General features: G+C 40.0%; 4 protein-coding genes across 4 annotated transcripts in view; 1 reads left to right on the forward strand and 3 right to left on the reverse strand.

Annotated features, from left to right (window-relative positions):
* Positions 1 to 8,925: 8,925 nt before the first annotated feature.
* On the reverse strand, positions 8,926 to 11,244 carry LOC149289202 (thioredoxin domain-containing protein 9-like). Its single transcript, XM_089490949.1, has 4 exons — positions 11,056 to 11,244; positions 10,851 to 10,969; positions 9,122 to 9,376; positions 8,926 to 9,040 (listed from the first exon to the last, which is right to left on the reverse strand). The coding sequence occupies exons 1-4, from the start codon at positions 11,242 to 11,244 to the stop codon at positions 8,926 to 8,928; spliced, it is 678 nt and encodes a 225-aa protein (XP_089347075.1).
* A 2,332-nt stretch (positions 11,245 to 13,576) lies between these two features.
* LOC149289203 (eukaryotic translation initiation factor 5B-like) lies at positions 13,577 to 28,022 on the forward strand. The gene is made up of 24 exons (XM_089490850.1): positions 13,577 to 13,611; positions 16,377 to 16,493; positions 16,587 to 16,668; positions 17,295 to 17,916; positions 18,658 to 18,866; positions 19,042 to 19,192; positions 19,360 to 19,458; positions 19,614 to 19,703; positions 21,863 to 21,928; positions 22,120 to 22,415; positions 22,929 to 23,036; positions 23,598 to 23,708; positions 23,826 to 23,893; positions 24,501 to 24,642; positions 24,779 to 24,910; positions 25,135 to 25,317; positions 25,528 to 25,689; positions 25,861 to 25,992; positions 26,093 to 26,224; positions 26,332 to 26,408; positions 26,502 to 26,666; positions 26,884 to 27,022; positions 27,122 to 27,283; positions 27,915 to 28,022. The coding sequence occupies exons 1-24, from the start codon at positions 13,577 to 13,579 to the stop codon at positions 28,020 to 28,022; spliced, it is 3,588 nt and encodes a 1,195-aa protein (XP_089346976.1).
* Positions 28,023 to 30,070: 2,048 nt separating this feature from the next.
* On the reverse strand, positions 30,071 to 57,447 carry LOC149289204 (translesion synthesis protein REV1-like). The gene is made up of 22 exons (XM_089490927.1): positions 57,391 to 57,447; positions 56,445 to 56,577; positions 55,416 to 55,584; positions 54,653 to 54,816; positions 52,861 to 53,559; positions 50,865 to 50,969; positions 46,710 to 46,826; positions 45,857 to 45,980; positions 45,248 to 45,376; positions 44,572 to 44,726; positions 37,954 to 38,073; positions 36,633 to 36,853; positions 35,498 to 35,670; positions 34,948 to 35,050; positions 34,480 to 34,630; positions 33,497 to 33,702; positions 32,876 to 33,112; positions 32,457 to 32,571; positions 32,051 to 32,268; positions 31,160 to 31,307; positions 30,377 to 30,479; positions 30,071 to 30,182 (listed from the first exon to the last, which is right to left on the reverse strand). Exons 5-22 carry the CDS (start codon positions 53,519 to 53,521, stop codon positions 30,071 to 30,073), a joined length of 3,198 nt encoding a protein of 1,065 aa, XP_089347053.1. The 5' UTR covers positions 53,522 to 53,559; positions 54,653 to 54,816; positions 55,416 to 55,584; positions 56,445 to 56,577; positions 57,391 to 57,447.
* Positions 57,448 to 67,203: 9,756 nt separating this feature from the next.
* The window catches only part of LOC149289205 (AF4/FMR2 family member 3-like), a 19,132-nt gene continuing 14,396 nt past the window's right edge, over positions 67,204 to 71,939 (reverse strand). The window contains exons 8-12 of the mRNA XM_089490868.1: positions 71,720 to 71,791; positions 71,512 to 71,605; positions 70,113 to 70,162; positions 69,458 to 69,681; positions 67,204 to 67,325 (exon numbers count right to left, since the gene is read on the reverse strand). Coding sequence (XP_089346994.1) covers positions 67,204 to 67,325; positions 69,458 to 69,681; positions 70,113 to 70,162; positions 71,512 to 71,605; positions 71,720 to 71,791 — 562 coding nt within the window. The remainder of the gene's footprint in view (positions 67,326 to 69,457; positions 69,682 to 70,112; positions 70,163 to 71,511; positions 71,606 to 71,719; positions 71,792 to 71,939) is intronic.

Raw genomic sequence — 71,939 nt, forward strand, 5'->3', positions numbered from 1 at the left:
TGTGTCTGTGTGTGTCTTACTGTGTCTGTGTGTGTCTCACTGTGTCTGTGTGTGTCTTACTGTGTCTGTGTGTGTCTTACTGTGTCTGTGTGTGTCTCACTGTGTCTGTGTGTATCTTACTGTGTCTGTGTGTGTCTCACTGTGTCTGTGTGTGTCTCACTGTGTCTGTGTGTGTCTTACTGTGTCTGTGTGTGTCTCACTGTGTCTGTGTGTGTCTTACTGTGTCTGTGTGTGTCTTACTGCGTGTGTCTTACTGTGTTCATAGCTTATTCAGTTATTGTAATAAATATTTTAGCCCATTTTTTAGCTCAAAATATTTTTTCCTTTTTTTTCTCCTCTAAAATCTAGGTGCGTCTTATCAGCAGGTGCGTCTTATAGAGCGAAAAATACGGTATGCACTCCGAAGCCTTGTTCATTTTGTTCACTTCTGTGCTGTGCTAATAGTTATTCAGGCCTTACTTATTCAAGCACCTCTACCAATGACGTAGGCTTGAATAACTTTATTAAACAGCACATAAGTTAACAAAATGGACAAGGCTTCGGAGTTTGTAGTTTGTAGAGGTCTGGCCCTCTAAAACCATTCCAATTTCTCATGTGGCCCCATGGGAAAATTAATTGCCCACCCCTGCTCTAGATTGTAAGCTTGCGAGCAGGGCTCTCTCCACCAAATGTATCGGTTTGTCTTAGTCTGTCAATTCTTGTCTTGTCATATCCCTTGAATTTATGTATTGTATTAAGCGCTGCGTAAACTGTTGGCGCTATATAAATAAAGGATAATAATAATAATAATAATAATGTATACCATCCTGATAATTATTGCATTTATATATTCACATCGAGAACAATTAAAACAAGTTGAAGAAACATATGTATATATTTTAGAAACTTATTTCAATTACTGTAAATAGATGACCAAAAATCACATGCCGGGGTATATGTCCATGTATATTTTGCCTACATAGAGAGTATTAACAATAGTTTAAAATGTCCTAGATTGTAAGGTTTTTAAAAAAAAATAAAAAAATTAATGGAGGATAAAATGGAGAAATGTTTCATTACATGTTATTTTGTTTAGAGAGGTAAACAACTGGGAAATTTAGTAACTTGTGAGCCTTATTGTTACAACATTGGTTAGTTTCACCATAAAATCACTATTACGAAACATGGTATTGGGAATACATGTCAAATGTATTGCTTAATTAAAAAAAAAGTTATTTGTAAGAGTTTTCAGCTTATTGTACTTTAGTGCAGCAGGCATGGAAATAATAAATGTAATTTTAAGCTTGTAAACCGGGCCGTCTTTACCTAATGTAATGATTTGTCTTAATCTGTCAGTTCTAGTTTGCTATACCCTTTAAAAGTATGTACTACAAAGCAGTGCTTTGTAAAATGTTGGTGTTATAATTGTGAAAGATAATGATAAATATTAGAATACATTTGTATGGCTGTTTTTAGTATATATGGCAACATCAGTTGTTCTTGTCGGAGCCAATGGTGTTATATTTCCATCATACTCGTGAAGACATTGGATATATATTGGATATATATAAAATAGAGTAAGCAACTGACTGTTTCTTCCTGAGTTAGTTAAGGAGTTTAACCAAAAGCATGAAATGATTGGATAACATTGGTACTGTAGTTATGGGCATCTGGCAACCTGCTTGTTGGCAGCCCTGATAAGCCAAAGTGAGCAGGTGTGACAGGGCCAGGCTAGCTGGCTCATGTGTCATATGAAGTTTAGCCGGGTCACGGACCACTTTTGTGTCCGGTTCCGTATACCGTGACCCGGTAATATATTATATTGTGTATTATTGTGTAACCGGCCCAGAGACTGATGTGGCTTCAGCTCCAGCCTTCAAGGAGACGATCCTATAATCTGGCTGGGGCTCTTAATCAGCCAACACAGCCCTGTCTTCCCAGACGGCACCCGCACTACAGGGGGGATAACACAGGTGGGGGAACCCATTGTATTCTGTAATCCCGTCACCTAATACATCCCCTGTATACCGATGGGATTTGTGATGGGATGTGGCTGATAGGATTGGGGGTTGGGTTCGGTACACATTGCATTGAGATTGTGTATAAATTCTGTGTGTTTGTAATAAAGAGAGTTCTTCTTGGTTTACTACGAATGGTGGTCTGGATGATCCGTGGATAGCTGAGTGCTATCCGTATGAGGGACTGACTGGTGATTCCTCAGCCCTCAAACAGGGGGACCCAGCCTTGGGTACGGTGGCCCTGTAACAGCAGGGTCAAACTATAATGGGTCAGTGTGTGACATGGCCTCATAGCATTTCCATGGTGTATGGTATTTTCCATTTGTTAAGACACCGATCAGCCATAACATTATGACCATCTGCCTAATATTGTGGAGGTCACCCTTTTGATTCCAAAACAGCCCTGACCTGTCAAGGCATGGACTCCACTAGACCACTGAAGGTGTGCTGTGGTATCTGGCACCAAGACGTTTGCAGCAGACCCTTTAAGCCCTGTACGTTGTGAGGTGAGGCCTCCATGGCTTCATCCTGGTGCCATGTGCTCTCCAGTTAAACGACTCACGCGCACCCAGCCATCCACGTGATGTAAAAGAACACATGATTCATCAGGCCATCTTCTTCCATTGCTCCGTTATCCAGTTCTTATGCTCACGTGCCCATTGTAGGTGCTACACAGTCCCATACTTTTGATACTGACCACTGCAGAGCTGGAACAACCCATAAGAGCTGCAGTTTTGGAGATGCTCTGACCCAATCGTTTAGCCATCACAATTTGGCCCTTATCAAAGTCGCTCAGATCTTTATGCTTGCCTATTTTTCCTGCTTCTAACACATCAAATTTGAGGATGAAATGTTCACTCGCTGCCTACTACATCCCACCCATTGACAGGTGCCATGATTATCAGTGTTATTCACTTCACCTGTCAGTGGTCATAATGTCATGGCTGATCAGTGTACGTACACACATATATGCTCTGTCTTCCACACACAAACACACAGGATGTAATCCCTGTTTGAGAAACTCACTGTGGCCTCCTTCAGAGCCACTTACATGTGCTCCTTGCTCACAATGTCCTGGGTTAACAAAAAACATTTAAAAAACTATCCTGACCTGTCAGCTGGTGGTATGTGGGTTTATATATAGAGAGCACGGCACATGCTGGGAGGGAGTAGAGCAGTAGGAGGAGGAGTGCCGTAACCATACTGGGAGCCAGCTGAGGTTTCAGTGCTGTCAAAGTTCAGACAGGGTTGCCTGATCCTTGCATAGGCAGCTCCCGCTCACTCCTTGGTGCCCTTGCCATGCCCCAGGCAGAGATGGCGTCATACCTCCTGTAATGGGTTGCCTAGTTAGGGTTGAATCCTTCATCTGTCCCTCCAGGATAGTCTCCAGCCTCAAAAGGCTAATAGATGGATCTTTGTCTTAGATCACAAAAGTAGTCACGACCACCATGATTGTGAAGAACAAATGGAACATTTTATTATTGTAAAACATAGCCTTATATATCCACATAATTGAATTAACATTAATAAACAGGTACATGTAGACGATCCAACCTTTAATCCCCTTTGGCTACTGAATATCCTCCTGACAGTAATCCTGTTAATGGGATTTGTTAACACAATGGAGTTCCTGCTTGAGCCATGTTTGTTATGCAGCCAGGCCGGAGCCATCTCTGTCTACCTTGGGGCCCTGTATGACAGGTCATTCTGTCACACCTCCCCACAGTAAAGTGCCAGTCCGCCCTGCTCACGTTGAAGTGCTGGGAACGGTAGGACATTTGGGAGCTTACAGCTGGTAGTAAAATTGTTTTGTAATTGTATGAGAATTAGTGCCCACAATTATGATCCATTTTGCCAGTCACTTGCCTTCATGAGATTATTATTACTAGACTTGGGCGCCGGCCAACTCTTCGTTTTTGTTTTTTTAAAGAAGGGGTTAATACGGGGTTAACGTGATACGCACTACACAGCCGCTTTGGCGCCAGGATTTTAATGGTCCGTACGAGCAACTCTATTGGTCGCCGGCAGGGGCCTCCTCTGCCATCAACCAATGAAGTGCACGCACTCTTCATTGATTGATGGCAGACGAGCCCCCTGCTGGTGACCAATAGAGTTGCTCATACAGACTTAAAATCCTGGGGAGACCTGCTCCAGGAGTTAAAGGTCCGCACGAGCGACCAATAGAGTCGTTCGTACGGACCTTTAACTCCTGTCGGTGAAACTCAGCCTGGGGAGACCAATGGTATCCCTGCTCCAGGAGTTAAAGGTCCATACAAGTGGTCACCGGCAGGGAGCTCCTCAGGCTGTTGGACATTATGGAAAAATCACAGTTCTATAAATTAAGAACTGTATACAGTTAATGCATAACAAGACGACATACAGAAACAACAGGTGAGGAGGGACCTGCTCAAATGAGTTTACAATCTAGAGGTGGTTATGTTTGAAGATGAAATCTATCAGTTGAGGCAGATTGTTCTTAGAGATGTCTTCCTTTTTCGAGAGAAGTTCTTACAGGCCCTTATGGGGAATATTGGTGTAGAGGCCCGTAAAAAGACATGAGGGTGAGCAGTGAAAAGGTAAAATTGGTTTGTTTGAAAAAGACAGAGAGAGTTCACTTCAATCCAGTGGGGTTAGACATATGGTTATTTGACATACAGGCTGGTCTCGAGCAGGCAGACAATGTGAAGGGGGCCTATGATGCACACGGTATCATGCGTATAGGCTTTGCGGGTCCCGGGTTGCTCTGCTCTTCTGTGGGGGGCTGGTTGTAGGTGGTCAACCAGCCTGGGTTGCACCAACCCATATGGGGGGCTTGGTTCTAGGGGGTAACCACTTGGGTGACAACCCTGGGGTTACCCTAGTCTGACACTGCTGTGCGAGTACCCCAACATGTGAGAATAACAGGAGAAGAGTATTTTGCACCCTGAGCACAGCTCCCAAGAGGAGGACCATATGTTCCAATGTTTTATCTAATGTTACACAATGTTGTACTGGGTTTTATGTACTTTTCATCATTTGGTTTTATGCTATCACAATTTAATTTACGGTCATCTGGAGGTTATTCTAGATATATATAGTAACAATTACAATAAAGAAAAATGTTTGTCATTGTCTTTTTAATAAACACATTGGCCTTGTTAACTCCACTTTTGCCTCCGTGTGTATTTGTTTTACTAAGCATTAGGGGGATGGCGGGCTTGGTTCTCCCCCTGTCATGAATACAATTATACATTGATGATATGATTGTATTAACAAATGCCCTAACAGAAGTTCAGTTTCACAATTTTCTTACTCTTCCTAGGTTAGGGTCTAATACCTTCTGTTGTGTAAAGGCTAATTATGAAACACACGGTAAATTGATTAGTTAAACAATTGTGTACTTGTTTATACAAGTGATTACATAATCTTTTAATGTGCTTGTATTTCCAAGAAAGGGCATGGTGGTATAAAATATAGCCCTTAGATTCTCGGTGTGTATTGTAACACACAGAAGATTCCATTGTAACCAGTGTATTACAGAGTTAACCTAACCAAGAGTTTCCCAGTTGTCCTCTACTTTATGTTTCCAATACACTAGCCATTTTGTAGAAAAGCTCTATAAAAATGGTTGTGAATATTAATTTATAAATATGCTAAATGAAGTTAAAATAGATGAAGCCCCTGTGTCAGATCATATACACCCATGGGTACTTAGGGAATGTAGACAAGAAATACCCTGGCCATTGCTTTTGATCTTCAAGAAGCATGGTGCCAAAAGAACGGCAAGGTAATTACAGACCTGTAAGCTTAAGATCTGGGTTTGGGAAATTATTTAAAAGATTGTTAAGGGATAGTTTTCAGGAATGCATTTCATCCAATAATATCGTTAGCAAGACTCAACACACTGTATGAAGGACAGCTCATGTCAGACTAAAGTAATTGTATTCTATGAAGATCAGGGTTTTTCAATGGATGTGATTTATTTGGATTTTGCAAAAGCATTTGATACAGTTCATCACGTTGTAACTAGAAACCACAGCGCCCCAATGCGAAAATTGCCCCAGGGCCAGCAACTTCACCAAGCAACATGTGCCAACATAGATATTCAGGCTCATGTACACTTATCCATAGACATTAAGGCTTACACACACACTCATACATAGACATCCATGCTCATATACATGCAAACATACATACACCCTCCTGTCCCACCTACCTCCTTACCCCTCCTGCACCTTTCAGTCAGCTGCCTCCAGTCCAGATCAGAACAAATTTGACCCAGTACAAGTAGGCAGGAACAAGTGGTTGCAGGGGTCGCCCGGGCCCAATCAAAGTGGCGACCACTGAAACCCCTGTAGTTACACCACTGATTCCTCATAAAAGTTTGCTCCCTCTATAGTGTTCAATGTCAGGCAGCTGCTTCAGGGGCTAGTAAGACAAGTAAGATACCTGCCGCTCTCTAATGATCGCCATCCATTCAGACTTGAAGAAAGGAATTTTTACTTAAAGCAGCAGAAAGGGTTCTTTACAGTGAAAACAGTAAAAATGCGGAATTCACTGTCTTAACGAGATGCTTTTGAACATGGACGTCATGATTTTTTGGCAAAGAAGAATATATATGGATGTAATTGACAATGAGGACAGGATTAGTTATAGCTTGTTGATTCAGTGAGAAATCAGATTGCCATTTTGGAGTAAAAAAGGAATATCACTTTGTTTTTTTATTTTTGTTTTGCCTTCTTCTGGATCAACAAGGATGAGCTTGATGGACCTGTGTCTTTTTTTTAAACTACAATGTAACTATATTGACTCACCATTGTGCCAATTAGTAACAAGTGGGTTAAAGGGCAACTTCCCAACATTAAGCTCATCTAACAAAAGGAGCACTTATTAGCTCAAATTGGATTTCTACCCCCCCTTTGATTTTGTGAAAAAAAGTATGTTTATGTTGTAAAACCTTAACTGTATAATTGTTTTATGCATCATACTTTTACATCAGCGGCGTGAAAAAGGGACTGCATCTTCTTCTTAAGCTAAAACTATTTACTTTCAAGAGGTTCAAGAATGAGTAAAAAGTGCTTACAAAGTACGTTAATATGCACTCTTTGTTGGTAAGGCTTCATTGGACACTAAATTGTCCTTTTAAAATAGAAAAGGCAAAATTAACTAATAATGATATTGTGTTGTGAAATATAAAACGTCTTAAAAGTTTAAATAAAACTCTAAGACAGTGGCTTTGGTTATATGGAAAGGTGAGTTTCTCATGAATTAGTATTCATAGTGGACATAGTCGTGCTTTTTAGGAATGAGGTGGTTTTAGTTATGTGTAGTGTTTTTAAGAACCGCATAAAACTGCATTGGGAAAGTATCAGTAATGGGTTAAATTAGAATTCAGAATACAACCTGGGTGGAAATAAGAATGTCATGTAGTGTGCCCTGTAGATTAAAAAAATGATACAAAAACCATTGCATGTGGGGCATTTCCATAATCTGGAGATGCAGTTGAATACATTTTTGGTGGGTTTGTATGCAGTTATATGTAATCTGCCCAAACAATACTAAAAAACAAAGAAACAAAAAAAACGGAAAAGAAATGTTACGGTTCCCTTTGCCAGAGATTGGTGACCAACTGGTTGCATGATGTCTCCAAATGCTCCTCGTGAAACACTGGGGTATGTTCTCCAAAAATATATATATGTTTGTGTGGGGTGTTTTGAGCTGTTGGGTCCCAAATGAAACACAGGCCGTACAAAATAAAAATTTGAAGAAAAACACATTGACCACTGTTAACCCTACAGATTAGTTGTACTGACACATACTCATACTGACCACTCTTTGCCATATAAACTAATCCAAACATGACCCCATAAGTATCTTACACCACCGGTTCAAAGAACCCTGCCTCTAGCATAGCGTGAGAGCTGCTAAACTAGTAGAACCATGGGCTTTTAAATGTAACTGAGCTACCAATTGTATAGATAGGATGGTAACAATAAAAACAATGTCAGCCAATGCTTTTATCACTTTATTTTGTTTCTGGTTCAACAAAAATAAGATTTAATATGAAAATGGATACTAGCATGAAAGTAGGTGTGGTGTAAGACCTCTTTGGTTCATAACACACACATTGTCAGAGAATGCCAAAATGTCAGTGATAAACCTGCATATTCATGTTTTAATGTTTATGACACAGAATATAACAGAGCTGAGATGGCCTTTTCCAAATTGTTACTTAATAAGCTATTTCTCTTAAACATTGCACACCAATAACAGGTCTGTTTTAAGGTTGGAATATAGAAATGCCACCCATATCTGGTATATCTAGCCTTGCGCTTTATAGCTTTATGGAAAATAAATCTGAGGCACGACAAAAGAAATACCAACAGTTTAAAGACAGAGGTACATGCAGGTACATAGTATTCAATAGGAGCAGAAGCAAATCTAATATGTAGTACCAAACTGATCCACAAGGTGGAGCTGCATACTATCGCTACCAGCAGCATTATTTCTAAACTAAAGGGATTGTAGCATTTAATTATAATAAAGCATCACTTTAACAGTCGTTGGGAACAGCACTGCTCATATTGAGTGGAAAGAGGGTCTACAAATCACTTTTCTACAATCATTATTGTTCTCTATGCTTTTGACTCGTAATTTTTTCATTTGTTAATATACAAGTATAAAACTGTCTAGAAAAGGCTTATATGTAGAGTATGATCATAAATGTGACTTATTGCTTGAAATTAGCCAAGTGTTAATACAAGGCACTAAACCAAGCTCTGAACTGCTTTATCTACAAAAAGGACTGACATTATCATGTCAAACTCAAACATGAGTAAATCACTCGGTCCATTTTGTCATGAATTACAAAGAATGTGTTGTAAATGAAAAAGGGGCAATCCAAAATAGTGTTATCAAGCAAACAAATATTTTACTATGAGCAAAACGCCTAATCATCAGAATCTGAATCGTAAGTCTTTCCCCTTATAGTCTTCTTGTCCACTTTTTTGAAATGTGATCCTTGCTTCTTTTGGGTCTCAAAGGGTGGCTCCAACAGATTTCCACTATAACAAGAAAAACTGCTTAGTAACCGCATAAGACCCCCAAACAACCTTAGTATGTTAAATTAAACAAAATAAACTTACGTGTAATTAATAATTTCAGAACAGCCGAGTCTCCACTCCAAAGTCTCGGTGGAGAATTCATCTGTGTTACCCAGGTCAGTAAAACCAACAACATAATCTTTTGTTTTGCCATCTTTCACCAAAGCCAGAGTGGGAATGACTTTTATGCGTAGTCTTTCACACAAGAAAGGTGCTTTCTCAACATTCAGTTTCAGGAACTTGGTCTCAAGATGCTTCTTAGCCAAAATTGCCAGGTGTTTGTCCAATATTTTACTTCTTTAAAGAAAATTAATAAGCTTTAATACTTACATTGTTGATGTGTTTTTCGATAAAAGTTCCAGTGCTCATATACACACAAATACAATAAATACAAAGCAAAAAACTAATTTGCTTGACTTCAAATCTACATCTAGATCTGGCACATACAGAAGCTGTTCATCATGTTATATAAAAGACTAGATGATAAAGCCTGCGGTGCCACGGACACAGCGGACAGGATGATAATTCTTATATACCAAAAATCCCTTTGTAAGACACAGTTGGGGATTAAATACGGGTTGGGACAAATATATTCCGACCCTACTTAAAGTCTAAAAGGAAAATCACTAGGGTGTCACATCTATACAGGGAATAAACACAGCATTTCCTTTGGCACTGCCCATTAGAACCTCCGCGCACGTTCCGTTTGCTAGGCGCCTCTTTTTTTTTTTTTTACTTTCCGCCTTCATCCCTTTTGGCTTATTCCCCCTGCCTCTCACTCTCTCTGGTAAAGCACAGGGATACAGGGACCGAGCACCCCCAACTCCCACATAGAGATGTAACATTTCCGGTTTTTTTTTTCCCACGGGAAAAAATGGAAATTTTCAGAAAAATTGAAAAGAAAAAAAAAAATGCAGTGTGGAGTAATTTTACAAATTTAAAATTGTTTTGTTACGCTGAGAATATGTAATGAAGTGTATATAAAAGCTTCATGCTTGAAATAAAAAAAATTAAGTTTTACTTTTGTTGCAAATGGAGCAATACTATAGGAGGTTATATAACCCTGTATATGTTAACATTTCAACAGGTAACCCCCCCAACTTTCCCTCAAATGCAACAAAATAAATGAAGAAACCATCAACACAAAGAACCCCCCCCCCCAAGGATCTCCTCTAATTGTTGTCCATGAATTGGACAGGGAGAGCGAACCCAATTGCCAGGATTTGCACCCTAGCGCCTATTCCAAATGAAAAAGTGAAGAAGTAACTGCCACTATTTGTGCATCTTTCATAAAGGTGTTCATGTTATATAGTTTGAATGCCATGTCATAAATGGATTATTTATCATTGTAAAAGAACATATTCCACACTCTATTATGTTTCAATTTTTCCGGAAACATGGCTTTGGAGAACAGAAAAAAAAAAAAAAAGCCCCCCCCCCCTTTCTGTTTTTTTCCCATGTCTGCTATCACATACCCAATTTTTTTCTCTATTGCATTCTATTCGTTCTCACTCTATCACTCTCTGTATACCATAGGCTGAGCTCTTCCATTTGAAAATACTGTGATGCCATACTGCGTTACCCAGTTACCCAAGTCTGTCTTATTAGAGATGTAATCCCCCCCCAAAAAAAATTCAGCATATGGGAAATATTAATAGTGCTCACACAGTCCAAAACGGGCCCACACAGAATATGTTGTTAAAATAAAACCGGGTACCCCCCTTGATGATGTCATGATTTATATTTTTCCACTTGTTACACGTATACATACCTCAAGGTCGAATCTCTGTAGAAATGGCAGACGACTTTTTTGCTTTCTTTCACTTCCTGGAAAAAGTCTCTCTCGCTGGGGATTTCTCGATATTCACCATGACCCTTTGACAACCATTCCTGTGTTAAATAAAAAATAAAAAATTTCCAGTCTCCCAGGAAATGGATTAGAAATAAAATAAATATTAGAACATAATCAAACGTACTTGTTTTTGTTGCTGTGCTTTTTTCAGGGCTTGCAGCCTTCTTTCCTTCAGGAGTTCCATCTCATCTTCATCAATCTTATCCAGCTTCTCCAGCTCGGCATCCAGCTGCTCCTCCATTATCTTGGCCGTCTGGAGTAACTGAGTCTCCATGACTTTTGGAAACATCCCCACAGAAGCATCACCAGCCATTTTAACGAGGCCGCTCTGAGGAGAGATGGTTAGTCGGAGTTAAACTCTTTATTGCTTCTAGATTACTTTTGGCACAAAAACATACTATGAACCAATAGCGTCGTTATTTGGGCCCACAACCCACATTAACAAAAGCAGTCCTTTGGGAGTAGCGTTTGCATGAGAGTTGTGGTTCTTCCTCCCCTACTCCACTGGCAGGTTTCCCCAACAAGAACGGCTGAGCTGGCCCTGTATAATGCATAATTCAATGTGTGAGGCGACAAGAGATCTCACTGACTTAACTACGCGTTATACTCTGCCACAGAAGCACACTGGGGTTGGACCTTCATAATGCGAAGGCGAGGAGCTGAAACGAAATTTCTTAAACAAGGTCTCCTGGCAACTTTCCCCTTGGTGAACAAATAATGTATAGTTAAATCAGTTTCTTCAAAGTCTCTTCCCACATTAAATGGTGCGTTATACAGGGCCGCCTCAGCCCTTCAGGTTGGACAAACCTGCTGGTGTCCGCCCCACATACTGGATAGTGAAGAGAGGGAACCGAAACATGTAATTCAGCTGCATTTGGGATAAGTCAAGAGCTTCAAAGAATATTTTACATTTCACTGTACTCAGGACTGTTCAAAACACAAGCATCGCCTTCTACGAAGATGGAGGTTTTTTGGATGTTCCGAGAAACACTCTTATTGCGAATAACGAGCAGCCAAATCATGAAAGAACGTTTCACAATCCCATACGTACCGCGATTCGGAATGTATCAAACCTCAGCAAACACTACATTGAGGAACATACGTCATCCAGGCGCTAAAATAAGACGTCATACGAATTGATGGATAGAACGGTAGATAATGGGCAGAAAGCAATCAGAGCCCCAAGCAGCTGCGTGCATACAGCGGGATAGGAGGGCGGTACCCGCTCTTCACCATGACAATGAACGATAGCTTCCGTACGTCTCGCAATGGCAGGAGACACCGCGGTGTATAAATAAAAAAAAACAAAAAACAACGGGCTGGGGCCCTCCAGCGGCTCGCAGCGACTACAACAAACAGCAGTGAGCGCATAAAGCTGGACACGGGTGTTACACGAACACGCGTGTGATGGGGCAGCGCTGTGCCGAGGCCGCAATGCTAATACGTTTTATATAACACGACCGCCGCGCTATAACGCAAGATAAAAAAAAACTCATAACTCGTATCATTACTCATACGCGTAAGAAAGCGGTCCATGACTGACTACCTGTCCGTTGAAGACGCGACTATTTCCCGGGTCTCTCCCACTTACACTAGCAACTGTCACACCAGGAGCGCTTCTCTACCAACTGCGTCACCTGCGGCAACATTAGTGGGAGGTGCCGCGCAGAGTGCTAAATCCAGAGACACAATGTCACATTATCGTAATGTCGCCTAGAACAGTTTTGCGTAAAGCGACCTTTACATATTTTTCATGCATTTTTTATAAACGATTCTTGCACCCTAGTTACACGTCGCTTACCTTTAAAGTTTAGATTTTGTGTATTCGGTCTTTATTGCTTATGCCTTAATGAATCATGTCCTATATTACTCCACGCCTTGTTTACATTGTAAAGCTTTAACAGAGTGTCATACGATTAAAGCCGCCGTAGAAACCATTTTTCTGGAGTGAACTTATGTACCTTCGTCCAAAAAATGTCACGTAATAAACACTTTAAAAGGTGTGTCTTTCACCATCCACAATGTGTCGGTTCTGATGGAAAGTCTCGAGGCGCCATTCTTGATTGTGGAAAATTAACCATAGCAACCAGATTTTGCGGCGGTATTACACATATGTTGCATGTTTTACGATCGTTACGTGCGCTAAACAGGTTGTGTTAATACCCACAACAAACTCACACGAACAATACGAACTACATTTTATTATAATGTTAAACAAAATTGGAAAACCCATCAGACTACGAGGCCAAAAGGCATGATGCGAGTTGCAGTCCACATGATGGTTCATTTTTGCACGCGAGAGCTTTCATGTTCATACACATGTCGGTGACCCATTTCCCATTTTGCATGGTGCGAAGTCAATTAGTGCGCTAGCTGTACGCTGACAATAACACACAGCACCGAACACACGCACGCACAACAATTTACAATGGACGTCCTCAGACATCCTTTGAAGTGCGCAGCAAGCGTGCGTCTATACGGCGGCTTCTGATTGGACTACGAGGTGCGCGTGACGTCAGGGTTCACGGGTTCAGGCACATGCGCATGCGCGTAGCTGCGAGGAGGCGTAACTTTTGCTCACCATATGCAGCACGGTGAAGGAGTCGGGGGTTGCGTGTGTTCTGATCAACTGAGAAGCGAGAACTATGGGGAAGAAACAGAAGAGCAAGACCGAGGATAGGTAACTGTACTTATTTATGGACGCAAATAACCCCCTACTTCGTATAGACAAACAGGCCTGTGAGCGGCCATAGGCTGTATCTAAAGAGGTGGGCCTACAGGCAGCCTTATCATCTGTGCCGGCAAAGGTGTATATCGGCAGCGGCTAAAAAAATGGACTCCTGTGCTCTTTATTTTTTAGGCCCAGAGTGAGATTAATGACGGCATAATTTGTTGTATAAAGAAAACAGGCTTCGGTATAGATACGTATGTGCTGTGAGTGCATGGGGATCAGGCACGCATCGTGTATGACACAAAGCGAGGTCCATGCTAAATACATACTGGATTAGTGTAGTGTAGCCCTGCATCCTGTGATGTGACGAGACCCCCACACACAGGCATCCTCGTTTTGTATGTACAATTAATACTCCCATTCGTGTGATCGCATTCTAGAACTTGAAAAGCCCCAGATATGGTGTATTAAGCCTGATTTATTTTTTTATGGCTTTTGTATAAAAGAGAGATTTTTTTAAATGATGAGTCTTGGATTTTGCTTGGCTCTTAGTGCCTCTTAGACTGGAAATCGTTACAGAAGACGTCCCCCAAACCTATACCTGTGTGGATGACCTGCGTGGTGCTGTTGCCCGTAACGAAGAGTAACTCTTTTTTTGCTATGACATTTTAGGAAGGGAACCATTGCTGTATGTCGAGTTCAGTGAAATGCATGTTAAGATGGAATAAGGCTGGATGTGTTTCTGGCGGGTACAAGCATTCTTAGAACTGTTTATCTTAAGCATCGGTAATGTGGATGCAGGAGATCTGTGGGACACCCTTGGATAAAGTTCTCATTTTGCATTCTATTGGATTAATTAGGCACTTGAAAGGACTAACTGGATGGATTCTTTTCAGCCTACTGTTTAACTTGCTATCGGTCTTTCTATTTAGATTGAATGAAATTGATTGTTGTCGCTATTCACAGGGAAACTGCTTTTTTTAAGTCTGCTTGACTTTCTGAATTAATCCAGTATGATTTTATTAACCCAGTGTGTTAAATGGGTCTTGTCTAAAAGGCCTTTTTGTGTACAGCCTTTTAAGCTTCCACTTACCTGGATTTCCAGTACACATTTGCAAGCCGCTTGTCAGCGTTGGCAAGGCTTAGTCTACCAAGTTGCCGAAGCTCCCCGGGTCTGCTGGCGTTTGGGTGTCAGAATTCCAAATGGCAGATCATCAGAGCCGGTGGCGAAAAACCTGTCCTGTTGTCAAAATGTAGATAAACAGACAAGATTCACTGTGAAATTTAATGTACTTTCCAACATTTATCATCTGTTACCTTAATATATGTGTTCATTTTTAACGCAATCATTTTTGGGCCAAAATGAAGGAAACTCAATTTCTGTTTTAACGTTTGGATTTCATGATTGCAATCCTCAGATCAATATTACTCGGCAAAGGCTCCAAGCAGCGTGTCCCAGGCACAGGCTTTTCTGTTATTAAGGCATGCGCGATTGAGTTACTTGCCTGTGCTAGTGTCGGACGAGCTGTGTAGGGGCAGTCCTTGTAAAAAGGCTTAGCGTCCGGCATGACGCGTGAAGCTCTGTGTTGTAATGACATCATGCAGGGACTAATTGCTGTGGCGGATATACATAAATACTTATCAGGCTACTAACAAATAAAATCCAGGAGCTGTGAAAGGCACCAGATCTTCATTCGCCAGCAACAAATATAATGAAATAAAACACTAATTAATACAGTTTATTTAGGACGTACTTTATTCACCATGCAGACCTCATCGTCCATAACACTTGCTTGCGCAGACTGTCCGTAATCCAGATAACTGTCTTTGTTGCGATCTCACTAGGCGCAAGAGAATTTCACCCAATCACCTGATATTTTATTTTAAAAGCAATTGTCCTATTCAGATTTACTTATTCATGTAATAGATACCGTGGCTTTACGGGCCGAGTTAACTGCGTATAGCAGAAGCTGCCTGCCTGCCTGCATGAAACGGCACCTCCGCATTCTCTGTTTCTTTAGATGAAGTCCGAGTTGTCAGATTTTTTTTCCCTCTTTAAGTATGAGCAGGTATGGGGAAATTGTAGCCCCAGAGAGAAGCAACTGTGAAGACATGATCAATGCTAAAGTCCTCGTTTGAATCCGCTACGAGTACATTATGCACATAGGTGCGTTCTTCTTTGGCCGGTTGTGAAATATGCCTTTCTTGCTATTAAGCAGCAGGCGTTTTGGTGCCTATTAGATAAGAAGTGTTCCGGAAAGGGAAAAAGCCGTGTATTTCCGTTTGGGTGGCTAGTTAATGCGAGCAGGTCCTCGTCAGCTGCTGAATATGAATGCCGTTTACAAAGATAAGCCCAGTTTCTGATTAGCAGAGTTTGCTCTTTCAAATACCAAGCAGTGGGGTACCAGGTGGGCTTATATATGTACTTAATATATAACTTATATATAATATATACACTTCTTACAGGGATCCTCCAAAACACTGTCTAGTATTTTAGCTTCATAGCAGTGTTGTAAAATTGTGCCTTTATGATACATTGAAGGATCATAAAGCATAACAATCCAACCTATCTCTTACATTTCTATCATAATTAGCAGTTTCGTTGCCATAAAAGTACGCTTCTTTGTTAAACATGGAACAGCCACTTTTGTCTCCCCTTTTTTATCTTTAATGAATATGACCTTTTTATTACGTTTCGGACAGATCTGACTAATGTCGCGTTTCAAACAATTATCCTTTTGTCACATGATCATCTTGATTTCCTCCCATTAAAGTTCCAAGGATGATGTCGACCTTGACGCCCTTGCTGCAGAAATTGAGGGAGCAGGAGCCTCCAAAGACCAGAAAACAAAAGGAAAGAAGAAGAAAGACAAGAAGAAACAAGATTTTGAGTAAATGATCATTGTGATTAAATTTTTTTTAAAGCCATGTGTTTTTTGGGGGGTTCTTGAGTGTATAATTTCAATATGTTTGTTCATTTGCAGCGAAGATGACATCCTGAAGGAATTGGAAGAGTTGTCTATGGAAACACAAGGTGACAAAGGAGATAAAGATGTCGAGGGAAAGGTAAATCTCCATAACAGGCCTAAGTGAAAGAAGATGCTGGTATTTAGTTTCTAAGATACTTAGGATTTCTTCTACAAATGCTATCATTTTTCTTTTTATTCACACTACCCCGTGCAACATGGCTAGCGATCAGAGAGTAACTACAAACGATATATTTCCATTCCCTATTTTCACTGCAATCCCCACTGTAGTTGATCTCACAGCGATTAAGAAGCAGGGCGCTGCAGTCCTGATAACAATATGGGGGTTTAGCCTGTGTGAAGGGGGTCATCAGGGATCCCAGCAAGGTCTGTGCAGACTCTGGGGTCTCTACTACGACTGCACCTCTGCAGAGGGTCTAACATGTTTTCTGCGGTCCTTAGGCTAGTTATTATGATTAAAACCGCAACATGTTTATCTGTTACTGCTTTAAATCTAAGTTCTAATAGTCACTGTATTTGTTCTACTTGACTACCGCTGAACACTTACGCCTATTACTGTATGGAAGATCTGCTAAAACATCTGTTAACCTAGCCAATTGCCAGTATACAAAGCATTAGGTCAGGATCGCCATGAACTAACAGTCCAGTTAGCGTTTTTCTTCTGGTAGGACTGTTAATACATTTCTGGCTATTATATTTCAAAAGCAGGAAACCGTTGAGCCTTTTCTCCCAAAACAAGACAAAAAAAAGAAAGCTAAGAAAGTTCAGAAAGCCAGCGATGACGAGGATAATATCGATGAAATGGAGAGCAAAAATGCTAAATCCAAAAAAGCAGAGAAACCCAAAATGTCTGAGACCGATGACGATGACGAGCCTTTTATTAATTTGAAGAAAACAAAAGGAAAAAATCAGGCTTCTAAAAAGCCTCCAGTTTCTGAGGTGGCAAAGGATGAAGGTAAAGACAAGGAGAAAGCAGAAAACACCGGTGACAGTGACGAGGAATCTGATGACTTTGGCCAAGCCAAGAAAGGGCAGAAGAAAAATCAGAAGACCAAGCCTGCGCCTAAGGCTGAAAGTGGAGACGAAGAAGGAGACTTCAAAATAAAGACTGCTGCCCAGAAAAAGGCTGAAAAGAAAGAGAGGGAGAGGAAGAAACGAGAGGAGGAGAAAGCCAAGCTTAAAAAACAGAAAGAAAAGAACGAAGCAGAAGGGGAAAAAGAGCCAACAGAGACTGTCAAGAAAGGAGAGGAAGTCATTATTCCCAAAAATGAGGCAAAAGATGCAGCAGCAGCAGCAGTAGAACCAGAAGCTGACTTGGAGCCTGATGGTATGTATGCGGTGGCTGTTCAGTGTGATCCTGTTCTGATACCTCCATTCCAAAGCATTCCGGATAGGCACATCATGATGTGTGTGTGTGTGTATATATATCTATATAGATATATATATAGATATAATATATTATGTATGTATGTGTGTATATATATATATAGTGTATGTATGTATGAGGCAATAATTGCCCTCTGCTGGTGTGCCTGCATGCACCTTTTCCAGTTATTGGTAGAAACGTAGAATTTGATGGGGTCTAGTCTGACCATTATTCCTGCTTTAAGGACTCTTAAACCTTTATGATTCCTAAGTCTTGTCTTAGGCGCGTGGGTATGGGAATATATCCCATGTATGATTAAATTCCCGTATTGTATTTAAGTAACACACCAGGCATTGCGTGCACTTCAATGCGTATGATAACTGAGAGGTTGCTTTTAAATTTACTGGGTACGCCCCTGCTAATAAATGGGGAATTTCTGCAGAATCATCCTATATGTACTTGCACACCACTGTCTACCACTGCTGCTGGGAGGCTTTTCCCACTTTGTACTGCTGAATGAGGAGACACTGTGCTACTGACAGACTACAATAGAGATGCAATGCAGAGTTTTACTTTAATGGGATTAGCTTTGGGAACATAAGTCGTTATTTACAAAGGAATAAAAATGATACATTTATATTAAATGTGGTGTGTAACATGTCTGAGTAATATTGAACTATCGCTTAACCCCAATATTCACAGATGACGATGGTGACAAGAAGAAGAAAGACAAGAAGAAGAAGAAAGGAGAAAAAGAAGAAAAGGAGAAGAAAAAGGGTCCCAGTAAAGCAGCTGTTAAAGCCATGCAGGAAGCCTTGGCTAAAATGAAAGAGGAGGAGGAAAGGATCAAGAGGGAGGAGGAGGAGCGCCTGCGGCGAATTGAGGAGCTGGAAGCCAAGCGTTTAGAGGAGGTAATAAAACTTCCATAAACACTTAATAATAACCCATTAGCCATAATCCAGAAATTTGTGGTGTTATAGCTATTTTGCTTTGACTATCCCAGCTGCCAGTTGCTATGAAAACCGTGGCAGAGGGTGTCCATGTTTTTTAAGGATAAATGTTTAAGATTAAACACTTTTATCTCAGGAACGTCTGGAGCAAGAACGGAAAGAGAAGAAGAAACAGAAAGAGAAGGAGAGAAAGGAGCGTCTGAAAAAGGAGGGAAAGCTGCTGACCAAAGCCCAGAGGGAGGCCAGAGCTCGTGCAGAAGCTACCCTCAAAGTCCTTCAAGCTCAGGGTATGTCACTAAACGTATAGCTAGTGATCTCATTATGATTAACATTTAATAAAAGCAAAAAAAAAAAGTCTTATTGAAGGATCTAGCATCTCAGCTTTCATTTTTGTCCATCGTGGGCTTCTGTTCAATCTTGAGCCTTGATAAGTGTTTTTGTGTTGCTCTTTCAGGGATTGAGGTGCCATCTAAAGATTCTGTGCCAAAGAAAAAGCCAATTTATATAGACAAGAAGAAAAAGAAGCCACAGCAGCAATCTCAGACTAAAGAAGGTGAATCATTTTACTATTTACCGTTTATAATATATATATATATATATATATATATATATAATATATAATTTGTCCCATTGTTGATGCATTTTGGCATGACAGGGGTGCTGTATGGTATCCTATTTTAAACACTATATTTTGTGTCCCCCTACTAGAGCCAATGGAAGTTACTTCTCCTGTTGCAGAAATTGTAGTACCACCAGTACCCGAAAAGGAGGCTACCACAGCTCTTGGAGAGCCACCAGGTTAGTAGTATTCCATTTTTTTTTTTTTGCAGGAGGAAGCATAACATTTTACTGCTCCCTTCTAAAGGCATTAAAAGTGGACCTGTCAATCCACAAATGTGTGAATGACAGGATCCTTTCCAGGGAACCATGACATGACACACGTGTGTGTATATATGCATGAGCAACCGCCACCAAAACACTACTTGGGGAAATAAACTCTTCATTAAGTTTTGTGTTATTTTAATTTTGCCGTTCTGGATGGGGTGGAGTCCTGCTGGGGCACCAAGCATTTGAGTGCTGCCTAACATGAGGATTGAAGGACATGAAGAGGTTATGATTTCATATTCTACTTTTTACCTTTTTTATTATACCAATCAGTCCCACAACCCTTGGTTCATAAATCATTGGACATCCTGTACAAAACGTCTTAACATTCCAAACTTTGGTTAACTACAAATGTATAACAAGATAAAAGACCGGTATTGGTGGTGCAACCCACCAACAGTGAGCGGAGCGACAGAAGTAAATATAAATGTAACTCACCCCAATGGGTTATGTAGAATAAATTACTAAAAAAAAGATAATAGTGCACTCTGTATGCTAAAATATAGCTTTTTTTTTTTTAAATGTATAAAAACTCACATTCTGATGAGTCGGACAAAGACTGACTCAAATAATCGCCTGGTGTGATTAGGGATCACACACCCAATTGTACTTAAATGGAGATGTCTACAAATGGATAGCGTCTCACCTTGCCTAGAGCCTGTAACCTGGCTCCAGGGATAAAGAACACTGTACTGACTTAGGGCAGTATTCCCCCTTTAAGGTGATGGACAGCAGAGTGGATCCTGCAGAGTGTATGGAGTGTATGTATATAAATATAATATAAAAAGTGATGTAAAATGTAGAATAAACACTTTTACATACACCACTATCTTAAAATATACTCCATTTAAGTGTCTGAGTCCTTCGATACGCGTTTCGCCTGTGGGCTTCTTCAAGTATAACAAATTGTATTTTTATGTAGTATTTTTACCGTCTTTTGCATACCAATCAGAAAGTGTGCCGGGAGTCATCTTGAACATTCTGTGGAAAATCAGGGAGTTTGTCTTGACTCTATACAAACGGGCATTTTTTCATAACTTTCTTATTCAACGTACTCTTAACCATTCAAATATTTATTTTTAACTTCACTATTATAAAAGTCCTATTATAATAAGGACCCGCTGTTCCTTATAATCGCGGTAGGCATCTCCTGCAGGATGGGCTGAGCTGGGCATGCGTAATGCTTCTCATGGTAGGGATTTATTAAAGGTTCGTTCTGATATTACCAAGGAAATAGAAGCATAGCCTTTTGTGATGTTGGTGCTCCATGTAAAGTATATTACGAGTTAGTGACTTTTTCAATTCTGCAAAACGCTGAGGCGATTTGTCCCAGATTTAATTGCCGCGCTTTTTACAGGAGACCTGAGTCGTGAGAGCGAGTCAGACCAAGAAGGTATTAAAGTGTGGTGCATAGGGGCTGATTTGCTGTGAGCTTTGCTTTTGAATGGGAAGCAGCAAGGTGCTTTTAAGTGAGCTTTGCTTGTAATGGGAAGCATTATTTAGATGCTAGCCTAGTGAAAGCCATACGGTAGCCTTTTAACTATAAGCTGCAAATGGTGGACTCATACTCCATGCAAATAGGAATACTGTTATGCTTTGAGATTGCTGCTTATATATTATGTTTCTATTGTTGGCTAGTGCAAAGCCATATATAATCCCATAGCAAGGAGGAGTATGGTGCCATCAAGACTGTTTGATAGTATATTGACTGGTGGTGTTCCTACTATGCAATTGTAGAACCCCTCTGTCCCTAAATGCATTTGGTTTGTTATAGTTGGCATGAATGTGCTCTTTGTATTAGCTCTCCTAGACTGTTGCTCAATGTAACCTTTGTTGTTTTTGGAAACACATTTAATGTACTGTTCAGAAGTGTACTCTACACTTTTTTGTCTTTTTTTTTTTTTTTTGTCTCTATTCCACTTCTTGGTGGTTCTAATCAGTTTATCGTGGTCCCTGGAAAGGGAAGTTCAGCGGGCACGTTGCAGGGCACGATATGGGGACATGCCTTCGGATGTAAAAACATTTCCTTATGTGATGGCCACTTTTATTTTATTTTCTCTTCAAACCTCTAGCGATGGAAGAGGATGCAGGTGTGGATGACTGGGAAGCTATTGTTAGTGATGATGAAAAGGAGAAAGGTTTGTACTGACTCGTATTTTTACTTTTAGAACATTTTACATTTAAGTGACACAACCAAAATCACACCAAGGTTAGTTACCGAAGCTTGTTTTGCATTTGGTATCAGTATTGCTAAAAAGTAGGCCTAAACATAGATGTGAAAAGGTAACTTCTGAATCCTAAAACCGCTGTGTGCAATTGTTCTATATAGAGACAAAAACAGTCCACATAGAAGTTCAGGAGAAAAATCAAGATGAGGATGAGGAAGAGGATGAAGATGAGGAGGATGAGGGAGAAAGTGAGGAAGAAGATGAAGATGAGGGTGATAGCGATGCTAGTGATGAAGGAAAGTCTTCAGACGACAAGCCTGCTGTCTCTCAGACTGTCACTCCAAAGCATGCCGAAAAAAAACCAAGTAAAGAACTTAGCTCTGAGTCTGAGTCTGAGTCTGATGATGACCGCACCAAAGAAGAGATCGCCTATGACAAGGCCAAGAAGAGGATCGAGGTAAGTGTGTCGCTTTTATAAGACTAAAAAACATCTCGCTGCTTTTCTTACTCTGCTTCTTTAACTGGAGGTTAGTATATAACGTGCAGGAGGATGTGTTGCAGAATCCCTCTTGCTTTCGGCTATTGTGTGCCTTAAAGTGTGCATATCATGGCTGAAGTGTCCATTTAAGGGTCATGTACGAGGATGAGCGCTTGCATTATTCCACACATATAAGGCTTTGAGAAGCCTGTTGTAGTTTGAAATACTCCTATATAATGTTTTCTCATACTATACTATAACGTTATACCACAAGCCTTGTTATCTATTGGCTTTGAGGTAACTTTAAAAAAAAAAATGCACACTTCTAAAAACGTACTAATTTGTATGTTCGTTTCCGATTTCCATAGCGGCATGGAGTGTTTTTGTTGCCAAATGTAGTAAAATATTATAGTTTATCATACAATTAGTTTTTAGGTTGTCTATTGTTTGATAACCCCCCCCCCCCTCCAATTTATTTTGTCTTCGTTCTAGAAACGACGTTTGGAAAATCAGAAAACCGTAAATACGGAAAAGCTTCGTTCACCGGTTATATGTGTACTTGGACACGTAGACACAGGAAAGACGAAAATCCTAGACAAGGTATATTTCTTCAATTTTTTTTTTTCTTATAATGTAAACGTAGTAATGAAAAGACCCCATGTCAAGATTGATATTGACGTTCTAGAGTTCAAGGAAGGGCTACTAAATTGCTGGATAAACATTTGCTGGAAATATTTACTGCATGGAGAACAGAGACAGATGTGATAGAAACATTTTACACAACAGGCTTTAACAGTACAGGAGGGAGGTTTTATTTCAAACAATGAGAGATTACAACAAAGGGTCATTCTACAGCTAAAGGGTCAGAGGCTTAGACGTAAATGGAAGTGGAAGTGGTTAATACAGCGAGAGAATTTATACGTGCATGGGATAGGCCAATGGTCAAAGTGAGTATAAGAGAAGACCGAGGACCAGTAAAGCATGCGTGTACACAATAGAATAATGGGCAGGTTAGGTGAGGTGAGTGGTTCTTATCTACTTCTACTTATCTACTGTCTAATTCTGTGCTTCTAAAAGAGGTGCTGGTGTATAAATGGTTTTCATGATACCATGAACCAACCGTGCTCCCCAAAGTAACAAACGGAAATCTTTTCCACACAGCTTAGACACACAAATGTCCAAGATGGAGAAGCAGGTGGCATCACCCAGCAGATCGGGGCCACCAATGTGCCCTTGGACGCCATTAAAGAACAGACTAAGATGGTTAAGAATGTAAGCATGCTTTTCCTTTTTGTAATTTGATCTCGAGGCTAGCACGACAATAATCACAAGCCATCAGCGCACGGTTTTGTTGAGTTTCCGCAGTCTAAATTGTCATATTTAATTTAGTTTGACAGGGAGACCATGAAGATTCCAGGCATGCTGATCATTGATACTCCAGGCCACGAGTCATTCAGGTATTTAAACACAGACCTATATCAGTTTTGTATCAGGTGGCTTTGCTGATTTAACACACACACACACACACACACACACACACACACACACACACACACACACACACACACACACACACACACACACACACACTCTTTATTAACTGTGTAAGCTGTAATACGTCGGAGAAGCACAAGCACTTTACACACCGGTGATGGACGAACTTTTTGTTTGTGTGACAGACCAGTGATAACACAATGATTTTTATGGATAATGGCAGTATCATTAAATGTCTAAACTTGTCTGACAAGACTCTCCTTTAGGACTGGTTGAGCTATCTGTTCAGAATGCACAGTTACTGGGGCGAGATGAAACATTTCTCAGCAGCTCGCCTGCATCCAAAGTAAAAAGAAATGGCAGTGGTCTCTCAAAAGTAACATTATAAAGCATGGTGGATGTCCATTCATCTTTAACTTTTTACTGGTCATGGCTGCATACTAGTACAGTATAGGCTTATATAGGCGCTATACTAACCATAAATTGAATTTATTTTGTGTGTCTTGTATAGCAGTGCTGTATTGTAGAATAGACTCATTAACATATCATTTTGCTCTCCTCAATCTGTAGTAACCTGAGGAACCGTGGAAGTTCACTTTGTGACATTGCCATTCTTGTTGTGGATATCATGCATGGATTGGAGCCGCAAACCATTGAGTCTTTAAACTTGCTGAAGAATAAGAAGTGCCCTTTCATTGTGGCCCTAAATAAAGTAAGCTTGTTGGAGTTTTGTCTGCAAAATAACTTACAGATATGTACCTCCTGCTATGAGTCTCGTACTTGGATGCAGTAATGCGTTCAAAGCTAAGGCTTCTCAACCTGCTGAACATTTTCTTTTTTTCCTTTAGATTGATCGTCTGTATGACTGGAAGAAGAGTCCAGACACCGATGTGTCTGCAACATTAAAGAAACAAAAGAAAAACACAAAGGATGAGTTTGAGGAGCGTGCCAAGGCCATCATTGTTGAATTTGCCCAACAGGTAGACCTTTTTTGAGTTTTAAAGTCGCCGCTTTCTAGTTTTTACTTGTGCTTTGCAATAGATCTCCAGTTTTTATGGAATTGCTGCTAAAATAATTGTCACGCTGTGGTTATGTCAGAGGTGCGTTTCAATCCTGACTTGCATATTTATTAAGATAGTCGATATTTGGATTGCTACAAATGTAATTGGCAGCAATGTGACACATTTTTTCCTTTGCTTTAAAGGGTTTGAATGCTGCTTTGTTTTACGAAAATAAAGACCCGCGTACGTTTGTGTCTCTGGTACCTACCTCAGCCCACACTGGAGATGGTATGGGGAATCTGATCTCTCTCCTTGTCGATCTGACCCAGAACATGCTCAGTAAAAAACTGGCGCAATCAGAAGAGTTGAGAGCTCAAGTGATGGAGGTAAGGGACCGCCTGCTTTTATATGTTTATTTCTAATGTTTATAAAACTGCTTTAACACAATTTCATATTTGTCTTATAACTTTAATTTGTTTTTGCAACCGATGCTGGATTTTTTTCCTTCTGGATTACAAAAAACAGTTACTCAAAGTTTAAACATTCCATGATGGTTGTGCTTTTGCTGGTCCTAAAGCTAGGTTTACTTTTCTTAGGTAAAAGCCCTCCCAGGCATGGGCACAACTATAGATATTATACTAATCAATGGACGTCTAAAAGAAGGAGACACGATTATAGTTCCAGGAGTGGAAGGTCCAATTGTAACACAGATTAGAGGTCTCTTGCTACCTCCGCCTATGAAAGAATTAAGAGTGAAGGTAAAATACTGGATGTTTTTCTCCTCTTTATGATTCAAAAAGCTAATGAAATCGACTCAAATCACACGTCACGTGTTCTATAATTACAAATCCGTTTTTCTTTTTCATCATATTGCGTGTGATAGAACAAGGTCATATGGATGAAAAGGCAATAACATTTGTTTTTTGCAGAATCAATATGAAAAACACAAGGAGGTTGAAGCAGCGCAGGGTGTGAAGGTCCTTGGAAAGGACTTGGAGAAAACCTTGGCTGGTTTGCCAGTTCTGGTGGCTTATAAGGATGATGAGATACCAGTACTAAAAGTAAGTAGCAAAATGTAATTACAGCAAAATAATATGCACATATCATGTCTGTAAAGCATTGCTTTCTTTGGAATAAGGCCTAATACTGTATTGTTTATAGGATGAATTGATCCATGAACTGAAGCAGACCCTGAATGCGATCAAGTTAGAAGAAAAGGGTGTTTACGTGCAGGCATCCACTCTGGGGTCCCTGGAAGCACTGCTGGAATTCCTGAAGACATCTGAAGTCCCAGTAAGTTCTGTATCGTGAAAATGCTTGTGATAGAGCAAGTCTGCTTTATGATTTTTTTTTTTTGTACTTTTGTGTTACTGCTCAATAACGATGGCTTTCGCCTACAGTATGCTGGAATAAATATAGGCCCTGTTCATAAGAAAGATGTCATGAAAGCTTCTGTGATGTTGGAGCATGATCCTCAGTGAGTACATTTTATTCACGCAGCCGCATATGGGTCCTGTAAAGACAGATTTGCTCACTTATGTCTTATTTTTTTTTCTTTTCATCTTTACAGATATGCTGTCATTTTGGCTTTCGACGTAAGAATTGAACGAGAGGCCCAGGAAATGGCTGATAGTTTAGGTGTTCGTGTCTTCAGTGCTGAAATAATCTACCACCTGTTTGATGCCTTTACTAAATACAGACAAGACTATAAGAAGCAGAAGCAAGAAGAGTTTAAGTAAGTGATCTATGTATCTGATACGGCTTACGTTTAACGTTAGGCCTGTGTTGTATTGACGTACGCAAGCTGCTCCTTGTAAGAACTACTGGTTACTTTGCCCTCTTGCGTATTCACCATTAAGCTATCTTAGTTGCTAAATTAAAGGGTTCGTATGCTGTGATTTAACTTGTCGGCATACAAGTAATTCACTCACCATTGTTTCCGTCTCTTACAGGCATATAGCAGTGTTTCCATGTAAAATAAGAATCCTGCCTCAATTTATATTCAACTCTCGAGATCCGATTGTCATGGGTGTAATTGTGGAGGCCGGACAAGTGAAGCAGGGGACGCCAATATGTGTTCCAAGCAAAGGTGTAAGTAACATATGAGCATAGTGGGGCCTCACAGATTCCAAAAGATGTGGAAAGTGACCCATTTTTGTGTAAAGTACTAATTTTTCCTGTATTTTGCAGTTTGTAGATATTGGGATAGTGACCAGTATTGAAATTAATCACAAATCGGTGGACACTGCAAAGAAGGGCCAGGAGGTGTGCATCAAAATAGAACCGATTCCGGGAGAGTCTCCGAAGATGTTTGGAAGACACTTTGAGGCCACAGACTTTCTTGTTAGCAAGGTAAGCATTTACATTCTGCAGCTTGACATGAATATACTCTCTGGCTCATCGGGCCTCACACATTTTGTCTGACCTGGTTCATTGGTTTCCCAGCATGTCTCTGCATATGCCTGTTTTGAGACTGTTTTCATTGCCACCTCTGATGAGCAGAGATGAAATCCGTTTCCAGACACCGCATTTTATACATTCTATACATGCAGATCTCATGTTTACTGGAAACAGTATTTTTTTTTTGTTTAAATCCTTTTATTGGCATCAGTCACAAACCAGATATAGATGAATAACAAAGTGTTGCAAGGTCAGCAGTAAGACAACTTCTGTAATACAAACAGATACACAGATATAACGTTCACATGTCAGTAACGTAAAGACAGAAAACCAGTGGCCACACTGAAACACATGTAAACATCAGCAATAGGACTCAGAAATGCCTACGGGACCAGATAACGTAGTGACCTCGATGCAATTTTATAACTGGGAAACAGTATTTTTAACATTAATTCCTGCTGCTGATATCACTCCTTAGGACTTTCCAACAGAATTTCTCTTTGTATACATAACCTGAATGGCTCCCCAAATTCCATGCTACAGCTATTAACTATCCCTAAGATCAATTTTTTGCTTGTTTCAGATAAATCGACAATCCATCGATGCTTTAAAAAACTGGTTTAGAGATGAGATGCAGAAATCAGACTGGCAGCTCATAGTAGAGCTGAAGAAGGTGTTTGAAATCATCTAATGGCTTTCCAGCGGCAGTCACAGCATGGAACTAGAATCGTACAGATGGGAAGCGTTTGCTCCTTGTAGACAAAGAAGCATTGTAAGTAAAGACAGAGGAGACTAAACCTGCGGTTTTGAAGAAGAAAAAAAAAAAAGTAGTTTAAAATTTGTTTTCCATGAGAAACCGAGAAATTTACACTGGTTTGACAGTGACAGTCAATTTTACACATCCCTACCGTTCCGATGTGCCTGCTCTCCATCTATTCACACCGCTCTTATACTGGCTTCTGTTTTAAACTTGGCCCAATGTTTTACTACACAATTCCCTAAATTTTTTTACTTGTAAGACCAGTCATGCAGGTTTTGATTGCAGAGAGAAAAAAAAAAATCAGACTATAAACTTTGGATGTTTTTCGATGTAAAGAAATGAATTAAAATCATTATTTATGCAGACCCTGCTCTGCCTTGGCCCTATAGCTATCCCACGCTCCTAATGCTTTTGTGCCTATGGATTTTTGTTTCTTTTAAAAAAAATAGAAAATTAATTGATTGGGTTTCTCTGTATCTGCTTTGTGTGCAAAGAAGATGTAAAATGTATTTTGGGCAGCATTTTAAGGCTTGTACAGTTCATGATGCCAAATTTATTCTATAATAACTGACAGAGCCAGAAATAAAGTAACTGGGCAATGTAATTTGTACGTTTTGTGTTTTTTTTTTTTGTGGTTTTTTTTTTTATGCATATGATACATTTCCCATGTATGTTCCGTTAAAGGTGTAGACTTATTCATGCCAAGGCCAATCTGTAATGTAACACAGGAGTCATTTGTGACATGTTTGAGTGGCTGCTGAGCTGCTCTGGTTTACAGTTAAGGCGATTTCTTCTGCCAATATACCGATTTGCTATATTAACATTCCTCAAGCACATTGTAACTGCTTTGTGACCATAGGACATACTATTCAAGCCAATAAAACCTAGTACATCCACTGTGGGGGATGTTTCCTGGTGCACGGGATATCAGGCAAGTGCTGGTTATACTTAAATAAAAGGGAAGGGGTACATGAGGTTTTTAAAATAAAAAATCAAAATAGGTGCCCAAACACCTTGTACACCAAATTATAAAGTTCAAAGACGTAGCAGTGTAGTATGTAAGGGAGCATTTTGATCATTTTAGAAAACGTCAAAAAATATGCATAGAGGGGTATTATCAGTGCCACCTTTTTATATATAATATATATATATATATATATATATATATATATATATATATATAATAGTTATACTAAATGAGGAATTATACAAAAAAGTGGTTAAAAAAAAAAAAGCAGCTCCAGTTGTCCTTGAGTTAATCGTATAGAATTTGTGTGGATTCATACAAACCTATGCAAAAACCCTGGTCACAATTGGGTTAAACACATTCATAGACTAAAATCTGCATTTTTTTGTCACACCATTTAATGTTGAAATATGAAAAGTAATTCAGACTCCAGTTGGCTATAGATATAGTGCTGCCCGCTAGTGAAAATCTGTGTACAAACCCCATGATTTAGCAGGAATCTATAAACTTACTGCAAATGGGAAAGCTTACTTGTGGTGACGCTACTTGAGAGTAAAGAAGTCCCTCTGCCATTTTTATATACACTAATTTAAAAGCATTCTTTTTGTTCCCTTTCATATGTGCAGAGGAGGTTTTGAAAGCCACTCATCCCTCTGTGCTCATACCCAGACAGTCTGAACACGCACCCAAATGGTACCACCAAACAAAAGTACAAAATAGACTTAGAGTTCTTTATTAAACAAGTTTGAACACTTCACTGTAAAAATCCATAAAACCTTTTATAAAACAAACATTTTGTAAATAAACCCTATCCGACAAGAAAAGAAGTTGAAACACAAAATATTTACATGCAATACTGACAAGTTTTGGCACTTCCTGAAGAAAAAAAAAATGTACAAAAGAACATAGCGTCAAAAAAACAATTTAAAATGACTTTTTAAAAGTTTGAGCATTGAGATCGTCCTGCACTTATGGCACGGTTAGTCCAGGGCATCAGGCTCTCCGCAAGGGGTTAGACGACCTTCAATGAGCTCCCGTAAGTTTGCTGTAAGACAACCTGAACGTTGTCCAGGATGAACTCGAATGCCATGTTCCACACGGACTCCACCGACTGCTGCATTAACCTGACAAAAAAGAAATGTCTTTACTAAAAACTCACAAGGCATGTGTTTTTTGTGTGTGATGTAAATACGAGAGGGGGCCCATCTACACAAATAATACTGGCTATGTGGGTAACCCTAACCATGCGCCAAAGCATGCTGGTAATTAGAGTAGCTAATAAAATCTTACCCCACTAACCCAAGAACTGGGGAAATACCTTTTCATGTATTTTATGACCAGATCTAGCTTTTCCAAATCTTTTTCCTCTATTAAATCTGTGCAGTATTTCACCACCTGCAGGATATCTTCTTCCATGGGATCTAGTTGGAAATCAAAACATATACAGATGTCATTTCAGAAAAGTTTGACGTATTATCAAGTTATTTTAAACCACTGAACACCTTGTGCGCCATATCCACATTAATGCAGAGCTCAGCTTTGTGGTCCGCTTAAATTTTGGCGTCAGTTTTGCAAATGCATGGGGGGGGATTCCACATGCATTTGAGCCTTTACACCCCCCCAATATTAAAGTGTCCTTGAACGTGGTATACTCGCCTCCCCTCCAGCGCTGGCTTAGGTAAAGCGGGGAGTGGGGGTCTGCCATTGATTTCAATGAGAGGACTTTCCTGTCAATGACTGCTTCAAAAACTACAGGACCATGAAGGAAGGGGGGGACTGCTGCTGCACGGCAGCCTTCTGTGACAGGTTAAGTGCTTAAATTTGATTTTTAGTCAAAGATTTCTTTAATATTCATTTTGCTTTACATGGTAAATGACAGACTGTCCCTTTAAGTTTGATATACATTTTGTACATAGAACTGGACGCTGGATTAGAGAGAAAAAATGTTTCTTTAATATAAGGAGGTGGCTGATGACAAAGCGGAGGCACGATGTTGAAAAATGTTTTGAATACGCATACTAAATCTATACAAATAATTTCCTTCACTGTAAGTCAATCAAACACATTCTGCCTTAGAACACATTAACCATTTAGAACGTACCAGAGATTGTGGTAATCCACTCTTTAAGCAATGTTTTTACGTCGCTAAATTCAATAGCGCCAGCTAGATTAGGTGCTCTTGACCTGAAGGAATTGCCACATTGAGTCTGAGGTCCTGGATTAGTCGACGTTGAAGGGCCTAATTCACCCTAGAAGGCAATGTGTGTAAGAATTTAGCATAAAAGCATTGTTTGTGATCCCTGCAGCATAGATTTGTGCAATTCAACCTATTAGCACATAATGTGCCATTACTTTAATAACATGCTTACAAAAAAGTGGCCCAAATGCGTCAGGAAATAATCATACTTCCATTCGCTTTTGCAGAGGAGGGCGATTGATGTCCCTGCCACCACAATGAAATTACTACACCTATCAGCGGGAGACATTACTGGCACCATGCTGACAGCTTCAATATATTACTAGTACACAGTTACTGTGTGAGTGCCCATTACCAGTGGCATAACTACAGGGGCCCAGGCCAACCCCTTGTTCCTGTTTCCTCTTACCCCTTTAAAGATGTTTACAAAGGGCCCTTCCACCCGGGTCACCTGTATGTGTGTAAGCATATGTACATTTGTGTAAGTGTATATGTTTTAAGGGACAAAGAAGGCACATACAAGCTGTTTTGGGACAATGAGGACACAGACAAGCTATTTGAGGGCAATGATGGCACAGAGCGGTTGGGGCTGCACTCACAAGCTATTTCGGGGTAGATGTTGCACTGTGGGACATATTGCTTGGTGAAATAGGGGGGCCCCCTCTTGGCAAGTTTCTAGTTACACCCTGTAGGTTTGTGGGTATACGTTGACAGAAAGTGTGGGATTTGAAATGCGATAGAATTGATGGAAATCTTGCGTGTGCAGTTGATACCTGAGCTCAGTATCCGTTTTACCTGAGACTGCATCTGAGGTATGGCTTCTTGTTTTAAGGACCCTTCCTTATGTTTAAGAGGACTCCCCGAAGACATAGTATTTTTAGTGGGGCTATTAAACAGCATGGTTTTCAAGGGACTCTGGATTTTTTTCATTGGGCTTATGTGGTTTTTCTTTCTCCTCTTTTTCTTTGACTTCACTGCATGCTTTTTCAGTTGTAGCAGAGGATTTTTTGAAACTGAAATATAAAAAGAAATATATATATATATATATTCTGCATAGTAAAAAAAATCTGCTTTCCCCTACCATCAAAATATACTGGTTCCGTTCAGTAACAGATCTCTTTCAAGCTCAAACTAGGTACAAGTATCATAGGGACTAGAATACAAGCCCACAGTTACCACCCACTGGGGAAAACGGACTTACCAAAGGATGGGTTTAGATTAATGCTATTCTCTGGCTGCCTGTTTCTCTGACCATAAGCAGCTCTCAGCTCCTCCTGGAGTTCAGGAGGTAGGGCAGCAAACACTTCAGGATCCACCTGAACAAACAAAACGCGCAACATGATTTTACATATCACTTATAGAGGGAAATATCATGACTATTGCCATTAAATAATTGAAAACTGGTTCTGCACCGTGGTAACGTTTCCTCTGGTTCAAGCTCTACTCTGTCACTCGTTCGCACGTCTGAAAACAGGTGCCGGTAACACTTAATACACACTGAAAAGAGAGACTGATGGTTTGGTGTCTCCTGCACTGAAACTATATGGCAGAAAGCTAATTCAATACTGTCACATGACTACTACGTACTTATGTTATCCATTGAAACCGCATTTTCCTCACCTGTGAAAAGGCTGGAAGAGCTATCACATTAATGCCCGTCTCTTCACTTTGGTCTGAGAGCGGGGGAATCTGCAAGAGAACTGTTGCCACCGTCTGTTGTTTGACCCTACCAATACTTCTGCCATTTGAGGGCTCCTTCCTGCATTCATCGCGTGGTAACCGATTTTGGATGGCAAGTGTTTGTTCCACTTGCTCCCTTATGTCAGGAGGTAATGCTTCCAAGACAGATGGGTCAACCTATAAAACAGATTAGAAGACACTCTCAAAACTGGTTCGTATACCTTGGGAAAGCACAAAGCACGCTGCTGAGCCAGGCACCAGTGCAGACTATATACAGTGGTCAGCAGGTACTGAAGTGGACTAAAAATGGCTGTAATGCGATGCATGCACTAAATTCTATAGCGCACTGACACAGACATGAACGCAGGTGCACTAAGTTTTAGTCCATTGCTTGTCAAATGGCAGATCTTGAAGCTTTTACATTACAGTCTAGATAACGATCCCATGCCAAATAGAAAGCAGAAATCTTTCCACTACTGACCTCCAGACAACCCATGCAATTTGCAAAATAGGATCAATGCATGGCAGCTAATGAATGGGCTAACTCTGGGTCAGTCTAACCTGTGAGGGAGAGGGAACCTCAATCGTAAAATTGAGTCTTGACTTCACATTGATCGGGGAATGCAGACCATTCTTCTTCCCAGGGGACTCTGTTTTGCTGGTACTAGGGCCCTGATCAGATGTGGCACACATATTACAACTGGAAACAGAAGAAGAACATGTCCCCAAACCAGATGATATTTCTACATCCGCAGAAGCGACAACAACTGGAATAGCAGAAAGGAGATCTCAGATTAGCTTTGATCATTACATTATTGCAACAGGATAATTACTTACACAAAAACAATAGACACACAAAAACATACAATGCAGATAATATAAGTGCCACAGCTCCTGGTTACACGGCTTACTGGCAATTATAGCATTATGGGGCTTAGGGGCCTGTCCTCCGGGAGGTAAAGGATGAAAAGATAAAAGCTGGAGAATACTCCAAATGTCAGAATTTCTGTAATTAACCATGTTGCCAATTAATCTCAATTTATTTGAACTAACATGTATCTGCAAGATGGACAACCCATTCCATTTTGTTGAGCTTGTATTTATTTGTATAGGTTTATTTTTTCCTCTCCTCCCGTAGGGCTTATGCAGAACCTGTATGGTCTTTATTGTGCTACAGCGTACACATTACCATATTAGTATTGGAACGTCCAAGCATTTGTTCAGACATTCAAAGCACTTTTTCACCATAAACACACCACAAACGTGCACTTGTCGCAAGTTGCAGTTTCCAGTATATAATTGTGTGTCCTAATGGTGTGAAGGGGTTATAAACACACACTGGCTATACACTTAACAAGGTCTTTGTAAGAGCCATTTTACAGATTCCTATGCTTTCTGTACTCTAATCCAGTCATTCGTAGTCTGTGAACGCTGGTCAATGCTAAAAGCATTCAATGAGAAGGCATGGTGAGTTTTATGCACGTCTATAATAACATGTCTGCAGCACTGCACGTCATTGTTAAGCAATGTTATTAAAAGATTACCATTTTTGTCATCATCTGCTGCCTTCTTCATCTTTTGTCCCTGAAACATATCTAGAACTGAGCGTGAGCCTCCATGCAGAAGTCCAGATTTTAAGGACGATGAGTTAGAAGACCTATTTACTGGAACCAACTGGTGCATCTGAAGCCCAACCTGACCATATACGAAGAGAAAATAGTGTTCATCAGTACAAAGTATTCATAATGACCGCATAACTAGATTAACAAAAAATATATATTTCTGGTGCAAAATACATCTATAATTATTAAAAATTAAAAAAACTCTGTAGGCTTTATTCAGAAGTCTAGCTCTGAGGAAGAAAGATGCTTTAAATACAGGAGGATAGTAATGTAAGGTCTAGGGTATATATATATATATATAGTCCACTCAGTAACAGCACTTTACATTAATTACTATCCCCATTACTGTAGCTATGGATGACTATTAACATTAACAGATGTACTACTTACCCCTCTCATATCAGCGATGTTCAGTTTCATAGAATGGAACATATTCAGAGCTTCTCTGCCGATTGCTTGGCCATTATCAGTCGCCTGGTCTAGGGTTACAGTCCTAACCAAAAGTAGTCAAACAATGATGTAATCATTAAATGGGAAAAATAGGAAGTTGTAGTTAAAAAAAAAAATAAAAAAATATGAGCCAGATAAAACATGCCTTTAACAGTCTACCTATTTTAATATATGCTACAATGGAATATGACAATATGAAAATAGACCACACCGTTAAATGACAGATGCAGCTTAACATACAGCTGATAAAACTAAGCATACAGAAACCAGCAGGGAATAATTTAAAAAGTATTATATGAAGCTGTCTGGAAAGGTCATCCTTTACACAGACTGTAGTGGTGTATATATATATATATATTTAGCCATTCCCATTTGTTTTATCTTTTATTACTGAGCTACTAAAAAAACGTTATCGAAAGCATCACCACAAGTTTTGTAATTGCACTAACAGCACTTAAGATAAACTATGAATATCACGAAATATACTCACCTGGCAACATTATCACAAATTCCATGACCACCAAACTTTGCCGGCTCTATGGGGGCTCCGGCTTTTCTAACCATTATTTTAAGAGTTAATTTACGTCCTTTCATACCAACTGTCTGCAGCCTTCTTTGGATCTCATCGGAAAGGTTCATGAGGAAAGTGTCAGCTTCCTGAGGCTGAAACATAGAATGGAATAGAATGTATTTAATTATTAGAATGGAGGTTATTAGAAAAGAGGTGAATAATTATACACACCCAAAAATGGCATATCATTTTGAGAATTCTTTCACAAACAAAAAAAAAACAGCAACATTTTTAATGAATGTATATTCGCTGATCAGCCATAACATTATGACCACTGACGGGTGAAGTGAAAAACACTGATCATCTTGGTATCATGTCAGCGAGTGGGATTTATTAGGCAGCAAGAGAATATTTCATCCTCAAAGTTGATGCGTTAGAAGCAGGAAAAAGTGGCCAAGCGTAAGGATCTGAGCGACTTTGACAAGGGCCAAATTGTGATGGCTAGACGACTGGGTGAGAGCATCTCCAAAACTGCAACTCTTATGGGGGGAAGCTCCTGGAAAACACATGGCACCTGGATGCACTATGGGAAGAAGGCAGTGCGATGCTTTGGGCAATGTTCTGCTGGGAAACCTTGGGTCCTGCCATTCATGTGGATCTTACTTTGACGTGTACACCTACATAAGCATTGTACCGTGTACACGTTCATGGACACGTTATTCCCTGATGGCATTGGCCTCTTTCAGCAGGATAATGCGCCCTGCCCCAAAGCATACATGGTTCAGGAATGGTTTGAGGAACACAACAAGTTCAAGGTGTTGACTTGGCCTTCAAATACCCAGATCTCACTTGAATCGAACATCTGTGGGATGTGCTGAACAAACAAGTTCGATCCATGGAGGCCCCACCTCGCAACTTACAGGATTTAAAGGATCTGCTGCTAACGTCTTGCTGCCAGATACCACAGCACACCTTCACCCTGAAGGGTCAGGGCTGTTGTGGCGGCAAAAGGGGGACCTAAACAATATTAGGCAGGTGGTCATAACGTTATGGCCGATGTATATTCTGTTTGAAAAAGAATGTACACTTTTGACATGGTTATAAAAATATGTACCTTTGTAAACCGGATGCCATAGTTGATCTCAGCAGACACAGACTTTCTCTCTTTCTCTTTTCGAATCGGTCGATCGTCTAATCCCCTACAAAACCGGTACAACATCTGCCCTGTTTTTGGTCCAAACTCTTTCTGGAGTTTTGACATTGTGATGTTTTGGAGGTCACCACAGGTTTTAATGCCCATTGACATGAGCTTGTGTTCCATAGACCTGCCAACTCCTAAATGAGACAAACCAAGTAAGAACTTTAGATGTAGAAGACGAGATTATAATATTAATTACAGGACTTTAAAACTGGAATTTGGCTAATTGTTTTTTCAAATTTTTTAGTCTTACTTTCTAGTTTGTGTTTGAAAAAAGAAAACAAGTATGCTGAAGTGAGCGGTTTATTTAAAGGGCAGCGTAGGAAACCTATCCGCCCTCCTTGCTTCTGTTAGTGATTTTTTTAGGCAGGGACATTACTGAATAGAAGCTCCTAGTCAGTCTCCTGAATTTAATTGTTTTGTAGAGAGGGGAGTCTAGCTGTTAGTCTAGTGGCAGCTTTGGAGTAAACTAGGTTCCTTTTGAGGGGTAGGCAGACATTTACTTAATTTTATAGATACAACTAGCCTCAGTAGGTCATAGGGTGAGAGACTAGTCCTGGGGTCTACAGTGAGTTGCTGTTGCACCTTCTCCTCTATATGAAAATTAGGGAAAAGGGATTTTTTTATGATTATTAATGCTAAAAGTTAAGTTTTATTTCTTAGTCTTATTCTCTAGTTTGTTTTTTTCTCACTTAAGTAAAATAACCAAGACCCTCAGCTCCATTGTAGTTTTTTTAGTTTTAAAGCCATTTCAAAATATGTTTAATAGCATAAGCTCGTGCACAGAAGACATGTCTAAGAAATTCAATTTGAAGATTTGCTAATGAAAAATATATGCAAAAAGAGTAGATAGATTTAGGTGAACCGGAAAAAATAGCAAGAGCGACACAGCAACTAATTTAATGCTGAAACATGCAAAATAATGCACTTGGGACATATACATCCAAAGTGAAGGAATGGCAAGTGTAACAGCTTCAAGATAAAACTTAAAAAAATGCAAAAGATCTATTTAGGACAAACAATTTCAAAGCCAAAATATACTATTACTGATATTGTACAGGAACCAATGGACCAATGGGTACAATACCCAAGGTACAAAACAAATTTTATAGGTGTGGTTGGTCTGATGAGATGTAACATTCACCAAGAAATATTTTGTTTCCCACTAATTTTAAATGATGTGTTTTATATTGTAGAACTGGACTAGTTTTAAGGGGAAACTAAGAGATAGAGTTACCTGGTAAACTATTAACTAGTTGTCCTCTAATAAAATCATCCACTTCCTCGGGTTTTAAATGGTACTGTCCATCTGGTTTTGCTCGACGGGTTGCTATTCTTGCAAGAAGAATATTAGAACCTACAAAAAAAAATAAATCTATATGTTATTATATAAGCCTCAGGTGATGCCTCTGAGGAATGATGTAAGAAATAATTTCATCCTAACTAAAATTCTCTTCACAAAATATGTTTCTCATAAGTGCTACAAAAAGTTCCAAAACAGGCATTTATCAAAAGTAATCCATGGAAAACAACACAATGCAGATGAAATATTATTTTTCACATTATTAAATGGGTAGAATTTTTTTTTTTTATTATTAAATATCAATGAAATAAACTGTGTCTACTTCACTAATTCCTGTATTTTAGCAAAAGGAGATCCATCCCCGAGACTATTAGACGTGCATTCTCCACTATGTATATGTACACAGGTACACCGCTCATTTACGTGCTCCCAATGCAGCAGGGTTCAGGTTGAAACCCATCAATACCATGCACATGAATATTCTTATACACACGATGTTAAAGCACTGCTACACTCAAATACTTATATACAGAGGATATCAAAAGTTATTGTTTAGTAAAATATAGTGGGAAAAAAACACTGGCAGAGAGTGCGGGTTAATAGCATATACTCGACACTGCAGGCAAGCAATGTTTTATTCATCAACAAGACACGTGTAGAAAGAAGCGGCTGGAAGATTCAATTCACGCGACTTGAGAGGCTACCAACATCTGACAGCAGCGAACCAACAGCTGTTGTGTTAAACAAACTATCACAACACATCTTCCTGTAAACATTACTTGTGTCAACAATATACCCGTATCAAATACCTATGCAATCAAAAGATAGGAGAGAGGCCAATAGCTTACACAGACACAATCCAAAACATGTACAGTCTACATACGAAAACGCTTACATGAATCTTCTAGACACTGGCAATAAACATGCTGCATGTTTAATTTTCTTTTTTCTTTTGTACAGAAAAAGAATCATACTGATTAGTTTTGTGTAATATCAGAAATATCACACTCTAGAACACATTTTTTTTAACAGAAACTATAAAAAAGAAATATGTCAAGGTTTGGGTTACATGGCCATCTTGAATGCTCTCTTTTCTGTGCTTTTCATTCTCTTAACCCAGGGCTTGACAAATTTGTTGTGAATCGAGGCGCCAGCGAAAAAAGTTAGGAGCCAGGATTTTTTTTAAACTAACAGTTGGTTAGGAGTGATCTGATCATCATCAGCCCACTTACTAAACTCACAGCATTTGACCTGGAAGCACCCTGGACTTTCAGGTCAGTGCTGTTTTTTGTTGTTTTTTTTTTTAAATAATTTTTTATATATATATATTTTAACGCTTTCAATGCTGATGTTCCATTGGAGCACAGCATTGACTGATATTTAGTCCCCACAAGCTTGTGGGGACAAATGTTAACCCCTGAAATGCCACAAATGTGTTATACACAATTGTGGAATAGAAGGGGTTAATGCTGCACTGTCGCTCTCATGGAGCGATCAGGCAGCAGGGGGTGTTGGGGCTGGCCTCCACACTCATGTGGAGACCGAAGAACCCTCTCCCCCTGTCCATGAAGCTGCCTCTGGCCATTGCAGGGGGGAGTCTCTGATGACTGCTGTAGGCTTCCATGCCTACAGGAGTCATCAAAGGGCTTGTGGGGTGGCTCGTTTTTGCTGTTGCTGGCCTGCCTGGGCTTCCAGGCAGACCACCAGCAGCAGAGCCCCGTACAAAAGGGGAATTAACCCCTAAAAAAATTGCGGCATTGAATGGGTTAACGCTGCCCTGTCGTTCTTATGGAGCGATCAGGCAGCAGGGGGGTGTTGTGTCAGGTCCCCACACTTGTGTGGGGACCCAATCAACACTGAACCCCCTTCCCTGAAGCTGCCTGTGGCAGCTGAAAACGCTATTGCAGGTTTTCCTGCAATCGCGGTTTCAGCCTACAGGATCACTCCGTGGGAGTGATCTCAGGCTCGGGGGCGGGCTCTGAGTGGCTGTGCTGTCTGCCCAGACTCCATTTTTTTGTGGATGTATGAGGCTGACAAAATTCTGAGTCGCCATGGCGACCTGGCACCTGGAATTTGTTGAGCCCTGTCTTAACCATAGTGAGAACTATAGCACAAATAAAGATACACAGGGAAAAAAATGTGTAGATAATATAATATACATACATATATACACACACACACACACACACACACACAATCACCAGCAGCCTACACATCCGCTAGAGTCAAATACAGCCTATGTACAGAAAAGGGGAAATTGGGGAAATGGATTTGTTGAGAATGCATAGGATGGTAAAATGTACATATTTATGCTGTCCTTCAAATTGTAATGTGATAAATAGTCATTTAAACAATATATATCTTTAGGTAGTCCGTCCTCAAAGCACTCTCTGGGACACACGTCCTCCTGCCCAGTCCGGCTCTCAGTTTAGGCTGTCGGGGAGGGTCAGATTTGTGCGGGATGAGGAACAGGACACTCTCTCACCCCCATCACGTTTGATACGTACATCACTTAATACTACACATTTAAAATACACACTTTTACAAATCCACTTAGTATTGTTAACACACAAAATTAGGAGACGTTTTCCGTCAAGGAGGAGAAAAGAAATAATTTGTCACCTCCCTATACAAGTAAAATGGATAAAGGAACAGAAACACCAAGGACACATTTCTCCGACTACAAGACTTTCAAAAGACGGCTATTTCTGCTTTGTGCCTCTGCTATTCCCACCATCTGTTTTCTATGAAGAACAGAGCTTCCCAGCAATAGAAGGCAGAACAGCTAAATCACATAATCTTTACAAATCGCCATTTTATACTAAACCCTCACGTTGGGGATCCTTTAAAAAAGGATCAGAAAGGTTTTGACTGACCGCCACCACTTAATGACAGAAGTGTTCATTGCTTTATTTATACTACTCCATTTTTGCCGTTTCCATCACACAATTACGGTTGTCTGCAAATATTTGTGCATAACAACCCAATAGATTCTACGCCATTTCCAAAATGTGTTTTTCTTTAAGCTCTACGTGCCATTTCCCACTGTGATGAGGTCTTCAAGACAGGTTAGAATTAATCTACCATTTTATGGCATCAGCACATGTAATGCTACAGAGTCTCCAAGTGTATTCACAAACAAGAGGGTGTCCTTCCACTCAAATGGAAGAGACAGGAGTGTCGCTAAGACCGCAAGACTAGTATTTTAACAGCGTGAAGAATTACTTCCTTAGCAACACTTAGATTGTAAGCTCTTTGAGCAGGGCCCTCCTCAACCTGTTGTTCCTGTAAGTCAAATTGTTGTGTTGTATACTACATGCTATGTCCTGTCTACCCGTTGTACAGCGCTACGGAATTTGATGGCGCTATATAATAATAATAACATGTTAATCTTCACAAGTCCTTACTATCTGACACAGACCATCTCCATCCAATACTTACCTGAGTGAATGCATGTAGTTGTAGCTTACTAGATTTATCAACTTAAGCATCTGCTACAGCACTAAAGTCATCCCTGAGGAGCGCCAGACATTCTAGAAAGGGCATAACAAACTGTACAGGAAGCAGAAAAAAGGAAGAGTCATGTTGGGGAGAACAATTATTCCATAAAGGTTTCTCATGCAGAGTTTATTATTATTATTAGTTCCTTACTCATTCTTCAGTATAATACAGAAGGTGTAAAGCTTCTAAACCTAGTTTCATTTAGTATGTTAATAATATCATAAACCTTTGCAGTACCTTACTAAAGATTGCATGATACATTTAACTAACGCAATGTAAGGTCTATTGCAGCACACAAAGTCTAAAGGACAATGTCTATTAAAGGGGTCTTAGTGGGACTGAAGTGCATACAAACTTCGGCCAACCACCCTTGAGTTTCATAAAAGAAATTTGATTACTTAAAACTCAAGAGTTTAGCAAAGACCTCAGAGTCTCCAACGCAGTCAAGATCACCACCAAAATGTACACACACTATATAGACATATACATAAAGATTATCACTTCACCCACCATAAGCAGAAGCATTGTTCTAAATAGTCACAGCAAGTAGGTAACTGTCTGTCTTATCCAGAAAAATTCATATGAAAATACTGAGAATAGCACCACCTTCTGGAACACATACACTGGGGGGCACTGCAGCATCTTCTAAAATCCCACAATGTCTATGATGGATAAGTAGAAGTATTGTTAAACACTCATCTACACACACCAGACAAGCCAGAAGGCTTGCTTTTCCCTCAGATATCTCATGGTGCTTTCACAACCACAAGGGATTCTGGGTAGGCACATGCAAACAAGGTTAACAATTATCACCTTTGCCTCTATATCCACTTTATACATGGATTCCTTGAAAGTAATTGCCCGCTGTACAAGACAGCCTTTAGACAAAACTCAGGAAGAGGTACAATAGCCAGATCACCACTCATGGACAGCTGTTTCGTCCTTCATGGGACTCGTCAGCACGAGGTTGTGATACTGGCTTAATAGTATGAGGCTTGGGGTAACTAAGAAATATCATTACATAAGTTGTGGTGGGTAAAAGGTAACAGAAACCCTTCCACTGAAGGACGAAACAGCTGTCCATGAGTGGTGATCTGGCTATTGTACCTCTTCCTGAGTTTTGTCTAAAGGCTGTCTTGTACAGCGGGCAATTACTTTCAAGGAATCCATGTATAAAGTGGATATAGAGGCAAAGGTGATAATTGTTAACCTTGTTTGCATGTGCCTACCCAGAATCCCTTGTGGTTGTGAAAGCACCATGAGATATCTGAGGGAAAAGCAAGCCTTCTGGCTTGTCTGGTGTGTGTAGATGAGTGTTTAACAATACTTCTACTGCCCCTTAAATTTAAGTGGAAGGGTTTCTGTTACCTTTTACCCACCACAACTTATGTTATGATGGATAAGAAGTGCCTTCCAAATGTCTTGAACTTGTGCACTAGCATACAGAGGGTACTAATCTTGAACTACATAAAAGTATAAAAAAGCAATACTATGATCCAGGCCCATCTCAAACAAGAAGTGGTTCCAGGACAACTGGAAAAGAAAAACTGTTTACAGCATGGGTACACTCTTAGGGGCCAGAAAAATAAGGATACACCCAGAGGAACACGTGCGCATCAATATTTCCAGCATGCATGTATACATGAAGGGGTGTCCTGAGATGTAACCCCGCAGTGCTACACATACAGTCTCTCAGCAATATCATTAACTGACATTTAATGGTAAATAGGCTCTTTTTATCGACGCACGGCAGGCCTTTAGACTGGCAGAATGGTGCGCAATTAAACGCGAAACCTCTGTCCTTGTTGTTACCAACTAAGTTTTAATTACCAAAAGGAGGGCAGGTGAGTAAAAATGTAGAAAAAGGGTCTTTCATTTGAGGTGATTTTCTTACATATTGCTAAATAACCTGAAATGGCTATTGAACAAACTGATAGAGATAGGCTTAGGCAATGTTGCTTGAGCACTGAGTGAAAACAAGCTTTTTGAGTTCAGAGAGATTCTCCAAATGGACAAAAATAGCAAATGCAGAATCTCCGGTTTCTGTCCTAGGCCAACTGCTATTTAATGAATGTGTTTATTGATCTTGCAGTGGACATTGAAAACATTGCCACATATAATACAAAACGTAGTAAAATAATACAGTCTGAAGTGGACATTATTTCTTTGCAAGGGTAGCTGGTCAAATTGGAGGACTAGGCACCAAATGAGATTTAATGTTGACCAATGCAAAGTTACGCATTTGGAGAAAAAATGAAATGGGCAAATTATACTTTAAATGGGGTTCTGTTAGGGAAGTCATTAAACAAGGACTTGGGGATAATTGTAGACAAACTCAGCAACAGAGTGTGATGTCAGTCGGCCAGAAAGATGCACAAAAAATGTACAAAAAAGTGAAAAGTTTGCCTTTGTATAAATCCCCGAACTCTAACATGCATTGCTATCCTTGGCATTATGGAAATGTGCAGAGGTGGGTCACAAAAATAAAAGGCTGTGGAACACCTCCTTAGTTATGAAGAAAGGCTAGAGATGTTCAATGCGTTTATACTAGAAATTGAGTCAGAGTGAAAATGTATTTATACATTATATTGAGCAAGTAGAAGACATAGACAGATATCATAACAATAGCACCTAAAAGGTCGCGAAAAAGCCCTGCTCCTAGTCATTATTCTAACAATACCCCCAAAAAGCAAAATGGTCATTGCTTCTAGCTCATTTGGCAATCGCAACACACACCTAAACAAACAACACAACACAAACCTCGCAAACCATGCAGACACATTCAATGCACATCTAGTGCTGTCAGGAGAAACTCCATATAAAGAACATTCATTGGTTACACACAGCACATATTCCTTAAAACCGACAACATAGCGATTTCAGCCTGTAATCTTTGGTTGTCTTACTCCTCTACGCATGATCAATTTGTAGTCACTATCATCTAAAGAAAATATGCGTCTCTGCTACCTGATGTAGGTGCATTTACGGGTGTCTGGATGAAAACACTTCTTAGAAGTATAAAACATATATAACATGCAACGTTATACCGACCCATTCCAATGGAAGCAGCGCACCCAGTCTTTTCTTTAATATCACTGCGAATAGCAGTAGCAACTTCATCAGGAGCCAGTCTGGTTTCTGCAAGGATTTCCGTAATGTCGGCTAGAGCTTCATCGCAGCTGACGGCCTCAATATCGTGAGTGTAACTGGTGGATCACACGACACAAAACAAGGATTATTACTTACTCTTTTTAGAAGGTATGCAATGGTCATACTTTATCAACTCAAAATGTAGAAATTAGAAAAAGTGAATCATCTACTGTCTTATAGCATGTATGTGCCCCAGTGCACAAAGCATGGTACATAAAGACATGGTTGGATGAGGTTGGTGTTGAAGAACTTGACTGGACCGCACAGAGCCCTGACCTCAACCCCACTAAACACCTTTGGGATGAACTGGAACTGACACTGGGAGCCTGGTCCTCTCATCCAACATCAGTGTCTGACCTCACAAATGCTCTACCGGATAAATGAGCAAAAATTGCCACAAAACACTCAAAAATCTTGTGTAAAGAGTGGAAGCTATTAAAGCTGCACAGGGGAACAAACTTTTTTCCACATAAACCACACTTGCCAACTGCATTTCATTTTACTAAAAAAAATACGTATATATATATATCTGCAAATAAACATTTAGTCGGAAGAAAACTTCTTTATTATGTCATACCTTGCTAATGTATTGTACATAGTCATGGCAACCTCCTTGTAGGCATCAAAATCATAGGGAACAACTTGAAGATCTGGGCAGAGTAGCTTTGCTTTCCCAAAGAACATTCCATTTTTTACCCCAGCCTTCCTAGTATGTGACAAGACAACAGAACGGTGGTCAGGAAAAATGAAATAAATATAACAAAAACAAAAAATTACTTGAAAACTAAACGATTGTACATATGTATAAAAAAACCCACTATCCATGTGGGGCATTATTCTACTCAGAGGATGTTGAACAAAAAGCAGGGTTTGTTTTTTTTGGTTTTTTTTAATCAGTGGCAACTAATTTGTGGAAGGAATCATTTGCAAAGTTGCAATTTTTCATGTGTTTTTTTATACAGAGTAGGGAAAAAAGTGGTAAAAAGATAAGCCATATCTGTCCTTGCAAAAGATATTATTTTTGTGGGTACAGTAAGCATGGAATAGAGTAGAGTATAAATGTGGAAATCCCAAGATACACAAACCAGATACACAAAGAGATACACAGAATCACAGAATTATACAGCAGGTTTATGAATTATGGGCGATATTTATTAGGCCTGTATGCTTCCTACATATACAATACCTTGCTTCATAACTACAGGATGCAATTTCCGCTAATGATAAATTTGAGGCATCCAAATCCAGTCCATTTCTTTGTGCGAAACCTGAGCTTTCATGGTTAGATGGAGCCTCCTTATTGGGAAGTTCTGAAAAACAAGACATTTAGAAGTACTACCCCATAATATATTGTTTTAATACTGTTTAGGTAGAGCTTTTAGTATAAATAAATGTAAAGATGTTTTTTTTACAGTGGGTTAAACAAATACTTTAGAAGAGAACTTTTGGCTTAAAACTAAACAAAGGAACATCAGTTTGTGCTCTGTTCACTGAAAGATTAAAGCCAAACATCAATTAGTAACGAAACTGCTCTTGTGTTGTTCTTTAATCATTACTAATCTTTAATATTCTTAGATCTAATCCATCAATAAAGCACAAACAAGTATAAAGGCTCAATTTACTTTTGTTCTGTTGCAGCTAATGTATAGAGGAGACTTTAGAGATCCATCTACTATGTTGATGAGAGGAAGTTAAGTTTTTTAACTATTTTATAATGAAGTTAAAAACTAAATTGTGTTTGTATGTCATTCCACTATAATATAAATATTTTGTGTGGATACCGTTAATAGATAATCTTTTTGTTTGCAATAAGATACATTTGAGGCTAGATGTTTTTTTCACAATAACACTCTGAATGTTAGCCTGTCTAGGTTGTTACTGGCATAGATGGGATGTAACAGTACAACAGTGTAACATTGTGAACCTGGATGCAAGGAAGATCTGGTGGTATTGAGAGAAGCATCATTTTCTTATGGAAAGACACTTTCTTAGCTGTTAGACAAGGTTCCTGGAAAAAGTAATCATGCCAACATACATACCAGCCTTGCCGTTCAGCACTTTGTTTTGATAATATTGAAACTCAAGATGGGGATCGGCTCCTTCACGCAACAACTGCCTCCCAGCACCCCTATTGCTCGTAACCGCTACTGGTTTTCCTGCGGGGAAAATTCAGACAGTTAGGCATCTAAAGGTTCTGGCCTACTCTACGGAATTAAACACTTTTGTAACTAAATACAGGATTAGAAATATATTTTCCAGTACTGCTGAACGGCCAAACCTTTCCCAGAAATAATTCTTCAATCATGTTAAATGTTGCCTCATTTCGCATTTTAGCGTATGACACTCAAGTAGGTTGTTGCTATAGAAACTGAAAAATGCCTAACAGTTTCCACAATCTTTTCGTGTGATTTCGCTAGGGCTCAACAAACTCCAGGCTCCATGTTGCCACGGTGACAAGAAATAACTTCCTGGCACCTATGGTTTGGCACAAAGAGTAGCGATAAAGAGGTAGGTGGGGTACAGTGGGGTCACATAACAGAAAGTGGCGAAAGTGAGTTGCGTGTGTCTGGGTATGTTAGTGTGTGTGTGTGTCTGGGTGTGAATGTGAGTGTGTGTACATATGTGTTAGCTTGTGTTACTGTTGAGTGATTGTGTTTGGATGTGAGTGTCTGGGTCCGTTAGTGTGTGTGGCTAGTTAAATAAAGTCCACTTGTGTGCACATAATCTCAGTATATATGCACCTGTCCCGAAAGACTCCAGAGTCTGCAACAACACTGAGCAAGGGGCACCACCAAGCATGTGGCACCATGAAGACCAACAAGCTCTCCAAACAGGTCAGAGACAAAGTCGTGGAGAAGCACAGATCAGGGTTGGGTTATAAAAAACTATCCGAAACTTTGAACATCCCACGAAGCACCATTAAATCCATTATTAATAAATGGAAAGAATATGGAACCACAACATACCTTCAAAGAGATTTGCCTGGCCACCAAAACCCGCAGACCAGGCAAGGCGGGCAGTAATAGAGGCAACAAAGGTAACTCGGAAAAGCTCTACAGCGGAGATTGGAGTACATAGGATCACTTTAAGCCGTACACTTCACAGAGCTGGGCTTTACAGAAGAGTAGCCAGAAAAAAGCATCAAACATATAGAAGAAGGAGCTCTGATCAAATGAGACTAAAACTGAGCTTTTTGGTAATCAAAGAAAATGCTATGTCTGGTGCAAACCCAACACCTCTCATCACCCCAAGCACACATCCCCACAGTGAAGCATGGTGGTGGCAGCATCATGCCGTGGGGATGTTTTTCATTGGCAGGGACTGGAAGGTGGTCGGGATTGAAGGAATGATGGATGACGCTAAATGCAGGGAAATTCTTAAGGGCAACTTGATTCACCCTTCCAGAGATTTGAGACTGGGACGGAGATTCACCTTCCAGCAGGACAATGACCCTAAGCATACTGCTAAAGCAACACTCGAGTGGTTTAAGGGGAAACATTTAAATGTCTTGGAACGGCCTAGTCCAAACCCAGACCTCAATCCAATTGAGAATCTGTGGTACGATGTAGGCTGGTGTACGCCAGCGGAACCCATCCAACTTGAGAGAGCTGGAGTAGTTTTGCCTTGAAGAATGGTCAAAAATCCCAGTGGCTAGATGTGCCAAGCTTATAGAGACGCACCCCGAGAGACCTGCAGCTGTAATTCCTGCAAAAGGTGGCTCTACAAAGTGTTGACTTTTTTCTGTTTTCTTTACAGAAGTCTTACTTCTTGTTTGTCTCACAATAATAAATATTTTGCATCTTCAAAGTGCTAGGCATGTTGTATAAACTAAATGACACAAACCCATTTTAATTATAGGTTGTAATGCAACAAAATAGGAAAAATGCCAAGTGGGTGAATACTTTTGCAAGGCACTGTAATATTGTATAAATATGTGCAGGGACAATATAAAGAGTTCTCCAGTGACCCGTACATTGACAGAAATGTACAAAGGACCAAAGGTCATCATCTGAGACTGGAAGAATGAAGATAAGTAAGGGCAGTAAGGGTAGGGGTTTCTTTTGCTTTCCTTTACATCAAAAGCAGGACAGTTAGGTAGAAGGGTTGAACTTGATGGAGAAAGTCAATTTATAGTTCTCAACATACAAAATAGGTTAAAAATAGCTTATATCTGTAACTAGGTATGGAAATTTGGCAGTCAGATAATTCAGTAACAAACGCTGGTTTTGAGAGAGAAGTACAAAGGGTACAAAATACAATGAAGGATTTTTCCCTGCAGTCCCAAAACGAAGCACTTTATCATCTGTGCTGATTGCAGCACACATTAGTATTCTGCTCATTGAGCAGACAAGTCAAGCTACGTTCGATCTGTAGTGTCTTTGTACACTAGGGCTTTGCTCTGGATTTTTTTTCTTTGTTTCACCGTCCCTCCCTGCTGAAAGGAATCGTCATTACAGTATCGCCTACAGTGGACATCCAGAAAGAACCTTTGATTAGACAACAGAGTAATACTATATTCATTTTAATGCTCGGATTTAAGATAATTTTAATAGTAGATTTTCAGTTGCTTTCTGTGGTACATATCAGGCTAATTAATCTAGCTAATAATCTGCTATAGATTATAATAGGTAGGTGCCTGACATCATCACGGCATAGGCTGCTATGAAAAATATCTTACGTTGGTTAACAATTTCATAAAGTACCGGTCCACTTGGGTCTGAGCTTTCTTAACGAAATGTTAGCAATCACTCCTATCATGCCAAGTCTGCCAGTAAATGAAGGAACCTGGGTATGCCAGGGCATGATAAGAGTGTGACTGCTGTTAACAATCATATATACAGTATCTCACAAGTGAGTACACCCCTCACATTTTTGTAAATATTTTAATATATCTTTTCATGTAACAACACTAAAGAGATGACACTCTGCTACAAAGTAGTGAGTGTACAGCCTGTATAACAGTGTGAATTTGCTGCCCCCTCAAAATAACCCAACACACAGCCATTAATGTCTAAACCTTGGCAACAAAAGTGAGTCCTTTTTTTTTTTTTTAAATCAGTTTTAAATATCTTTTACTTATCTAGAAAAGCTAATGAGAGCTCATAGTTCTCAGGAGGCTCTGGAGAGACTTGATAGAGTGGACACATAGCTTCCTGGGGTGGGTTTTTGGTGTCGCAGAATGTCTCACTATTGAGGCACTCGCCTGCTAAGTTCTTTTAAATCAGGAGTCCGTCACCATATTACAGGGCTTGACAAATTTGTTGTGAATCGAGGCGCCGGCTAAAAAAGTTACGAGCCAGGATTTTTTTTAAACTAACAGTTGGTTAGGAGTGATCTGATCATCATCAGCCCACTTACTAAACTCACAGCATTTGACCTGGAAGCACCCTGGACTTTCAGGTCAGTGCTGGTTTATTTTTTATAAAAAAATTTTTTTAACTCTTTCAATGCTGATGTTCCATTGGAGCACAGCATTGGCTGATATTTAGTCCTCACAAGTTTGTGGAGACAAATGTTAACTCCTGCAATGCCACGAATGTGTCATACACAATTGTGGCATTGAATGGGGTTAACGCTGCACTGTCGCTCTCATGGAGCGATCAGGCAGCAGGGGAGGGTTGGGGCCTACAGGAGTTATCAAAGGGCTTGTGGGGGCTCGTTTTTGCTGTTGCTGGCCTGCCTGCAGCAGAGCACCGTACAAAACAGGAATTGACCCCTAAAATGGCATTGAAGGGGTTAACGCTGCACTGTCGCTCTCATGGAGCGATCAGGCAGCAGGGGGGTGTTGTGTCAGGTCCCCACACTGCCTGTGGCAGTTTCAGCCTACAGAATCACTCCGTGGGAGTGATCTCAGGCTCGGGGGCGGGCTCTGAGTGGCTGTGCTGTCTGCCCCGGCGTTTTTCGGGGATTTAACAGGCTGACAAAAACCTAGGCGCCAGGGCAAAATGCTCAGTCGCCATGGCGACCTGGGATTTGTCGAGCCCTGCCATATTATATATATGGCGCATGTTGACATCTGGGGGAGGAGCCACACAGGGCCCCTGCTGCTGAACTCTGTGTTGCTGAATGCCTCGACGTCAAGGCATTACAGCAATACTGCTTGGGTAAAGAAAGCAATCAACGGGACGTTTTTCCATGACGTGTCTAGCACGTCAATTGTCATGAAGGTGTCAACGACATCAAAGCAATCCTACCTTTGAGGTCTGGTCGGTTGCGAATACCCACAGATACAAAGAAGCAGTCCATATCCACGTGAATAATGCAGTTCTGGCACTTGGTTATGTTTGAAACAGATCTGGCTCCTATAAAAAGAAACGCATTACATTTGAATTACAGTCAGAAGGAAAAAAGGGACAATTATGTTTGCATAAACCAGGTCTGACCGTAAAGCAAGATTAGGTCTATCTTTCCTACTATTCCTTATTCATGTATTGAGTAGTTTTCAGTTCACATCAGCTGGGAGCAGTATGTCTGTGTCAATGAGTGCTGGCATTGTTAAAGGGTATTCACATGCCTAGTCTAGGACAAAACCCAGATACAACCCGTACTTTCCACATGCATGCTACCTGGCTAGAATTACTCAAATGAAGAAGATACACTTTTGGAAATGTTCTGTATTGGCCATCCATTATATAGGTTGACACCTCGAAATATGTGAACAGGGCTGAGCACAACTAGGCGACTGTGGCTCTTTAGGGCTGTGGCCGCTGGGAAGATACACACAGCCGCACGTTACATTTTTATAAATTTGCAGCCCCATATTGCAGAGCCTGAGCAATGGTAAGGAGGACAGTTTATTTTAAAGGTTTAGAGAGTGTGGTAGATAAATGGAACAGCCTCCAAGCAGAAGAGGTAGAGTCTCATACAGTTACCTAAAACTCAACATCTCTAAGACAAAACTCATGGTAATCCAGCCATCTGCTCTGTCCACTTATCCGGACATCTCTATTAGTGTTGACAACTCCACTACCCAACCAACAGACCAGGTTCGCTGCCTTGGTGTCACCCTTGACTCTGCTCTCTCCTTCATCCCTCGCATCCAGTCCCTCACCAAATCCTGCCACCTTCACCTGAAAAACATCTCCCTAATCCCCCCATTCCTCACACAAGAAAACACCAAATTACTAATCCACTCCCGTCTGGATTATTGCAACTCCCTACTAACCAGTCTTCCCATCTTTCACCGCTTCAATCCATCCTCAACACTGCAGCTATATTAATTACTCTCTGCCGCTGTTCCTCTTCCGCTGCCCTACTATGGCAATCACTTCATTGGCTCCCCATACCCTCAGGAATCAAATGTAAAATTCTGACCTATAGAGCCCTCAACAACTCAGCACCACCTTACATCTCTATCCTCCTATCCAAATACACCCCTACCGGCCCCTTCGCTCCTCTCACGACGGAGCGGCTTTCTTCTACTGTTGTTACCTCTTCCCACTCCGGTATTCAGGATTTCCCCTGCGCCGCACCCCTCCTGTGGAATTCCCTTCCCCGTTCCCTCAGACTTTCTGCCTCGTACGCAACTTTCAAAACCTCTCTGAAAACCCACCTGTTCAGGGAAGCGTACAGCATTCCTTCCCAGTACTCTCAGCCATCATCAACAGCTTTAACACATCATTGGAACCAGAACAATTCATCCCCATCCAAGCAGTCCTCTCCTTTTGCATCACTTGCCCCTCAACCACCGACTAGATTGTAAGCTCGCAAGAGCAGAGCCCTCCTCTCCTTTGTACCATTTTGTTATTGTATGCGTTTCTAAATTGTTCTACTGACTGTAACAGCGCTGCAGAATCTGATGGCGCTTTATAAAAAAAAAATTTTATGTAAAGGGATATAAACATGCATGGGATAGGCATAAAGCTATACTGAATCTAAGACAAGATCAAGGACTGATTAAGGTCTGAGTCCACATCAGAAAAGATTATACGTTCCTAAGTATGTATTTGGCCACTGGTCAACTGCCTACTGTGCCAGATGACCAGTCCAGACCCAGGTGCGATCAATGATTCATGGAGAAAGTGATTGTTATTGTTAAATTGGTCGTTAAATTGCTTTGCTCCTTTTCATATTAGTGGTTTATACTGACTGAGTGACAGTGAGTCTGGCCAAGTTAAATATCGGCATCAGTCACTGTATTATCCAGGTCTCTGCATAAGTCCTATATGCAGAATTATGCAGCGAGCATACAGACCCACAATTCTACTACATACATACCTGTCTTTGTCTTTTTAAATCTCTCACGGCCAGGGAAAGTACCATTACTCTGAGTCTGAAGGCTGCGGACAAACTCTGTGAACTCACATTTCCACGTCGATATGTGATGAAGTCTTGAGTGAGAGTAAAAATCAGAGATAAAATTGGAGTCGGTCGTCTTGGGGAGCTGTGGGGAGGCTGCCCGAGTGGGTGAAAGTACTGTAGTGCTTTTTGTGCTTGAAGGCCCCAGGAGCGAGTGGTGAGCACCATTGACTTTAATGTTACTGTGCAAAGATGAGGATGAGGGAGAAAGAGAACTTGACGCAGTCCTGTGCGGGTCACATACATTGTCCACGTGTCTATTGTTTGGTTGCAACAGATCTAAAGTGCAGTCTGTAACGTCAGCACATCCTGTTCCTGGCTTTTCCTGCTGTTGCAATGAAAAAGATCTAGATGTAAAAGAGTTATTTAAATGCACTGAGCTTTCCAGTGGCTTTAAGGCACTATTAGAGCTGCAGTTGTGTCCGTTGTACACAGCTATATTGCCTGTGTGGTTCTGTATTCCATTAGGCTTGTCATCAGAAAACTCTTGCTCTAGGTCCACCATTTCAAAATAGTCATCTCTGTGCTCTTCTTCATCTTCCCATTCATCCATTCCATTTGTGTGACTGGTGCTTGACTTCACGGAGGAGTCTGTCACGGAATGGTTTCTGCATTTGAAGTTTAACAAATTCTTTACAAAAGTCATAGTAGATCACCCCTCCTCTTCCAATCAACAAGACATTTTCAATATTTGGACAGCACTTAAGGGTCAGTTTACAAACACCAACAGCTACAAACATGAATATGCTGTGCAATTTTGGGCACCTATTCTAAAGAAAGATATCATAGCACTAGAAAAGGTTAATAAAAGGAATGGAGCACTATAGTTATGAAGAAAGGTTAACTAATTTAAATCTGTTTAGTTTAGAAAAACGGCGCCTGAGAGGGGATATGATAACATTATATAAATATATTCGGGGCCAATACAAACCATTGTGTGGAAATCTGTTCATAAACAGGACTATGCATAGGACACGTGGTTACGAGTTCAGACTGGCAGAAAGGAGATTTAGCCTAAGGCAGAGGAAAGGGTTTTTCACAGTAAGGACAATAAGGATGTGGAATTCTCTGCCTGCAGAGGTAGTTTTATCAGAGTCTGTACAGACGTTTAAACAGCAACTGGATGGATACCTGGAAAAACATAATATTCGGGGATATAATCTTTAATTATGGGGAAACAGTTTATTGATCCAGGGAGAAATCTGACTGCCATTTTGGGGTCAAGAAGGACTTTTTTCCCTGGTTAGTGCAAAATTGGAAAGAGCCAAACTGGAGTTTTTGGCCTTCTTTTGGATCAACAGCAACAAATTAACAGATATAGGAAAGGCTGAACTTGATGGACACATGCCTTTTTTCAGCCTATAGAGCAGGGCCCTCTCCACCGAATGCATCGGTTTGTCTTAGTCTGTCAATTCTTGTCTTGTCATACCCCTTGAATTTATGTATTGTATTAAGCGCTGCATAAACTGTTGGCGCTATATAAATAAAAGATAATAATAATAACTATATAACTATAAAGCCAATGCGTATAAGTCATGTGACCTAAGTGATTGCTGTTATTGGTTATCACAGCAATCACATGGCTCGGTAAGCCAACACTCTACACTTGGACCTGGCAGGAATGAGTGATCAAGGACGAACACAACAAAAGGTGGGCACAAAGCATTCTATGCTGCCAAATGGCCCTTGACTTACGTTGTGAGGTTGGCATCCCCTTTGATGCAGCTTGTTCCTGGGATATGATCATCAGATTTGCACTTGGAGGTAAAATTCAGGCTTTTCTGAACACTGGACTGCTTTGTATATAGCTGATAGGGAACGTAGGACAGGAGACGTCCAGCTTTTATACTGTAAAATAAATTTACAAAAAAACAAAAGGAGGTAAAATATGAAGTCTGTACTTGCTCCAGATGAATGAAGCAGATTTTTGTGTTTTTATGAAACACTAGTGCCATTTTATATATTGCATCTGCATGCTATCAAATGCTAAAATTTTGATGTATTTCTTCAACACATGATGACTGCCATAACCATCTTTTTTCTACCCACTTCTCTACATCATGACACTGAGCAATCCCATGCTCTCGCTCTAAAAACTTTTTTCTTCCTCCTTTCTGCCTTCAAGATTATTCTTCTTGACATTAGACTGTTCCTCACTGTTTTTTTAAACATTTGTTTAAAGAAGACTTGTCAGGAGATTCCTTGTCAGCACATGTATACTAACCTGCTTCCAAAGTCATAACTCCCTTTAGATGATACAAGCAGGGCCTCAAATGACTTCTTGCCCTCCTTTAAACCTTTCCAAATCTCCAGTAACACACCTTTCTGAATGTATCCCTCTGAGACCCAATATGAGACATCAGAGAAAGCAGAAAGCCTGAACAAAAACCTCCAGCAAGTATGTAGTAATAGGCTTTGTACACATTAGCAATATCATATAGAAATACCTTTCTGTTATCCACTCAGGACGTACAACTTTCTCATCCCTCAGCTCCTTAATCTTGTTATTTGGGAGATTTGTGGCAATGATGTGTGTTGTTTTACAACGGGAATAGTACATATGATATTGGCCTCCGTGCAACATCATCATATGACGCAACTGATCTGCTGTAGGGTCTGAAAAGTAAACATGTTAACTGGAGTTTTCTCTTATAACGTACATTTTAGTTTCTACAGGAACTTAAAGTAGACATGTCATGCAAGAAAGTGGACTTTGCTAGCAAGTGTGTGTGTGTGTGTGTGTAATATATATATATATATATATATATATATATATATATATAAACTAGTTATATAGCTTTCTCTGATGAAGCTGACATGATGTCATAGAAACACATATTTTCTTTGCAGGGCAAGAGAATTGAGCCAAAACTGTGCTTAACTAACTTATGTTTTTAGCTTTGAACTAGCACATCTCTACAGTCAGATTTCATATTAATTATCATATATTGTGCTCAACACCCCCTTTATCTCACAAGTGTTGCTATCAGGTTCAGTTGTTTTTGTTTTACTATATGCTATTTTTCAAATCATTCTTATTTTATGGCATTTCTCACACCAGCCTCAAACTTTTGCACAGTACTGTATAAATCCATAATATTGTGGCTAAATATTATTTTTAACAATACATAATAGCACTGACCATTAAGATCCTGAACATAAAAAAAAATTGCAGTAATTTGGATACACAACTTATTAGAAATATACTTAATATTGTAACAAACAATGCACCTTTTACTGTCCATGATATGCAAAAATGGACACTGGGTTTCTAATCGCTACATAGAAATATTATTTTGGAGTTATTTATTTATTTATTACAAATGTCTCTAGAGCTTCTATATTATTTCTGAAAGTGTATTCAATGGAACTAACATATTAACAATTGTGCTAACATATTACCCCTGGGAAGGGGAAGAACAGATGATACCCTCCAATTAAACATACCTCATAACAGAAAGAGAAGCTGCACATACCTGTATACCCATTCACATAAATAGAAACACCGTTAAATATAGAGGATGCTGTCCCATCTTTCTGCTGCAGGAATGGTGCATCGGATCGGAACTGCTCATCTAATTTTTGCACTTTTGCTGCCATATAGCCTCCCTATCATGGAAGAAATAAGCAGGCGTGTTCAGACACTAATATCACAAAATATGCAGTTCCCAAGAAAGGAAAATTGTTAAATTACAGGGATATGGCCCCTTTGCACAAGATCAGCACCACATTAGAAAAAAATGTATTTCCCCTTTAAATTATAAAGATCACTAGATAATCATATAAAAGTAAATGATAGCTATGCAACACTGAGTCAAAATTATATAGTTAATAAAAACAAACACACTATGTACAAAACTGCCATTCCAGCTGTAGAAAACAGTTCCTTACCATGCGAAAATATTTTATTACTTTAAAGATAACCTTAAAACCTTACAATATCTGTCTTTGTGGCCTAATGCCCCTTAAACCCATTATCACACTTTCATTGTATAACTCCTAAAATTAACCTACTATATTCTCTATGAGAGAAACATTCTATGGTACGAAAAACAAATTGTCTTCTAAATTACACATAAATGTGTTTGGCCATAGATAATGTTATATGTAGTACACCTGCTCTACTGAGAGAAATGTTGGAATGGAACAGTCTTCCAGCAGACGTGGTAAAGGTTAATACAGCACTATCCTGAATACCAAGGACTAAGGTTTTGATTTTTTACAGCAGGAATAATGAGAAGACTAGATTGGCCAAATGGTTCTTATCTGCTGTCACATTCTATAACATTCGGAATAGGAAAAACTGCACTTCTTCTAATGAAAGACCATGGAAACAATGCAATAATGCACGAAAAGAAGCTGTCTTCCTAGAAGCCTATAAGAAATGATCACAGTAAATATTGCATTCTAGTGCAGACATACCCAGGCAGCCCAGCCATCTGCGTTGCTGGCTCGACTTCTCCATCCTCCTCGTTGCATTGTGCAGCTTCTAGTAAATAAAAAAAACAAACAACATGAAGTCTTCTAACTGAGACACTACCTACAGAATAAGGCACAAAAAAACGCATTCATTTCGTAAGAACCTGTCCCAACATCATTTAACAAAAATTATCTGGGAAGAAAATCATTTTAGTTTTCTTGGAAGGTTGTAAGCTTGTGAGCAGGGCTCTCTCCACTTAATGTATCGGTTTGTCTTAGTCTGTCAATTCTAGTCTTGTCATACCCCTTGAACAGATTTATTGTAAGAAGCGCTGTGTAAATTGTTGACGCTATATAAATAAAAGATAATAATAATAGCAATAAGTTAATACTAACTGAGCAACAAATATAAAAGTGGGTGCACGTTTTATGACCATAAAACACATTGCTAAAAGCGCAAGTCTCAACTCAAGACCGTGTCCAAAAGCTATTTTCATATGTACGTGGAGTTGTCTTCCGTAACAGTCAGATAGTAACACAGACCATAGCAATTGTGTTTTAGAACGAATTCAGGGATTAGAAACTATAAGGATCATTGATAATCAGAATGATAACTGACAAAAAGCATGCCATTTTTAACTTTGCAAAGCTACTTTAAACCACTGCCAGCAGCTTTGCAGAGTGCATTTGTTTGCCACAGTAACAGACAACATGCCAATAACTATATATATATATATATATATATTTTAGCTGTTTACCTTTTAAGCCTGCTGTTCGCTGTTGGGCGGGCTGTGATATTGTAATATGGGCCAGTACAGCCTGTTTTGACACTGCAGATCCTCCTTCCTCGTGAGACATCACAATCTCTCCCCTGACACACCCCCTGCACGCTTACCCTTACAACTGCAGCTATACATTATACTCGGCACTCAGCAAATAGCATTTCAAGGACGACAAGGTGAATGCTCTTTTAATAATGGCTATATAAAATACAGGCAACTTACATTATCCAAGTTTTCTTTCTTATAACAAGAAATAATGAAAACTTGATCTTCAGCATTATAACAATAGAAGTAAATTAGCGGTTTCTCTTTCACCATCCCCCATATTTCCACTTATATATATATATATATAAAAAACACCTTTCAATATGTTGTGCAAGAAAACAATATAATGCCAAGGCCATAAGATCAGCAAAAGCACATGCATGTAATAAATCATGATAATCTGGAGACCTTTTTAAAGATGAATACCAATCTGAAAAATAAAAACTGGACTGGTATTCCACAACAAATCATCAATGAACAAGAGGAATGACTGCTTAGCAAAAATCCACGCACAGTGACTAATATGTGCTGCTCCAAGACAGCTGGCAGTCAGCAGAGGGGGTGAGAATGAACCCTGCAAACGACCCCGGGGATTCTCTGCCGACATACAGACTGCAGGAACACACTGCTTTACGCTCACTGCAGCTCTTCTTCCAAACGCTGTAACAGTCCTTGCCGGATGAGTAAATCCTGGATTACAGCCCAGTCTATAAAGCTTCCCTGTGCTTGTCAATGATTCAGAGCATACCACTTAGTACAGAAAGATCTTCAGCACGGCGTCAACACTTGTTAAATCAATCTATTAATGGAGGCTAGGAAGAAAATGTAAAGGAAAGGCTCTAAACTTTAATAGGTAAACACCTAAATTTCAGATTTTACAAATAGCTATTTGCCACATGTTTTGTTTGCCTACCAGACGGAAGCAGCAGCTGATTAAGTCTGGCCTGGCAGCATCTTCTGTTGCCATGGTAGCCAATGGAAGGGGGAGCATGTGGATATTACAACTCTCAATATCCACATCACAATAACATAATAATCCCTGTTTCAGACAGATAGCTAGGTCTTAAAAAAAGGTGTTACTTTTGATATGAAAAAAGCACCAAAAGTATATGGGGGCTATATCATATTATTTTATTATTATATTGCTTCATAAAACATACCGATTGTTTATTTCAATATAATTTATCTATACATTTTAGCAACCTGGGTAACTCAATGTACATATCAATCACCTTTCTATTGTATGGGATGCTTCTATTTGTGAAGGGCAGGTAAACAGCAAACACCAGTTTTGGGAACAACACGGATATTATAGCTCCTGAAAACTATACATCATCTCATAATCTCTTACAGTTTGCAGCGGTGTTTACATTTTTACTTGGATTCAATCTAAATTCCTTCAATAGTCTCTAGTAAAAGGGGGCAAATCGACTTGTCCTCGGGGATTAAAGTTGTACACGTCTGTCTTAGATACTTCTACAGGCCCACTACCAAACCTAGCATGTTCAAAGTTACCAAATGTTCTCTTGTAAAAACATAGAAACCCATCTGGGTCATCAGTGGGTTTATTCACTAAAGAGAGTTGGCGGGACAGCTTTGGTGCCAACTACCTTCCGTCATTAAGTATTATAAAGAGCCAATATTTCCAAGTTTCTCCAGCAAGAAGGGCTGAGCTGGCCCATTTTAATTTACAATTCCGTTTGTGATGAAACACTGGACAAATAAAACATAAATATATTTTATACTTGGCCAGCAAAGCTGTCCTTGCAGCAGAGGCCCACTGTGTTGGGTCTTCAGAATGTACAAATCCGTCAAGTCTCCTTTAGTTAATAAGGTAAACAATATTTAATTAACACAAGACATTTTACATAATGCATTGGTGCATTTCCCTATGATTGGTACAAACCTGGGACAAAGTTGTTAAGCGCGGAAGAGACTAATAAGGAGTTCCCAAACTAACTAGAACTATAATTTCACAGGACCTATACTACAGAAAATTACCACTGACATTTAATGCTACCCTAGAGACTGGGAGAAAGGAGAGCCAATACCAAATATTCTTAAGTGAAACTGGCAGAGAACTACAGGCATACCCCGCATTAATTTATACAATGGGTCCAGAGCATGTAAAATTAAAATGTATTTAAAAAAATGCAGCCAAACAATGCTTGAGAAAAAGAGATGAAAAAATGATCTAAGCATTCTGGTGGTGTATATATATATATATATATATATATATATCATGTAAAATCCATTCAAACATACTGTGGGGAAATCAAAGTGGTTTCATGTAAGCCCCACAGAATTGGGATTCCTTATGAACAGAGCGATAGTATTCCTGTGTGCTACTAAGCGGTGTTGTGTCTGGTGGAGGATCCCATGTGATGTGAGCAGATGGGAAAGGGAGCCTGAACTGCGCAGCACTGTACAGCATTGCACAGAAGCCAGACAAGACACAAGAGGCAGGCTGATCCTTAGGAGATGTTGGAACAAATGCCATAATACAGCATGATTTGCCCCTGCAGACTATTGCTGCAAAATAAAGGAAAATAGTGCAGGGTCATTGAAGAAAACAAAGCAGGGGGGAGAGTATTACTTTACAATGTGGAATAATAACATAATTAATAAAAGAAGTAAACAAAGGGAACCCAAACAAGCGTATTTGTATTTTGAAATAATTATTATTATTCTGTCCCACATAATAACATAACACAAGTCTAATTAATCCCGGCTGCTAGGACAGCTGCACCCTTCTTCTGGTCAGTGTCATGTATAATGCTATTCAGAAGGCTCTGGCGATGCAGACTGCCGGCTATCCTATGAGGAGGTCAGTGCAGTGTGTGGAATGCAGATCCCAGGCCTGCTGACACACTGCCTGCTCGCTATTTACCATTACGGTGACGATTATGGCGATAAAGCCCTGCAATGGAAGGAGGGGGAGGAGTTATAGCGAGGGTGCGAGCCCAGGGTGCCTGAGTAGACATCAGTCACATAACTCCCCCTCGCCAAGTACACGGAGCCGGCTGCGGGTCATCCCAGGCCACCTACCGCAGCGCTGCCTGCAAGACGTACGCAGCATGCGATACCACAGCGTGCGGCAATAAGCTCGCATTGCCCACCTACCTTAACGCACTTGTCACAGCTATTATATTAATAACGGCGACAGCACGAAAAAACGGAGGTACACGGCGCAGCATAACAGCTACGTGTAACATGTCTATATATTCATTATAAATATTATGCCAGGAGCTGGTAGTGTATGCAACACTATCCCTGTTGATGTCTCACCTTTACGCCAGTCTAAGACCACCATTCCCGGTGTGTCTGCCCCTCTCTTCCTCCTCCTCTCTGACTGTCAGTGCCTGTCTCTCCAGCTGGCTGCCCGCCTGTCTTCCCGTGCGGTCTCTGCAAACGTGTCTGCGGTGCTGCAGCATACACTCTGTGTACACATTCATTAATCGGCCACACGCTGCCTATTCCCAGGAGGTCTCCTTCTTCCTCTCCGCAGTGCCTTCTCTGGCGTCTCTTCCTTCGCGTCTCCCCCTGCCCCTGTTGTCTTTCTCCCGCCTTCTGTCTGCGCCCTCCTTCCTCTCTCGGCTCGCTCGCTCCCTCAGCTTAATTTTTTTTTCACAGTACTTTATTGAAAAGCTACAGTACGAGCAAGGACAAGCTATATTGTTGTCTGCAATGTGAAATGCAGTGTAGACCATATTTTTACCAGTGTTTTCAGTATTTTAATCGACGTGTCAGGGTGCCTAAACAATCATCATTCACATTCCCTTTGATCTATACCCCCAAAAAGTATTTTTCTTAATATCTGGGTGTTTTCATTTTCTTTTTGTTGTAACAATTATCTACAAATATAATAATATATACAAAAATTGAATATTCATCAAAAGAGACTTCAACAGATTTTTTGGGTATAAATGCAGCCAGTTTTTAGTGGTGGTAGTGATTAATCAATACAGATATTTTATAGTGTGTGTGTATATGTATATGTATATGTATATATATATATATATATATATATATATATATATATACATACACATAGTGTGAGTTAATTCTAGATTTTTAATTAAAATACTAAATCACAAAATTATTGTTGGCCAAGTAGCAGATATTAATTCCTGGATATTAGTTAAAGCAATTTTTTGAGTTGTGGGATTAAGCTGACATAGTACCCTGTGAAGGTCACTAGAAACAAGTAGATTCCAAAAAAAGTTCAAATGAAAGACATTGACGTAACTCTTCATCTCATGCCTTGGGATATAATACACTCCGATGCTGGACTTTGGTGATGAATGCCCTTGCCTAACAAACATTAGACTCCACTGCCACCTGAAGGGAATCCATCCCTCCGTGAGCCAAAGGGCTTAAGTTTGCTATTCACATGGATCAATACTTTTATTTTATCCAGGGGACATAAGAGGTTGAAGAAACTACGACCATCCTGGCAGGCTTTAATCCCCTTCCCACAAAGATTTAGTGAAGGGGCATATGGTGGAATTCAGGCATGCACTCTATTTGGGTTGTAAATCCATCCCAGTCCCCACTTCTGTGGGGTGCGAGAAATATTTTAAATTCACAAGGCCTGAGAGTAAGGCTCTTTTATTTTATTAAATTCTCATAATAAATTGCAGAATTCCCTCTCAATTTGAATGTGCTAAATCTCAGTGATTTTGCTTTGGAAATATATGCCTTTGTTCAGATTAACCATATCTTGCGGTTTATATATTCCGTTCCACTTTGCAATTTAATAAAAAATGGAATGGCTAAATTTAAGCTAAGCCCAAAGTTCTGTCAGAAAAGCCCTAGTCATTTTATCTGGTACCCATTTTAGAGGGAAAGCGAAGGCTGTTGAATTAGACCATATTAGACTGTAGCTAATAACTCTCTACAATAGCGGTTGCCATGGAAATGTTAATGTTAGTGGCGTGAAGCCTGCATACTGGATGTAAAATGACAAAAGCACTTTCCCACCCTGTGTCACAGTCCTGTTTCCTACAAACAACATGTCTTACAATTTGTCATGGAAAAAACAATATTAAATTCAATATTGTACACATAAAATATGGGAGAGGTGGTAAAACAATTAATTATGATTAATTTCTAGTGTCACTTGCCTCTTTGAAGGTGGCAAAATAAGTAAAATACCGTATTTGCTCGATTATAAGACGAGGTTTTTTTCAGAGCAAATGCTCTGAAAAATACCCCTCGTCTTCTAATCGGGGTCGTCTTCTAATCAGACCTCAAATAGAGGTCTGATTATGAGACTAAGATCCAGATCCCCCGCACCGCTGCAGGGGACCTGGATCCTCCTGTCTCCCCCCCCCCCACACTTACTTACCGGTGCTTCCTGCTGTATTGCCGGGGCAGCGGGTTGACGTCTACGCGATCCGCGTAGACAACGTCCGCTGCAGCTGGAAGGAGGTGTGGCTAGCAGCGGGGGTTGTCTGCGTCCGTCGCGGATACCTTCCCCGACTGTCAGAAATCAGAGTTCCCCGCACAGGTGCCGGAACTCTGATCTCTGACAGCCGGGAAAGGTATCCGCGACGGACGCAGACAACCCCCCGCTGCCAACTCCACCTCCTTCCGGCTGCAGCGGAAGGAGACGTCAACCCGCTGCCCCGGCAATACAGCAGGAATTTGGAAGCACCGGTAAGTGTGTGTGCGTGTGTGTGTTAAATGGGGGACATAGGGCATTTCTGGAATGCCTTATACCCCTATATGCCACTCTGGCACTTAGGGGGTTAAAAGGCATATTATGGGGCAGAGTGGCATATAGGGAGTTATAAGGCATTTCAGGAAGCAGAGTGGCGTTAAGGGGGCATTTAATAGAGCACTCTGCCTCCTGAAATGCCTTATAGAGTGCTCTATACAATGCCTTTTAACTCCCTTAATGCCACTGCCTCCTGGAATGCCTTATACCTCCCTATATGCCACTCTGCCCCATAATATGCATTTTAACCCCCTAAATGCCAGAATGGGATATAGGGGTATAAGGCATTTCTGGAGGCAGAGTGGCACATAGGGGGTCAAAAGGCATACCATGGGGCACAGTGGCATATAGAGGGTTAAAAGGCATATCATGGGCCACAGTGCCATATTGGTGTGGCAAGCCTGGGGGCAGATGTGCGTAACTGGGGGACAGGTTGGAAAATACAAGGAAATAAAAACAAAAAAAATATTTTTCTCAATCATAGCTTTTATTTAAAAAAATAGTTTACATGAATTAACATTTACTGGTAAAACTTTTTTCCTTTAGGGTCGTCTTATATTCAGGCTTTTTCTTTTTTTCCTAAGTTAATATTCAGATTTTGGGGGGTCGTCTTATAATCAGGGTCGTCTTATAATCGAGCAAATACGGTATATTTTACTTAGGAAGCTTGATTTTATAGCTCAAGATTGTAAGCTTGCGAGCAGGGATCTCTCCACCTAATGTATCGGTTTGTCTTAGTCTGTCAAATCTAGTCTTGTCACACCCCTTGAATTTATGTATTGTATTAAGCTGCGTAAATTGTTGGCGCTATATAAATAAAAGAATAATAATAGCAAAAATAGTTTCACCCCAATACATTTTGCTATTGCCATCTTGAAGAAAGATACCCATACTGTACAGAGCTAATAGCTCTGAAACATTGGTTTAATGGTAGCCATCTTGCTGGTACCCAGGGCTGGCCCAAGGCAAAATGCCGCCTGGGGCGAATTTTAAAATGCTGCCCCCCCCCCTTATCTACCCTTCTTCTCCCTCCGTCCCTGCCGCCCCCCCCATTGTCTACCCTTCTTCTCACTCCCTCCCTATTATCTACCCTTACCCCCCCTTATACTTACCTTTCAGCAGTCCTGCGGCGAGTCTCCCTGTTCGTCTCGTTGCCGGCTTGTTATGCTGTGCGTCGGAAATGAGGTAATCTTCCGGCACTCAGCATTACAAGCCGGCACCGAGACCGAACAGGGAGACTCGCCGCAGAGGAGAGAGAGAGGGGCACTGAGTGGGTACTGACAGCTTGGTAGGCGAAAACCACTCGGTGCCCTTTTCTCTCTCTTTCGCTTTAAAAAAAAAAAAAAAAGGGGGCTTGGGGCGGCAAAGTGCCGCCCCTTCCAAAGTGCCGCCTGGAGCGGTTGCCCCACTCGGCTCCATTGTTGGGCCGGCCCTGCTGGTACCTTCACCTATCCAGAGTCGTATTTTTAACAGTTGGTGTGACTGTACTTCTGCTGTTGAAACGCTTGTGGCAAGGAAACCTTTAATGATTTCATTCTCCATCCCAACAAACCGGCTTCACTTTTAGCAGCCATGTAGCTTGTCATAGGGGTATACTCTGACCACTTTGACAGTATTTTTCTCTACGCCATCTCGGATTTTAACACTTTAAGGACAATGGGTGGTCCCTAAACCCATTGAAAACAATGCATTTTGAGCCTGTACATTCTGAACCCACACTCATCAATTTGTCCAATAAACCTAGTGGCAACCTCTGCCTATATTGTGTTTACAAAGAATTGAATCTCTTGCTTATACTACCACCCTGCATGGACTAGCTTGGCTTCTTTGACATCCTGATGATTTCTCTTAAAGACACACGTTAACACCGCAATCTCTGCAAGCCACTGTTGGATTACACAATTTGTAAAAATACCTCTCTATGGACCACATGGAAATACCGGACAGATTTTTGTTTTTATAAAAACTGATCATGTATATGCTACCACTAACATTCAAGCATTATTTGTCGACACCATTGTTGTTATTGAGTTGTTGTGAGGAGTAACAGATACTGTACGGAAAAAAGCAAGGGCACTCATTCCCTAATGAATACCTTTGTTTCCATTAAAATTAAAATCATGCTAAAAGATAGGATTATTAATATTATACACATAAAATATGGGAGAGGTGGTAAAAAAATTGATAAATTTCTAGTGTCACTTCTATCTTCATAGAAGACTTACATAAATTGTAGTTAATGGTGTTTATCCGGAGGAAGGACTTGTTTCTAGTGGGGTACCTCAGGGTTCAGTATTGGAACCAGTACTTTTTATTATTTTTATTAGTAATTTTTAGACTTGGGCGCCGGCCAAGGCTCCGTGTTCATCTTTGTGAAAGAAAAAAACCTTCGTATCCCACGAATATTTGCCCCTTCCTGTGTTCTTTTCGGGCGAATATTCGTGTACGTTCTTCGTGTTTGCTTTTCTCTTCGTTTTCTGCCATATTTTTTTTAGCAAGGGTTAATACGGGGTTAACGCGGTAACAGTACGCAGCAGCTTTAGCTCCAAGATTTTAAAGATCCGTAAGAACGACTCTATTGGTGGGCAAAACCTTCCAGTGCCGATTTTGGATAGACAGTAAAACAGATTTTGGGCTGCCGCTTATGGGATATCTATGGGAATTCTCTGTCCAATTAAACCCATTGAAAACTAGGCGGTAAATTCAAAAGAGCCAGGTTTTCCCCTAATTCAGCATAGTCAACTATGCCTAGTCAACCCCTCACTACAGACGTAAAACTAAAACATATATTCTTATTGCAAGTTAAGAGTTTAGTGGACAGATACTATACATTAGATCTGTTTAGACTCGTTTCACATACAATAAAGTCCTAAATAAAGTTTTCTGTGTAACACATCAGATTGGAGGAAACAAAACAGATATAAGAAATATTTATTTAAAACATTTTCTTTAAGTTATACCATCAATATAATATAATCAGAATAATCTCTTTTGAACAACTGGATATTATTGTCCTAAAAGATATGTTAAGAGAATATCTCTTTTGTGCAGCATGTCCAGGGATCAGGTTTATCCATCAGGCAGCTTGATGCCTGTCTTGGCTTTACAGATGATTTGGTAAAAAGTTTCTCCCAGCACTTTGACAGAAAACAAGTCAGTGCTAAAGACATATCCATCGAGATTCAGATAAGTGCTGTCACGGAGCACAATGTTTGGAAAGCAATTACTTTGAAAATGAGGACACAAGCCCACCAGGGTTAAAAGTCACTAAAGCAAGTGTGCACTGTGCCGTACCCAGTGAAGTCCTTGGCGTGTGTACTGTACCAAGTGTTCCATAGAACTGTGTAGGGTAATCGGTCCCATTAATGTGTCCAGCTCATTGAAGAACTCTAAAAAACAAAAGGATAACACATTTTTATTATTACACATATTACTCTTGTTACACATTATTACTCTTGTTCATTTATTATAAGACAAGGTTGGCACTGGGAAGCTATTAGGGGACAAGGATAGCACTGGGAAGTGTTTTGGGGACAAGGTTGGCACTGGGAAGCTATTAGGGGACAAGGATAGCACTGGGAAGTGTTTTGGGGACAAGGTTGGCAATGGGAAGCTGTTAGGCAACAAGGTTGGTAATGGGAAGCTGTTTTTGTTAGAAGATTGGCATTTGGAAGCTGGTTTTTTTTGACAAAGTTGGCAACAGGAAGGTGTTTTTTTGTGACACGGTTGGCATTGGGACCCTGTTTTTTTGAAACAAGGTTAGCAATGGGAAGAGAGAATATATTTAAAACTTACTGAATTTTATTTTTTTTATTAAACCAATATATCTTTTATTAATACATTAAGAAATATGCAATTTTTTTGTAGTTCATTACATGTGGTTAGTATTTATGCATGTTTTAAAAGTTCTAGCTCACTGAAAAAACAATAAAAAGAGATGTCCAACGTGTATAAAAGTATGACCTTTTTATGTAGCCAAATTGATGCAATGCACCAGAGGACTGCATTGGGAGGCGCCAAAAAACTTGCGAGCGCAGGCGGTCTTGCTGGGGTTGCGGGTGGGACCGGGCGGTCAGGCACTGTACCTGCGGGTCCCGGTAATCCGGCACAGTCCCGCAAGGCTGCCTTCTCGCTGCTCCCTTACAGTGTCTCCTATCTTGCTCTGCCCAAGAACAAAACAGAGTCATGGGATGTGACGTCACTTCCTGTGACTCCGCCTTGCTCCTGGGCGGAGCAAGAGAAGAGACGCTGTGAGGGAACAACTCGAGGGCAGCCTTGCGGCACTTCGCGGGAAACCAGGTAAGGAGGTGGGCGTGATTGGCCACAAATGTGGCGGGAGCGGGCGAGATTGGTCACAAATGTGGCGGGAGTGGAACACCCACATTGCGGGAGCGGGATTAAAAGGAGCGGGATTAAAAAAGCAGTCCCGCGCAGGGCTCTACAATGCACTCTTCAAAGCAAGTGTCCCTGAATGGTAGTTAGGAAATGTGGTCACCCTACTGCTGACAGGTGGAGACCAGGCTATCGATATACATTTCTGCACCATGAATGAGTTACCTGTGCAACTTTAAAATATAAACATAGTGATGACTATGTACAAGGAGCAGTTCTGTTTTAAATTGATTAAAAAAATGGCATAATCACCATAGCAACCAATGAAATGTTTGTGCTTATTGTCGTTATACAAAAACTCTTATCATTTTTTTGACATGTTAGTGCCACCTAGTGGAGTAAATGTTTTTTACAGCTTTTCTGGTTTTCCATATGAAATAGATCCATTAGGGTTTCTCACCTACAGTGGAATTTACTCCATTTATTGGATGCGACGAGACATTGGATTCTTGTTTCTTATTTTTTGGGCAGAAACTTTGTGATCGGAGATATGCGAGAATATAGTTTTATTATCTTCAATCCTACACTAATCTGGTACTGAACAATGACGGAGATACGCTATTTATTAAACAGTAGCATCTACCTCTGGAACGTTATGATTTCTGTCTCACTATCTAAATCTGTGCTATTCATTGTGAATGTCTGCATTCAAACTGAGGCAAACTCAAATGCTATCGAGATCCTAGGCAAGGCATTAAATAGGGGTCCTCATACATTTACTATTTGATTTAATGGTCAGTCACTATCCACAATACTGTAAGGTTGTTATATTTAACGATTACCTACCATTCATGAGTCACTAGGCAGTGGCTTATGTTAATTTGTGCATAATCCACCTATGCAGTTATTGTATTATCAGACCATTTCTTAGGACTTGAATGACTCTTATGCTTGATCTATGTATTTTATACTCCTACCTACTTCTCTGCTTGCGAAGGCACATTTATTCTCTTAAACAATGACTCCATCGTTTTCAACCATACCCTGAAAACGTCCACTCTGCCTCCAATATCTCACCCAAACAAAAAATCAACATAAATTATGAGGAAAACATAGGCATTTAATTTGTCTTTAAAGTGGTTTGCCTAGACCTTGGTTTATACAAGGGATTTAGCAAAAGCATACTAACCTATGTTGTCTTTGGCAAGCTTATCTGCAATCTCCCAATAGTCATAGCTGTGCAGGATACTGTTGGTAATACTGACGTGGTTGGCTGCCATCTGATGAATGCGCTGGGGGATGCTGATTATAGAAGTGCTGGATGGGGCACCTGTGCTATGAATACCTCCATGAGATCCATTATGGTTCACTGGAGAAGGATTGCTTGACATGGGAGATGGAGCTCCTGTGGTCCTAAATATAAGAAAGACAGATGATGTCATCAATGTGTTCCACATGAAATATATGTCTGATGTCTCAGGTTTGTGCAATGTCCCAACCTGAAATAAAAACAACAAGTCTGCCAGAAGCTTATGGAAGCTATTAGGATGTAATAGATTATGGTACATAATTATCTAACACGGTACAAAAACTTTTTATCGATGTAATAGATTCTGATAGATCATCAATTCTGTGTCTTTGTGGCCCTTGGAATCCACGATACTATACCATTTATGTAAATGTCAGTCCTTCGTGGCCTTGCAGGCATCTAACATAGTAACTTCTCTTTTTGCACCGGTTTGTTACTGTGTGTGACTTCAAATTATCCCATTGATTGTAACAGCCCTATAGAATCTGCTGACATCTCTGATTTATACTCTATATTGCAGGTGATAAAAACTTACTTTCCACTGGTGCTCCAGGGTGAAGGTGCTCGAGGGACTTTTGATGAACCCTGAAAAAAAAGATAATTACAGTGTGTAAATTATTCCTGGACTGGTCACTACCATATATTTTAACACGTTCCTTTTTGCATTATTGTTAGTACAGGCAGGAAACATCCAAATTCAACTTGACATTTGTCTGAGCATCACTATTTAATTTCCCCATTTGCAATATGTCTGTGCAAACACGTAATAGTCAGCAACCATTCATGAATGTTATATTCTTAGCTTTTAATGTTGAAACATCTCCCTAGCTCCTTTACAAGGAATTAGTGAACGATCTAGGGTTACGGTAATCCTGTGAGCAAGAAATGACTGCAGTAAAAAATACAATTGTTAACAACAGAAAACAGAAGTCTTTAATTGAAGACAGGATAGGGTACTCAATAGACAAAAATCTCTCTATCATTCCATATATACAACCCTATATCTAGATATATACAAAACTGGACAGTAAATAATATAATGGTAGACAAACATGATTTAACCCAAATCATTCTATCAACACTTGCGATGAGTATGATTAGCTTGTCGTATTCTTTTTTTATTATGAAGAATCTGTTTCAGTGATGCTTAAGACACCTTCACCATTTCTGTTTTCAACCGTTTCTAACGCTGATCTAATTGCTATTTAGAGGTTTTTGATATCTGTTATCGCTGGTGAGGTAAGATGCTAGCTCCTGCTGACAGTTGGAGATGAGGTTATAGATATACATTTCTGCACCATTAAGGAGTTAACTATACAACTTTAATATATAAACATAGTGGTGGCAAAAAAGCAGTTCTGGTGTAAAGTGCTAAAAATGGTGCAATCACCATTTCAACCACAAAAAAACCTTTTTTGACATGTTGGTGCCATCTAGTGGAGTAAATAGTTTTTGCACCTGAAATAGATCCATTAAAGTATCTCACCTACAATGCAATCTTCTCCATATATTGGATTCCGTTGTTTCATTTTTTTGGCACAGACTTTGCAACTATTGTTATCGGAGATATGCAAGGATAGTGGTTTGTTATTTTAAAAGTCACTGATCTAGTTCTTTGTTTGTGGCAATAATTGAACGATGATGGAGATACAGTGTTTATTAAACAGTAGCAGAATGTAAAAGTAGTATGTCCAGTCCTGCCAAGTTAAGGAAAATGCATAATTCTTGACTTCTTTAATGTATGTTTCATTGGTGGCTGTGTGCATAAGTGTGCCCTATAGTAATAAATTACACATTGGAAATTAAGATATGAATTGAAATGTATAAATAATCTTCAAGATGTACCAGGAACAATATAATTTGTGCCTTCTAAACATGGAAAGAATATGAAATTATTAATATAAATCAATCCAGATCTGTTGTTTTGCTCCTACCTTAAAATATTCAATCAGAGCTTTAGAATACTTCACTGCATGATCTCTTTTGAGTCGGAACATTCTCCAGTAGAGAAGTGCCAGACAGCGATAACTGTAATAAAAAACAAAACAAACAAAAAAAACACACATTACATCACATACAGAAGGCCCAATATTGTCTTTATAAACATGCAATATTGAAACTCACAAAAAAAAATTCACAAACCATAATGCTGTGATTTTCTTGTCCCGAGTACTTGCATTGGGAGCCGAATGGGATTTTAACCTCAAGGCATACCTATTAAGAAATATTAACGCGCAAGTGTTAAAATATGAATTTGAAAGTAGTTTTAATTATTGCCAAAATAATATTTTTCGATTTGCCCTCCTATAGATTGTTATGCTAGTGGCATATGGTGGTATATGCCCATAAGTATGTTCTAAGG

Source organism: Sceloporus occidentalis, unplaced genomic scaffold (genome assembly GCF_023333645.1).
Source record: "Sceloporus occidentalis isolate IW3139 unplaced genomic scaffold, rSceOcc1.0.p SCAF_47, whole genome shotgun sequence".
NCBI lineage: Eukaryota > Metazoa > Chordata > Lepidosauria > Squamata > Phrynosomatidae > Sceloporus > Sceloporus occidentalis.

Bases quoted from the DNA above. Each gene is read 5' to 3' on its own strand.
- LOC149289202 (XM_089490949.1), bottom strand. From the start codon at position 11,244: ATGGCTGGTGATGCTTCTGTGGGGATGTTTCCAAAAGTCATGGAGACT. The intron at 9,377-10,850 runs GTATGTATACGT...TTTTCTTTAAAG, and splicing joins TACAGAGATTCGACCTTGAG to AAGTAAAATATTGGACAAAC. The intron at 9,041-9,121 runs GTAAGTTTATTT...TTCTTGTTATAG, and splicing joins TCTGAAATTATTAATTACAC to TGGAAATCTGTTGGAGCCAC.
- LOC149289203 (XM_089490850.1), top strand. From the start codon at position 13,577: ATGGGGAAGAAACAGAAGAGCAAGACCGAGGATAG. The intron at 19,704-21,862 runs GTTAGTAGTATT...TCAAACCTCTAG, and splicing joins AGCTCTTGGAGAGCCACCAG to CGATGGAAGAGGATGCAGGT. The intron at 23,709-23,825 runs GTAAGCATGCTT...TATTTAATTTAG, and splicing joins AGACTAAGATGGTTAAGAAT to TTTGACAGGGAGACCATGAA.
- LOC149289204 (XM_089490927.1), bottom strand. From the start codon at position 53,521: ATGGATGAATGGGAAGATGAAGAAGAGCACAGAGATGACTATTTTGAA. The intron at 50,970-52,860 runs GTATGCTCGCTG...TTTTTATAGGAG, and splicing joins TGTAGTAGAATTGTGGGTCT to CCAGATCTGTTTCAAACATA. The intron at 46,827-50,864 runs GTAGGATTGCTT...TTTTCCCCGCAG, and splicing joins CAACCGACCAGACCTCAAAG to GAAAACCAGTAGCGGTTACG.